At 44.1% G+C, this 60,948-nt stretch overlaps 1 long non-coding RNA gene across 1 annotated transcript; it reads right to left on the bottom strand.

The window, feature by feature from the left end:
* Positions 1–23,597: 23,597 nt before the first annotated feature.
* LOC145347563 (uncharacterized) lies at positions 23,598–60,711 on the bottom strand. The gene is made up of 3 exons (XR_013887825.1): positions 60,344–60,711; positions 59,471–59,595; positions 23,598–24,230 (listed from the first exon to the last, which is right to left on the bottom strand). It is a non-coding gene; the product is annotated as an uncharacterized LOC145347563 (long non-coding RNA).
* Between the last annotated feature and the right edge of the window lie 237 nt (positions 60,712–60,948).

The following is a 60,948-nucleotide window of genomic DNA, read 5'->3' on the forward strand; positions in this document are numbered from 1 at the left end:
TTACAAGATACTCACATATTTTCACCTCTACCCCCAAGCCCTCTCCCCCCTCATCTCCTGAGAAAAACAAAATAGACATTTCAGTTTCATAAAATACCTGAAGCCCAGAGTAGAGGAAACTTTTGTGAGCAAGACTGCGTCAATCAAACCATCAGGGGATTAACATCATTTAATCACTGATACCTTTATTTTAAACACAGGCAGAGCAAGTAGAAACAAGAAAGTGACCGATCAACCTAATCTTTGGACTGTGGGAGGAAACACACACACACGGTGAATGTGCAGACTCCATACATCCAAGGCTGGAATTGAACCCAGGTCCCTGGCACTGTGGGGTAGCAGTGCTAACCACTGTGCCACCATCCCACTCTTGGGAGCTTTTCTGTTTAGACCCAAGATCAGTACTTTCTATTTTCTGTAAGAACTCGGTTGGACAATCTGAAACTCAGATTCCATAAAGCATGTTTTCAGGGTAAAATCACGGCCAATAATTTGACACTAAATTAACAACCTTACGCAAAGGAGAATTAGTATTGACCTATTGATAGAACAATATGACACTGGAACAGGCTCTTTGGCTCACCAGCAATACTGCTCAGAGTTTGGGGCTAAGCCATTCTTTTAGGCCCAAGTCTTGGTTTGCACTTAGCTGTGCTGTGTGCAAGATTAGATATCGAAACCGGACACCTGAAGGTGGAAGGTATTTCAATCGCCAGCAATCTCTCTTTGCCAAGCAAAAGAATACACTCTGTTCAACAGTGCAGGATTGAAGCAAATCGTACCTCAGCAGTGAAGTCTCTGAAAGCATGCATGCCAGTCTTCATGACACCCTGTTCACGCTTGTTCCATTAACTTGGCTCGCCTGAAAATTCGCCCATGCAACAACGATACATTTAATAAATTACCTTCTGCCGTCAGCCGAACACAATAGTAACAGATTGATTTCTTTTAAAAGCAAACCAGAGTGAAAATAATCAATTTCTCACATCACGGTGGTGACTGAAGGCTGGATTCTCCAGTCTCGTCCGTTCCCGCCAGTGAGAACAGAGGATTTGGCGCTGGGCCAAAATTCCATTCCCTGCGGCAGCTCTGGAGAATCCCAGCTGCGGACAATTCGGCATGTCAGCTATAACTCTCACCAAGTTCTACAGATGCACCATAAAAAGCATTCTTTCCTGTTGTATCACAGCTTGGTATGGCTCCTGCTCTGCGCAAGACCGCAGAAAGGGTTGTGAATGAAGCGCAGTCCATCACTCAAACCAGCCTCCCACCTATTGACTCTGTCTATATTTCCCACTGCCTCGGCAAAGCAGCCAGCATAATCAAGGACCCTACGCACTCCGGACATTCTCTCTTCCACCTTCTTCCATCGGGAAAAAGATACAGAAGTCTGAGATCACGTACCAACCAACTCAAAAACTGCTTCTTCCTTGCTATCATCAGACTTTAGAATGGACCTACCTCATGTTAAGTTTCTCTACACCCTAGCTATGACAATAACACTACATTCTACACCCTCTCTTTTCTTTCCCTTTGTACAGTATGCTGTGTCTGTATAGCACGCAAGCAGCAATACTTTTTGCTGTATACTAACACATGTGACAATAATAAATCAAATCAAGCCAAATCAAAAAGGTGGGAGCTGTTTGACATTTGTGTCTCAACTTACCTGAAGAGACTTTTCGTTCTGCAACGTGCTGAACAGGTGGAATTTGGGTTCGCACTTTAGGCACAAGTGAGAATAATTGCAGAATTAGAAAATCCATTCATGTCACTAGTTTTGGAGTCTTATGTATCATGGTTCAATTTCTCAGCAGCTGTAGCTAATATCAGGGCATCCCGAACGCTGTGGGATAATTAAGATTGAAGAGAATGTATCGATGGAACAACACTAATGAATGAAAAAGACGAGAGAGGGAGTATGAGAGAAGAAAGAATTACAGTTACATAATGCCTATCACAGTCTTGAATCAATCGCTGAAACCCTAATTCATGCTTTTAGACTTGACTATTCCAACGCACTGCTGGCTTGTTTCCCCCATTCTACTTTTGTAAACTTGAAGTCGTCCAAAACACTGCTATTGCGTGCTAATTCACATCAACACCCACCCATCCATCAACCCCCAGCTCTTTATTCTACATTGGTTTAAAAATTCTCAGCCTTGGTTTCAAACCTCTCCCTGAGGCCTGGTACCCACAACTGCTCATAGAATCATCACAGTATCATTCAGCCCATCAAGTCTGCACCAACCACAATCCCATCCAAACTATTCCCATAACCTCACACATTTACCCTGCTAACCCCCTTGACAATAGGATCAATTTAGCATGGTCAATTAACCTAACCTGCACATCTTTGGACTGTGTGAGAAAACCGGAGCATCCGAAAGAAACCCAGGCAGACACAGGGAGAACGTGCAAACTCCACACAAGCAGTGACCCAAGGTGGGGAATCGAACCCAGGTCGCTGCCACCTAGTGCTACTCTAGAAGTGGTCTGACCAGAGCTAAACTTTAACATATCCTTTTGTATTTTACATCTCAACATATAGCGACCAACATTCCATTAGCCTTTTGTTTATTTTCCGTATCTGTTCAATGTATTTTTATGATCTGTGCACTTCTTTTAGAAATTGGAGATAAGCATGGAATATTCTAATTGTCTTCCTGCTCCAGCTCATTTCCAGTTCATCATTCCTGGAACAAGTCGCTAGTTTGTCACCAGGGGCTTATAGCTTGTGGCGGGGGGGGCACCACTCCACATCAAGTATGGCTTTCCAGGAGTCTCTCCTGCTTTTACCATTAGCCATATTTGGAAGGATTTGCAGGTTGACACTCTCAACCTGTTTGACCATGTTATGGACGCACCTTCATAGAATCATAGAATCCTTTCAGTACAGAAGGAGGCCATTCGGCCCATCAAGTTTATACCAACCACAATCTCACCCAAGCCCTATCCTGGCTTTTGAAAAGACAAAATTGTACCCGCCTCTACTGCTAGCTCTGGCACACACTACCCTCCGTGTGAAAACATTGCCCCTCTGGACCCTTTTGTATCTGTCCCCTCTCACCCTAAATCTCTGCAATCTAGTTTTAGACTCCCCTACCTTTGGGAAAAGATGTTGACGAACTAGCTGATCTATGCCCCTCATTATTTTATAGACCTCATTTACATCACTCCTAAGCCTTCTACGCTCCAGAGAAAAAAGTCCCACTCTATCTAGCCTCTCCTTATAACTCAAACCACCAAGTCCCGGTAACATCCTAGTAAATCTTTTCTGCACTCTTTCGAGTTTAATAATGTCCTTTCTATAATAGAGCTATAATAGAGTGACCAGAACTGTACACAGTATTCCAAGTGTGGCCGTACCAATGTCTTGTACAACTTCAACAAGACGTCCCAACTCCTGTATTCAATGTTCTGACCATTGATACCAAGCATGCTGAATGCCTTCTTCACCAGTCTGTCCGCCTGTGACTCCACTTTCAAGGAGCTATGAACCTGTACCCCTAGCTCTCTTTGTTCAATAACTCTCCCCAACACCTTACCATTAACCGAGTAAATCCTGCCCTGGTTCGATCAACCAAAATGCATCACCTCGCATTTATCTAAACTCCATCTTGATCAAGATTTGAATTCAATAAAAAATTATCAGGAATTAAGAATCTACTAATGACCATGAAACGATTGTCCATTATCGGAACAACCCATCCAGTTCATTAATGTCTTTTAGGGAAGGAAAGCTGCTGTCCTTACCTGGTCTGGCCTACATGTGACTCCAGAGACACAGCAATGAAGTTGACTCTCAACTGCCCTCCAAGGACAACTAGGGATGGGCAATAAATGCAGGCCAGCCAGCGATGCCCATGTCCCACAAATGAAATAAAATGTGCTTGAAATTGCAAGAGTAAGAAGATATCTATAAAATGACAATCAGAAAAGAAAATTTGATCAGAGCTGAAAAGCTGTAGAGGAAAACACAGAGGGCAGTAGATATCACAGATCAATTGCAGATCAGCTACATGTGTGAGGATAGCATAAGGACAGACCATTTGCAGCTGAAAGTTGAACAGGACAACACATTGAAACATTAGGCACAGGAGGAGACCACTCCGCCCATTGTGATGGTGCTGGCTCTTTGGACTAGATGGGGCCTTATCACAAGTTTGAGTTATCTCATTGTTAACACATCCATCACCTTCACAAAATTACTTCTGGCTTTCTTCAACCTTCTGCTGACTTTGCCATTGCATCTACCATCTTTTTCCTAAAGAGATAAATGTATCAACTTGTTCCAGTGTGGCACCATCCTCTTCGATCCTGACTCTAGTTTCTTCGCTTCGAGTTTCATAGCTTCCATCTGAATGAAGTGATCTTGAAAATCAGCGTAGAAATGATTACACATTTCATAGAACTCCTCCAGTACAGAGGAAGGCCATTCGGCCCATCAAGCCTTGGTCCCACATTCCTACTTTACATTCATAACCTGATCAGTTCCTCATCCTCAAGTGTCTCTCTTGTTAAAATTATTTGTAGAAACAACTTCCACCACATTTTCAGGCAGAGCATCCCAGATTCTGTCAATCAGCGGGAATATTTTTCCTCGGGGGTCTTTGGCCAATGATTTTGAATCTGCAATCTTTTGTTACTGACCTACTGCCCTGCCGGATGGAATCACTTTTGTCCACCTCCTCAATCAAAACCTCTCATTATATCGGGGTCACCTCATAACCTGCTCTGTCCCAGGGAGGACCATCCTAACTTTTACACCCACACCTCATTACTGACATCCTCCAGCCCTATAACATCCTAACGGTAAGGCAAATCTGGCACTTAGGATAATCACTTGCGTAGGGCAGCATGGTGGCACAGTGATTGTCATTGTTGCCTCACAGTGCCAGAAACCCGGGTTCGATATCGACCGTGGGTCACTGTCGGTGTGGAGTTTGCACGTTCTTCCTGTGTCTGCGTGGGTTTCCTCCAGGTGCTCTGGTTTCCTCCCACAGTCCAAAGATGTGCGGGTTAGGTTGATTGGCCACGCTAAATTGATCTTGGTGTCAAGGGATTAGAAGGCTGAATATGAGGGGTTGCGGGAGTAGACCCTGGGTGAGATTGTGGTCAGTGCAGACTCGATGGGCTGAATGGCCTCCTTCTGCAGTGTAGGGATTCTACGATAGTTAAATGCTAAAATACAGAAGTTTCCTTCTGAGTTTACCCTGCTCCTCCACAGGCTGTGCTTTCAGAGCACTGTTGGCCAATGGACTCAGCATTCAAACCAACGTGAGTGTGTCAGTTTACTGCAATTACCTATTAAAGATGTCAGAAAAATTTGGAGCTTGGGCATTCAGGTGTAAGCAAATTCACAATTGCGTGATCAGTCATAATTATTGCAAACAGACTCACTGGCCCTGAAACCTTAATTTTATATTTGTGGAGTCTCAGTCCATCAAAGTTGAAATAGTTTTGGAGATTTCATTTACAATAACAGATTAAAATAAAAATAACTTTTTTTCTGCCTGCTCCTCTCTGAACCTCATTTTTATTTTGCTTTCTGCCCATAATTAAAATCAGATGTATCCTTCTTGGCGTATGCTTTCTGGTCCAGACTCTGCAGGCAGGACTTTTAAAGTTAAAAATGTATTTATTGGTGTCACAAGTAGGTTTACATTAACACTGCAATGAAGTTACTCTGCAAATCCTTGCGTCATCGCACTCCAGCGCCGTTTCGGGTCAATGCACCTAACCAGCACATCTTTCAGACAGGAAACCCACACAGACATGGGGAGAACGTGCAAACTCCACACAGACAGTGACCCAAACCAGGAACCGAACTCGGTTCCCTGGTGCTGTGAGGCAGCAGTGCTAACCATTGTGCCAACGTGCCGTCCATCCACCATTTCCCGGATTTCTTGGAATTGTAGAGGGAAGGGGCGGACCGTGCGAAGGTCCGTTAACTTTGGGTGGGATTTTCCGGTCTTGGGGGCGAGCGTGGCTGAAAAATCCCACCCTGCGCATCTCAGTGACAAATCTTTAAGCCGAGGAGCCTCGCCATTTCTTGAGCTGCTCACATGCACTATAGATTTCCTGAACTGAGTGTCGTGCTGGATCGGGTATGAGTTTACAGAACTTCCACACTCAAACACCCACAAAACTTAATGGGCTGTGTTCTATTATTCTATGAAAACTCTGTGGACTATTTTCAGTACAGTTAACTACAAAACCTATCGATCCTCTGTGTGAGAAACGAAGACCAGGCATAATCTTCAGATGGTGGGAGAGTAAAGGGCAGATAACTGGACCAAAAGGTAGTGACATTGGTCAAGCCCCATCTTAATGTCATATATTTTGTCATTATTATCGACAAAATCTGAGGAGCTAGGGCTGCTAAGTGCACAGAGTGAGGAATTGGGAGGCACCAAACTTCCTTTCTAATACATATGGGACATCTGCATCCTTGGTTGGGCCAATATTTATTGCCCATCCATTTCAGAGTCAAACACATTTCTGTGGCTCTGGATTCACATGTAGGCCAGACCAGGTAAGGACGGTAGGTTTCCTTCCCTGAAGGACATTAGTGAACCAGATGGGTTTTTACAACAATCAATAAGGTTTCTTGGTTAGCTTTTAGTTTCCGATATTTTTCTTTTGATCTGTTTCTTTATTAGTGTCACAAGTAGGCTTACATTACCATTGCAATGAAAATCCCCTAGTCGCCACATTCTGATGCCTGTTCGGTACACTGCATGAGAATTTAACGTGGCCAATGCACTTAATCGTGCCATGTTAGGGATTTGAACCCAGGTTCCCGGATCTTGCCTGGGTCTCTGGGTTACTATCCGGTGACAATACCACTACGCTATCGCTTCCTCATAAAACCGAAGCCCAATGTCAACGATGAAAATGGCCTGAGATTATAACATGACAGCTTAACAGAGGCACTTTCCATTATAATTGTAGACACGGACATTTTTGGTGGAAATTGATGCCATAGTGAGTGCACTCAGCTTTATCAGAAATTATTCATTCTTGCTGCTGATTTATACACTGAAAACCTGCGCATATCTGAACATTGAAATCTACTTCCAAATTTCACCCAGTGAAATTCAGGATTCTGTGGTGTCAAAACGCCCTGTTGTCTTTCCTCATAACCCAGATGGAAAATGACCAAAAATCATTCATTTTAGAGCTGGCTCCTCAACAACTTGGATCAGAGATTAAAGCTTGGTACCATTTAGGAAGTGGCCAAATGCTGACAGGAGTGGATTTGAACTGGCCTGTGTAGGAGCGTGGGCCTGGTGACTGAAGGAGGTGGAGCTGTCTGAGAGGATTTACTAATGGACCATTGCACTTCCCAGAGTTGTGAACAACTGCTTCCACTTCCTTCCACAGCTGGCACACTGAATAAGGCTTAAGCAATGGCGGACTTACACTTTGTGCAACAAACATGACACAGCCAAATAGTTCTGGTGTGTGAGCTACAATGAGAACATTTTACAATTCATCTCAGATGGCTGAGTTTAAATAGTAACTTCATCATTGACTCTGACAGCAATGGCAAATGCTTGGAATGGGGTTTTACGGTCCTGCCCGCTGGTGGGATCTTCCAGTCCCACCAAAGCAAATGGACTTTTGAACAGTTCACCACAATTTACGACCATGACCACCCCCCCCTCTCCCCCACCGGGACAGGACTATGAAACCTCACCCTTGAAGTAATTGGATCGCTATGGATGGGTACCTGGGATAAGCATGGATGGTGTAAGTGATGGGAACTCAGCCTATCCTGTCTATGTCATGCCACGGCTTCAGCAATTCAAAATGAATCCATCGCCAGGCTTTCTCCCCATAACCGGGAAGGCACGGTGGCTCAGTGGTTAGCACTGCTACCTCACAGCAGCAAGGGGCAGGGTTCGATTCCCAGCTTGGGTCACTGTCTGTGTGGAGTCTTCTCCCCGTGTCTGCGTGAGTTTCCTCCGGTTTCGTCCCACAGTCTGAAAGACGTGCCGGACAGGTGCCAAACGCTCCCTCAGTGCACCCGAACAAGTGCTGGAATGTAGTGACTAAGGGATTTTCACAGTAACTCCATTGCATTGTTAACGTAAGCCTACTTGTGACATGAAAACATTAAAAAATAGCCAACCCAACTGCATCTGCTGCTTAAAACATTTACCAGTTCTCCCTCGATCAATCTGTGGCAAGGAATTTCATGCTTTATGTCAAGTGACATAATTACTTTGGCCCCTCTGCATGTTCCTAAGGTTTTATTGTAAAGTAATTTTCAGTTAAACACAAGCAAACAGAATACAATAAGAACAGATTGTCTATTCTGTATGGATTTAAGATTTCTACAATGCACGGATTTCATGGAGTTGATTAAAGGCAGAGATTGTTTTACTGTATTTGCCCACAATGTCAAGAGCAGATAATCGGCTTATTCTAATCTTCCTGGTTCCACATCAGGCTTAACTATCAAAGAATCATCTTCACTTGGAATAAATTAGAGAGGCCAATGGTAATTTAAGCAGTTTAGATTAGATCTGTTCATTGCAGGTCAGATATTCAGGCATGTCATGCACATGTTGCACATGAAGATTAATCATTGTTAAGATACGCAGAATCCAGTCAAAAGCTGAAAAAAAATAAGTCGGAAACTAATCTTTAAGGGAGTACATCACAACTGAAAGATAAGCTCTGATAGCAAAAGAAAACTCAAAAGTTATTGCATACCTCAACAGTCTAACCCCGAAAGAATGAGGCAGATAGATAGGGTGGATAGTTAGAGGCTTCTTCCCAGGATGGAAGTGTCGATTACAAGGGGTCACAGGTTCAAGATGAGAGGGGGAAGGTTTAAGGGAGATGTGCGGGGAGTAGTTTTTCACACGGAGAGTGGTGGGTGCCTGGAATGCGCTGCCAGAGGAAGTGGTGGCAGCCGGCACATTGGCAACATTTAAGACATATCTGGCTGGGTATGTGAATAGGGAGGGAATAGAGGGATATGGATTGAGTAAGGGGCAGACTTTTTTTTAGTTTAGTTAGGGTGCCACGGCCGACTTGGGCTTGGAGGGCTGAAGGGCCTGTTCCTGTATTGTAGTTTTAATTGTAGATGGTCAATCCAGCATCTTACAAAAGATATTTCAGCAATTATTGAACCTGGAGTTGTGGTGGAGCCAGGTTCAACTGAGGTGTTCAAGAGGGAATTGGATGGCTATTTGAATGGAAAAAATGTGCAGAGGTACAGATAAAAGGCAGGGGAACGGTGTTTGATTGATTAGATTTATTATTGTCACATGTATTAGTATATAGTGAAAAACATTGTTTCTTGCATGCTGTACAGACAAAGCATACCATTCATAGAGAAGGAAATGAGAGAGTGCAGAATGTAGTATTACATTCACAGTTAGGGTGCAGAGACAGATCGACTTAATGCAAGGTAGGTTCATTCAAAAGTCTGATGGTAGCAGGGAAGAAGCTGTTCTTGAGTCGGTTAGTACCTGATCTCAGACTTTTGTATCATTTTCCCGATGGAAGAAGGTGGGGACAGTATAACCGAGGTGCGTGGGGTCCTTGATCATGCTGGCTGCTTTTCCAAGGCAGGGTCAATGGGTGGGAGGTTGGTTCGTGTGATGGATTGGGCTTCATTCACGACCTTCTGTAGTTTCTTGTGCTCCTGGTACTAAGCCATGATGCCCACTTGGACAGCCAGTGAAAACCTAATGGGCTGAATGGCTTCCTTCTGCACCATAACAATTCTGTGATTCTGTGAAATATTATCACTTTCATTTTACGAACATACAAATTTGGAGCAGGAATAAGCCACTTGCCCCCTCGAGCCTGCTCTGCCATTCAATAAGGTCTCACATGATCCGATTGTTGCTTCAACCTCATATTCCTGCCCATCAATAAACTTTCACCCTCTTGTTAATCGAGGACCTGTTTCATTCTGCCTTATTTTTAAGGAAGAGAGTTCCAGAGACTCTCAACACTTGGAGAGAAAGGAAATGGCAGTCAAACGTTCCCACTCCGACCCTACCACCAGAAAACGTTCCCAGAAACATGACTGTAAAACAGAGGACCGTCCCTACACGGCTCCCCAGCATTTTATAGGCAGACCCACCTCCCAGCCCATCAACCAGGGGCCAATAAATTCCAAGCTTGCGTGTCGACGAAACACAGTTATATTCTGCACCAAGTTCAAGAAGAAATTATCAAATAAAATAATGATACACATACTCCAAAGATGTGCAGGTTTGGTAGATTGGCCATGCTAAATTGACCCTTAGTGTTGGAGGGGTTATCAAGGTAAATACGTAGTGTTATGAGGATAGGACCTGGCTGGGATTGTTGTTGGCGTAAATTCAATGGGCAGAATGGCCTCCTCCTGCACTGCAGGGATTCTATCTACTAATGAAAATATTGGAAGGGATTAATATTGCAGCTTCTAGTTTTGATGCAAGCCACCAGCAATTTTCATCAATTAATTCATAGAATCAGGGAAACCCAACAGTGCAGAAGGAGGCCATTTGGCCCATTGAGCCTGCACCGACAATGATCCAACACAGGCCCTGTCCCTGTAGCCCCACACATTTACCTTGTTAATCCCCCTGACACGAAGGGGTAATTTAGATGGCCAATCCACCTAACCCACACATCTTTGGACTGTGGGAGAAAACCCACTCAGACACGGGGAGAATGTGCAAACTCGGGACGGACAGTGACCTGCAACCGGAATCGAACCCGGGACCCTGGCGCTGTGAGGCGGCAGTGCTAACCACTGTGCCACTCTTGTTGTTATTCTGCTGACTAAAGGCATCAATTAAACCTCTTTATAAGGGGATGACCTCATTCAATTTATGCAGACCTGCATTTTCCATATTCCTGTCAGGAATTATGATGAGTTTTTAGCATCTCCCAAGCCGTTACTGCAATACTTTGTAAATTCAGCTGTGAGTTCGCTGGTTGCTGTTGGAGACAAGTTCACTGACTTCTCATGTATTCAAATCTACTGAGAGGAGGAACAAATCTGCTGTGATTTGCTTGTCGTGAAAGCTACAATATGTGAAAACTCTACATGACACGACTAGGCTTCACACACACACACACACACATCACTGACACCTACTGCAAATGCAGTGCATCCTGACTGCTGGATATATGATTTAAAATTCACAGATGGAAGATGGGAAATGAAAAGTGTTGCATGTTGGAAACTGATGTGCATATCATAAGATCCCTACAGTACAGAAAGAGGCCATTTGGCCCATCGAGTCTGCACCGACCACAATCCTACCCAGGCCCTATTCCCATAACCCTACTTATTTACCCTGCTAATCCCCCTAAGGGTCAATTTAGCATAGCCAATCAACCTAACCCGCACATCTTTGGACTGTGGGAAGAAACCAGATCACCCAGAGGAAACTATGGAGGAAATAAGTTTTGCATCTTGAATTTGGCTAGGATTAGCATGACATGTTTCACTTCAGGTATGATTAAAATGACCCACTAGGGAGCTTTTATTAATCAAAGTGAATTTAAGAATATAGTTAACATGTATAGTAAGAAAACTAGCAAGAACCTCTATCAATTACAAAGAAACAAACATAATATAGTACAACCTTTAACAAATATATCAAACGTGTTCCAATCAAACAAAACCCTTGCCATAACAGAACCCTTTAAATAGGTTTAATGCAGCAAAAACTAATGCTTATACGTTAACAGACTTGAGATCTTTGTATGAAGTCTGCACTTCTCTGGATAGAATCAGAACAGTTTGAAGACAGAACAACTTCCCAAAACCCAAGGACTTGAGGCAAGCCACCAACAACCGATTCCTCCCTCCAGAAAGGCAAGACCTTGCTTTTAGCTCGCCAGCAGAATTTCCAAAACTGAGAAAGGGAGAGGGAGACTTCTTTTCAGCTTGATGCCCCTTCTAAAACTAAAACTCAAACTGCAGCTCCAAACAGAAAATAAAATAAACTCCAACCAGTTTTTCTACTAACAGGGACCCCAGTTCAATTCCCGGCTTGTGCCACTATCTGTGTGGAGTTTGCATGTTCTCCCTGTGTCTGTGTGGGGTTCCTCCGGATGCTTCGATTTCCTCCCACAGTTCGAAGACACGCGGGTTAAGTGGATTGGCCACACTAAATTGACCCAAGTATCAGAGGGATTAGCAAGGTAAATATGTGGAGTTATGGAAACAGACCCTGGGTGGGATTATGGTGGATGCTGACTCAACGGGTTGAATGGCCTCCTTCGTCACTGTATGGATCCTATGAATTCTATAAATATCCCCACTGCCCAGAGAATGTTCAGTGCATCTCAGGTTTTATTTTCAATCATTAACTGCCCAAGGCAAAGCAATGACCTTATTGTGGAGAACTGATTATACATTACTTCGGTGTTGTAATGTTAACACAATCTACTCCACTATCTGAGGACATGAAAGGCAGCTGGACATGTTGTCAGGCAAAAGAATTAGAGCATCATCCTAATTTCTTCATAAGACCTTAACAGCACAAGACATAGGAGCAGAATTAGGCCACTCAGCCCATTGAGTCTGCTTCGCCATTCAATTATGGCTGATATTTTTCCCATCCCCTATTTTGCTGCCTTTTCCCCATAGCCCCTGTTGCCCTTATTAATCAAGAACCTATCTATCTCTGTCTTAAAGACACTCAATGACCTGGCCTCCAGAGCCTGCTGCAGCAAAGACTTCCACAGATTCACCACTCCTTGGCTCTCTTACCTCTTTGCAACACTTATTTCTGCTTCCTGTTCACTCACATCCATTCATATGCTCAATCACATTTGAGGCAATCAATATTGCTCAGATACCACAAAACTATTACTTTCAAATGGACACGACTGTTGTTCCATCAGGTGCAAGTATTGTGGGCAGAATTCTCCCAAAAGAAATTCTAAGTGGAAAACTGGAGTAATTCACATTGTTTTGTTTTCAGTGGGATTCGTACTAGAATCTCCCACACTCCCGCAATGCCGAAGCCAGCAGCCTGAATATATCATTAGATTTCAGGGAGCGGAATCTGTTCTGACCCAGGAGGCCAAAACCCATCAGACCTCTGCACATGCGCAGAGGCCCCGAACTGTCAGCCTCTTGCTTGCATGCAAATCGCGCACATGCCCAGCCATGAGATTCTCCCACCCCATTGCACTAGAAAATTAGCAGGGTGGGAGAATCGCCCCCAGTATTTTCCACCATAACATACACATCAGAAGGTGTTTCATTATATAGATATTGATAGTGTGTGAGAATATCCTCACTACTTTTCATGCCCACTTTTGTATGATTAATATATTTGTACTTCAGGTCTATGTTTCAAATATCACAGGCGCAGGAGGTTATAGGATGATTTCTGAGGTGCAGGGAAAGGCTTTCCCAGAGCCTTGAAGGCAGAAGGCATGCACCAAACACCTGCCCTGCAAAATGGTGAGGTGATGGCCAAGTGGTATTATCACTAGACCACTAATCCAGAAACGCAGCTAATGATCTGGGGACCCAGGTTCGAATCCCACCATAGCAGATGGTGGAATTTGAATTCAGCGAAAAGTATCTGGAATTAAAAATCTTCTGGTGACCATGAAACCATTGTCTAATGTCGGAAAAACTAATGGTTCACTAATATCCTTTAGGGGAGGAAATCTGTTGTCAAAGAACAAAGAAAATCACAGGAACAGGCCCCTCGGTCCTCCAGGCCTGCTGCCCGACTGAACTAAAACCCCTACGCTTCCAGGGACCATATCCCTCTATTCCCATCCTATTCATGTACTTGTCCAGACACCCCTTAAAACTCACTATCGTATCTGCTTCCACTATCTCCCCCGGCAGCGAGTTCCAGGCACCCACCACCCTCAGTGTAAAAAACTTGCCTCATTCATCTTCTTTAAACTTTGCCCCTCGCACCTTAAACCTATGCCCCCTAGTAATTGACTCTTCCATCCTGGGAAAAAGTTTCTGACTATCCACTCTGTCCATGCCCCTCATAATCTTGTAGACTTCTATCAGGTCACCCCTCAACCTCTGTCGTTCCAGTGAGAACAAACCAAGTTTCTCCAATCTCTCCTCATAGCTAATGCCCTCCATACCAGGGCAACATCCTGGTAAATCTTTTCTGTACTCTCTCCAAAGCCTCCACATCCTTCTGGTAGTGTGGCGACTAGAATTGAACACTATATTCCAAATGGAGCCTAACTAAGGTTTTGTAAAGCTATAACATGACTTGCCAATTTTTAAACTCAATACCCCGGCTGATGAAGGCAAGCATGCCATATGCCTTCTTGACTACCTTCTCCATCTGCTGTGCCGCTTTCAGTGACGTGTGTGCCTGCACACCCAGATCCCTCTGCCTACCAATACTATTAAGGGTTCTGCCATTTACTATATATTTTCTATTTTTATTAGACCTCCCAAAATGCATTACATCATTTGTCCATCTCTCTGCCCAAGTCTCCAATCGATTTATATCCTGCTGTATCCTCTGATGGTCCTCATCGCTATCCGCAAATCCACCACCTTTGTATCATCCGCAAACTTACTAATCAAACCAGTTACATTTTCTTCCAAATCATTATATATATATATTACAAACAGCAAAGGTTCCAGCACTGATCTCTGAGGAATGCCATATGTCACATTCAGAAACACACCCTTCCACTGCTACCCTCTGTCTTCTATGACCGAGCCAGTTTTGTACCCACCTTGCCAACTCACTTCTGATCCCATGCGATTTCACCTTCTGCAACAGTCTGCCATGAGGGACCTTGTCAAAACCCTTACTGAAGTCCATGTAGACAACATCCGTTGCCCTACCCTCATCAATCATCTTCGTCACTTCCTCGAAAAACTCAATCAAGTTAGTGAGGCATGACCTCCCCTTCTCAAAACCAAGTTGCCTCTTGCTAATACACCCGCTTATATCCAAGTGGGAGTAAATCCTGTCTTGAAGAATCCTCTCCAATAATTTCCCTACCACTGACGTAAGGCTCACTGGCCTGTAATTACTTGGATTATTCTTGCTACCCTTCTTAAACAAAGGAACAACATTGGCAATTCTCCAATCCTCTGTGGCTTCCCCTGTAGCCAGTGAGGATACAAAGATTTCTCCCAAGGTCCCAGCAATTTCCTCCCTTGCCTCTCCCAGTATTTTGGGCTTTATCCCATTAGGCCCTGGGGATTTGCCTACCTTAATGAAATCTGCTTTCTTTACCTGGTCTGGCCAATGCGTGATTCCAGAGCCACAGCAATGTGGTTGACTCTTAATTACTTGTGGCAGCATGACGGCACAGTGGTTAGCACCACTGCCTTACAGCACCAGGGACCTGGGTTCAATTCCAGCCTTGGGTCACTGTCTGTGTGGAGTTTGCACTTTCTCCTGTGTCTGCATGGATTTCCTCTGGGTGCTCCGGTTTCCTCCCACAGTCCAAAGATGTGCAGGTTAGGTAGATTGGCCATGATAAATTGCCCCTTGGTGTCAGAGTAAATAAGTGGGGTTACAGGAATAGGGTGGGATGGTTGTTGGCATAGACTTGATGGGCTGAACTGCCTCCTTCTGCACTGTAGGGATTCTATGATTCTATTTTATGATAGTTATAATATAGAGTATATTATCCAGAGGGGAGCTAGTTACCCTCCAAAGGCAACCAGGGATGGACAATAAATGCTGGCCAGCCAGCAATGCCCATGTCTCACAAATGAAAAAGAAAGCAAAAGAAGTGAAGTAGCAGTGGGCTGGGAGGGGGAGGTCTCAGGCTGGGGAGGGGCACCTTCAGAGTGGAGTACAGAGTCCATTCTGCAATTGGGGCTTTGGATAACATCGCAGCTCCCCGCCCCCCTACCCTTCCCACACCTGGTCCAAAACAGATCAATAGTAATTATCTTGGACAAGGATGTTTCAATGCAATCTTTTAGAGAGGTTAGTCAATTTAATTGGGGCGGGTTGGGAGAATGGGGACTTGAGGGAGCAGGGGATAGGGTGTGGGGGGAGATGATTTCAGAGAATGATCTCCTGCTAATGGGGCAGTAATGACGAGACTTCATGTGACCCTCTCAAATGTTGGCAGGACCAATGGTAAACGCCCAGGTAGTCACATCTCAACACTAACACTAGACGATATCCCTCCCTTCTGTTTGTCTGAAAACTTCCAGTTTTCAAAAGGCCAAATGTTCTGCAAGCTGAAAAGGAAATTCAGTGGCGAACCATTCTTACCTCATCCCCAATCACCATAATTGATATTGCAAAGCACTACTACCTGCATTACTACATTCCTTCTTGACATAAAATCTTTGACTATAAATAACAAAGGTTTATTATTCCTTAAAATACTTCACTGCTGAGACGGACAAGACCTCTCATCTAATGAAAGATACTATCTTCAATTAATGGAAATGAACTGTAATAAAAACTGCCACAGCCATCAGTTAAAAAGCGTTTGGATCCAATTAAATCTAGGTACCAATGTGGATGGAAGATAGGCTTACCTGAAGAGCTTGCGCAATGGTCCAGGCTAGATATGGTTTGAAGGTAAGCTCCTTGATTATCAATTATCCGAATGAGGGAAGCATGTTGGGATACAAAATGGCGTTTGGCTCTCCAAGGTGTTGGGAATTGAACCTTGCTATACATGATCACATTGAATGGTGGAGCAGGTTCGTAGGGCCAAGTAATCTGCTCCTGTTCCTATTTTCTACACTTTTTTCTATGTGTAGGTTAGATGGATTAGCCATGGTAAATGTACGGAGTTACGGGGGTACAGTAGGGGAGAGGGCGTGGGTAGGATACTCTGTCAGAGAGTCGGTGCAGCTTAGATGGGCTGAATGGTCTCCTCTTCTATGGTAGGGATTCTATGAATGTCGATCGGGAGATAAATATTGGCCAGGACACTGGGGATAGCTCCCCTGCTCTTCTCTGACAGGTTGTGTTGGGTCCATTCATTCTTTTGAACAGGTGAGGGGGCAGCACTTGGTACAGTTTAGAAATTTTATTGCACAGAACTTAAAATATGAACATGACATAAGCGAAAAGGAACAGAAAACTTGGAGACTGGTTTTTTACTGCCAGCTTCTGTACTGAGCTTGAATGTACTGAACGGACCTCGTAAACAAACTGAAAAAACACACACTAAAATCCAAACTATATGTCAACCGTTATCTTGTTATTGGAAATGTTTTCTGCAGGCTGTCTCCATCTTAGAAAAACAATCCTTGCAGCGGTGGTTATGAAAAGCTTGTTTGGCTGAATTGTGTACCCTTCAGGAATGCAGTCAATTTACAGCTAATCTTTAGCCTTCTGTTTCTACGTGTAGTTAAGCTAGCAGAGCTAGTTGCATAGACAGAAACATCTTAAAATGCAGTCTTTGCATAGACTGAAGCAAACAGGACGAAACATACATAAGATCTCGCAAGGTGCTACGGGTTCTTGTACATCCTATTTTCTATGCTTCTATGTTTAATATAAACCTCAGCAAAGGTGCGTCAGACCCACACCTCACCCACTGCAAAGGCAACAACCTGCTGGAAGACTCGATGGGAAGAGTTTCAGAAACGTAGACCAGAATTCTCCAATCCCGCCCGCCACTGGAATTCTAGCAGGCCGGGGGTGGGGGTGGGTAGCGGGGTGGGGGCAGAGGAGGGGAACAACATAAAGATCCATTGAAGCCGGGAAGGAATCTCTGGTTTTCAGGCGATTGTGGCCAGAGAATCCCGCCCATAATTTCCTCAGTCTTCTTTATGTGCCCCTCGTTCAGAATGCTAAGCTTGCTCCCATCAAAATTCTCATAATTTTGGAATTTCTCAGAACCTCTCTCCATCCTGCCTCCACATGTTACCTACACCTGCATTCCTGAGGCATAGGGTTTCTCCCTGACCTGTCGTTAATGGCACGATCCTGTCCACATCCATCTAACTCCCTTCCTCCTCTAGAGCTTTACCCATCAGCTATGGCTTGGGTTTGGCTCCTTACAAGCCGTCCATTTTGCTCAATAACCGTTGCTTCCTATTCACTCATCTAGAGCACTTCCATGTCCTGCGTGTGAAGATCACTCAAGCAGTTTCGAACAGTGCAAACGCGGCAAGACCCCCTCCCGCACCCACTATTGCAGCAGAACGAGAGGTTAGACCCCATCACCACAGCTCCCTCCCCTTCCACTCCGCAGGTATTACGAGGGATAATATATTTCTTTTGGTTATCCTCACACTGGTGCTTCCTTAAGATTGGCGTATGAAAGGAAGCAAAATTTGGATAAATTATGAGCTTCATTCCCTAGGATTGAGTGTCCCTCTGAGAGCCAAACACTCCAGTAAACAGCATATTCCAATAAAAAAGTGCTGCAATCATTAATCTGCTGCAGTTTTGCTCCTCCACAATGCAAACGTTTTAATTACACTGCCAGTTTAGTAGCGGGCACTACCCCAGAGAGAGCTCTGAATAAACTAGGCACCTGACTTGTTAAGACTGCAGATGAAATGCCACAAAGCATGCAGCCAGCATATGAACATGTCATTCTGCAACGGAACCACCCCGCAACCACCATAGTGAAACCAATTGTATTTGTTTTAATGTCATTTAGGACGATACGGTGGCACCGTGGTTAACACTGCTGCCTCATAGCGCCAGGGAGCCGGGTTTGACTCCAGCTTGGGTCACTGTCTGTGTGGAGTCAGCATGTCCTCCCCGTGTCTGCGTGCGTTTCCTCTGGGCACTCTGGTTTCCTCCCACACTCCCAAAGATGTGTGGGTTAGGTGGATTGGCCGTGCTAAATTTCCCCTTAGTGTCAGGGGGATTAACGGGGTAAATATGTGGGGCTACGGGGATAAGGCCTGGGTGGGATTGCAGTTGGTCGAGACTCAATGGGCTGAATGGCCTCTTTCTGCACTGTAGGGATTCTATGATTCTACCTGCAGTTGCAGATTTTAATTACTATTGAGTGAGTATTGTAGTATCTCTGCTTTTCCACTCAGTGTACATTTCAGGAAAATTTTGCACTAAACTGTCTCCATGTGGTGTCAAAAAGACAACATTTTAGTCACTTCTAACTGGCCTCTCATATCCCATGCTCCATTAATCTGAGATCATCCAATAATCTGCTAGCTACATCTTACCCGAACCAAGACCCAGACCAGGATTTTCTACGCCCACTTCAGTCAGATGGGTTCTGGGACGGGAGCGGAAAATCTCACTGGATGTCCACATCACACTTCACGTCAACATAGAAACGTAACACACTTGTCCCCCTTCACTGCTCAAGTGCAGTAACGCGGTTTTGCCACGAATATCATTGCCATACATTAGTGTTTCATTATCAGGCCTCTAAAACTGAACCAATCCCCTCCTACTGTCCCAAGATGTGTAATTTAGATGGATTAGCCATGATAAATGTGTGGGATAGCAGGGACGGAGCAGGGTAAAATACTCTGTCAGAGAGTCAATGCAGGCTCGATGGGCCGAATGGCCTCTTCTCTACTATGGAGATTCTATGGATGTTGATTGGGAGACCAATATTGGCCAGGGTACTAGGGATAGTTCCCCTGCTCTTTTCTGATGTGGTGTTGTGGGTTATTTTCCATTCACTTGAGGCGGGGTAGACAGGGCTTCAGTTTAACATCACATCCTCAAGATCACAACTTCAACCACCGTTCCACTCACGGTCCTCCACTGGGGCATCCACTTACGTCATTTTGTTGAAGCCCTGGGCTGGGACTTGAACCCACAACTTAGTGATTCAGTGATAAGAGTGTCACCAGCTGAGTCATTGCTAATGTCCAGAGCAAAGCAAGCAAATATATGGAGTGGTTCTGTGATACCCTGTGTTCCCATGGTGTGCACTCTAACACATATATATTGCAAGGGAATACACCAAAGCTGATGGGCAAAACAGCAGCACATGTAATGGCGCCAGGGACACAGGTTCGGTTTCGGCCTTGGGTCTGTATGGAATTTTCATATTCTCCCCGTGTCTGCATGGGTTTCCTCCGGTTGCACCAGTTTCCTCCCACAGTCCAAAGATGTTTAGGTTAGGTGGATTGGCCATGCTAAATTGTCCTTTAATGTCCAAAGATGTTTAGGTTAGGTGGATTGGCCGTGCTAAATTGTCCCTTAATGTCCAAAGATGTTTAGGTTAGGTGGATTGGCCATGCTAAATTGTCCTTTAATGTCCAAAGATGTTTAGGTTAGGTGGATTGGCCATGCTAAATTGTCCTTTAATGTCCAAAGATGTTTAGGTTAGGTGGATTGGCCGTGCTAAATTGTCCCTTAATGTCCAAAGATGTATACAGTAGGAAGTCTTACAACACCAAATTAAAGTTCAACAGGTTTATCTGGAATCACGAGCTTTCAGAGCACTGCTCTTTCATTAGGTGATTAGCAGGGGTGAATGCATATGATTACAGGGATAGGGCAGGGGGAGAGCTGGTGCAGAATTGATGGGCGGAATGACCTCTTTGTGCACTGTAAGGATTCCATTATTCTATCGTTCAGAGGCGGACTCTACAATTGGTGCACATTTCATGATAGGCAGCGAATATCTTTCCCAGTTAATGGCAGGAGACCATATCGTTAAGAGCGTGCACTCAATCCCTCCTTCACCATTAATGGCTGGTATTGTGCTATTGGCACTAACTGGCAGAAATAAACTAAGATTGGATCTTAATAAAAAGTAAAATACTGCAGGTGCTACATATCTGAAATAAAAACAGCGAAGGCTGGATGGATCTGACAAGCATTAATGAGGAGGGAGAAAAACTGATGTTTGGTGTCCAATATGTCACTCTCTCATAACTCTCAGGAGAAGTTATACTGCAGTTGAAACATTGGCCGGAATTTTATTGGCATGTCCATCCTGATTCCGGAGGGCGGGTGAGGCTCATAAGAACATAAGAGCATAAGAAATAGGAGCAGGAGTAGGCCATCTAGCCCTTCGAGCCTGCCCCGCCATTCAATAAGATCATGGCTGATCTGAAGTGGATCAGTTCCACTTTCCCGCTTTCTCCCCATAACCCTTAATTCCCCTGTCTATCAGAAACCTATCTACCCGTGTCTTAAATATATTTAGCGAATGCTCGGAGAATGCTCGGAGAATGCCATTCTCTGTTGGTCTCAGGTGGGATCGTACGAACTCGGGTGGCCATGCTGGTAAAATTCCACCAATTAACTCTCCACAAATACTGTCAGAAGTGCTGAGCTTTTCCAGTACTTCTGGTTGTTCTTTATGATTGGATCATCTCTCCATTTGGCGATCAGTTACGTAGGCTGAACAATCCAAGAGAAAATCTTGCCTGTGATTGACTGATCAAGATTTACTTGTTGCATCTAATATCCACCATTAGTTTATTTATTTCTGATTAAAAGTTCGGGACCTGAAGTTTTTCTTTCTCCATAGATGCTGCCTGATATACCAAGTGCTTTCCAGAATTTTCTAAGTTTTTGTAAATTTCAAATCTCCAGCATTTGCAGTGTTTTGCTTCTGTAAAAATACATAATTCAGTTCTTCAAAATTCATTTGTGGGATATGGGGGTCACCAACCGGCCAACATTTATTGCCCATCCCGAGCTGTCCTTGGACAGCAGCTGAGAGTCAACCACATTGCTGTGGTTCTGGAGTCACATGTAGGCCAGACTGGGTAAGAATGGCAGATTTCCTTCCCGAGAGGGCATTAGTGGGTTTTTCCAACAGTGGTGTCATGGTCATCAGTAGATTCCTAATTCCAGATATTTTTAATTGAATTGAAATCCCATCATCTGCCGTGATGGGATTCGAAGCTGGATCCCCAGAACATTACCTGAGTTTCTGGAATAATGCTCCAATAATAATACCACTAGGCCATCGCCTCACCAGAAAAGTGCCACTTTTCTTCCAGACTACCCACTTGGGGAGAAGTTTGGACTTTATTCTGACAAAGTTTCCATTTGTCTCTTGAAGCCTGTTCACCTTCACTGCGACCTGTTCTCTTCATCTCTCTTTGCCTTTCATCATCCCTCCTACTGACACTTAACCACCCTCACCCTTCTCCTTACGGCAAACTTTCCCCTTCGGTGTTTCCTCCCCTCCGCCACCACCACCACCCTTGCCCCATCCCTCTGCCCCACCCAACTTTCCCCTGGCGCTCTGCTTGCTTCCAAACTGTTAAATCTTTAACGCTTTTCCCTTCTGATCTAAAGATCATTGACCTGAAACATTTTTCCTTCTCCAGAGATGCTGACGGACCTGCTGGGGATTTTCCGGCATTCGCTGTTTTGGGTTTTGGATCTCTGGCATCCATCAAATTTGGCTTTTTGAACGTGGCAGCTGAATGGAGATCAGTTGTTACGGTTAAATCTGAGATCGATGAACTTTTATGAAGCAAAGGTATGAAGGGATGTGGGCCAAAGGCTGGTATATGGAACTAGGCCACAGATTAGTCACTGAATGGCAGAACAGACTTGATGGGCTGAATGGCCTATTCCTGTCCCTGTTTTCCAGCTTATTCATGTCAAATATCAATGTGTCACGCTCCATTAAGGAGCTCAAATCCAACAGAAAATTGTTGCTATGATCAGCAGCTGACCACAAATGAATTTTGTCATTTTCAATCCCAGTTCCAGTCGGAATAAAGAGTAGTCTAACCGACAGCCACCATAAGGATTTATTTTACAGTATCCTTTTAACTAGAAGTGACAAGAAAATGACAGAACAACATTTACATGCGAATTAAATTGTGCGTTAAAGATGACAACAGGCAAGATTTTTATTTCGCCAGATCAGTGACCTAACCTTATCCGGAATTAATCATTGTCTGTTGAGATTTAAGATGAGAACCATTTATGTATGAAATGTTAAGACGCGAGAAGAGAAACACAGCTTCGTTTCTCCACCAATTCACTCTTGATAAATTCTGCAGTTCTTCCAGCGGTCTCCAAGGATTGGATGATATTCTTGTGGTTCATTAAGTAAAACTGGACACATTCCTCAAAGATACAAACACAACAGTTGCTTGCTAGCCCACACGCACTCTCAGAAGATTAGGCACTTTACAGTGCAGGCAGTGTCAGGGGTAAGGCTTCTGGTGGGCTACCATTGCGGGGTGGTAGAGAGGACCCCTAATGTGGGTGTGAGGTCACCCCAGTACTTGATTGGGGGTGGGGAATTGGGTTGTCTGAGTGCTTATGTGAGGGTAGGGATTGTGCCCTGGTGCTAGTATGGAGACGGAAGGGTTGCCCCAGTGTCCCCGTTGCTTGTGCGAGTGTCACCCCAGTGCTTGAACCTCCAGCGGGTTCCTTGGCAACAGGATGGGCAAGCCATGAAAAATGCCATGGACATTAGCAGGACCGGAAGATCCTCCCAGCAGCCAATGTCGAGATATCCTCTGCCACTGGAAAACACACGGTGAGGACGGGGAAAAGGGTGGAAAATGCCACGATACAAGAGTGTAGATGTCAAGGATGCACAACAAGTGTAGGCCCAGCCAGAGGCAGCCAGGTCCTGTGAAACAATATATAAAAAAGGCAAGTACCAATTACTGGTTGAAATGTACATCACACAAACCAGCCTCCCATCCATTGACTCTGTCTACACTTCTCACTACCTCGGCAAAGCAACCAGCATAATTAAGGACCCCATGCAACCCGGACATTCTCTCTTCCGTCAGGAAAAAGATACAAGAGTCTGAGGTCACGTATCAACCAACTCAAGAACAGCTTCTTCCCTGCTGCTGTCAAACTTTTGAATGGACCTACCTTGTGTTAAGTCGATCTTTCTCTACACCCTAGCGATGACTGTAACATTACATTCTGCACTCTCTCCTTTCCTTCTCTATGAACGGTATGCTTTGTCTGTATAGCACACAAGAAACAGTAGTTTTCACTGTATACTGATACATATGACAATAAGAAATCAAATCAAATGTACACCTTCTTTACATTCAAAACCAAGCAAGAAAAAAAAACAATTCACAAGACAATGATAGATTGTGGAAGGAGAGTTAAATTCAATGCAGTAACAGTCATTACTCTCCAGTACTACTCGATGCTAACTATTGGCCCATATTTTAATAACCTATTGATGAATTAACTCCTAAGATTCAGCAGGTGGTCTGTTTCAGCGCTATTGCTGGTCTTCAAAGACAAATCCTCCAATCCTTCCCGGCTTACTTGTGGCTGATTCTTAACTGCTCTGTGAAATGGCCTCGCCAGAGTCTCAGTAGAAGGGCTATCAGGAGTGGGCCACTAAATAGCCGGCAATGCCTATGTAAGAATCAAAATTAAACACGTCTCAAAAAAAATGATACACGCAACATTTGATGGGATTCTTTTCCGTGAGAAATTTGAGGTGAGCATCGCAGCTCAGAAAGAATGGGAAGTGTTCTCAGAGGAAAAGAATGTTATTGAAGCCCAGAACTGGGTGACAGGGTCTAACAGCTGCCTTTCCAGCATTATACAAATACTTCCTTTTCAAAGATACCTCTGGTTGACTGTTTGATGATCTCCAAGACCAGCCCTGGAAAAATGACCAGATATTCTTTCATAACCACACATTTTCTTTTCAATTCCAAAGGAGAACATGAAAGGAAATCTCGATTCTGCCCTCCCACAAGATCCGAGGGGTTGGCAGCTGGAATCCAAATACCAACTGTGAAAATGGCTGGTGGGGAGGGGAGAGAGGGGGTGTGGGGGCATCTGACCGGATATCATTCACATTAATGTCTTTTTGTTCTGCTGGTTGTGAATGAGTTGTTAAGGAGATGGTCAACTGTGATTATAACATCAAATAATGCCCCTCCTGAAATGAGCGAGAGAAAATGGCAGATTGTTGCCACATCACTTTGTGGATAATTAATCCTAAAAATATTCAGAAAGCTGATTTTTCTCTGACTACCCCTGGGACAACGTCCTCATTGAACCATAGAATCCGTACAGTGCAGAAGGAGGCCATTCATAAGAACATAAGAAATAGGAGCAGGAGTAGGCCATCTAGCCCTTCGAGCCTGTCTCACCATTCAATAAGATCGTGGCTGATCTGAAGTGGCTCAGTTCCACATTCCCGCCCTCTCCCCATAACCCTTAATCCCCTTGCCTACCAAAAACCTATCTACCCGCGTCTTAAATATATTTAGCGAGGTAGCCTCCACCACTTCAACGGGCAGAGAATTCCAGAGATTCACCATCCTTTGAGTGAAGAAGTTCCTCCTCAACTCTGTTCTAAACTGCAACCCCCCCCCCCCCTTATCTTGAGGCTGTGCCCTCTAGTCCTGCTGTCCTTTCTGAGCAGGAAGAACCTCTCCACCTCTACCCCATCCATCCCTTTCATCATCTATATACATCTCAATAAGATCCCCCCTCATCCTTCTAAACTCTAACGAGTACAAGCCCAGTCTATTCAGCCTCTCTTCATAGCTCAACCCCCTCAACTCTGGAGATTCATTCGAACTCCATTTGGCTCATCAAATCTACACCAACAACAATCCCACCCAGACCCCAACCCTTTAACACCATGTATTTACCCTGCTAATCTCCCTAATACTAAAGGACAATTTAGCATGGCCAATCAACCTAACCCACATATCTTTGGAACATGGGAGGAAATAAGAATACCCAGAGGAAATCCAGGCAGAGAACATGCAATCTCCACATAGCAGTGACCCAAGGCTGGAATTGAACCTCAGACCCTGAGCGCTGGGAGGCAGCAGTGCTAACCACTCTGCCACCGTGCCATCCTGTTTAATGTCAGCTGCTAAGAAAGAATCCTTGTATTGTTGGTGCATCATTTTAGATGCTAGTAAGATGGGTATTTCCTAAATGAATTGAAAAATAAACCCTTTCAAGCCTTTACTTTGAACTTTGGAACAAAGGTTTATCCCTGCGACCTGTGCCTCCATTCCACTGGGTCAGTGCTGATCTGTATCTCAATTCCATGTACCCTTGCCCTGCTTCCCCATCATTCCCTATCCCACGATACCCATGTTCATAAAAGATCAAATAATCTCAGGTGGCACAGTAGCACAGTGGTTAGCACTGCTGCTTCACAGCTCCAGGGACCTGGGTTCAATTCCTGGCTTGGGTCACTGTCTGTGTGGAGTTTGTACATTCTCCTCATGTCTGCATGGGTTTCCTCCGCGTGCTCTAGTTTCCTCCCACAGTAAAAAGTCTGACAACACCAGGTTTCAGTCCAACTGATTTATTTGATAGTAAATTCACTAGCTTTCGGGTTAGCCCCTTCGTCAGGTGAATGGAGAGTTCTGGCCATCGGTTGGACTGAAACCTGGTGTTGTCAGACTTTTTACTGTGTTTACCCCAGTCCAACGCTGGCATACCCACATCATTCCTCCCACAGTCCAAAGATATGTGGGTTAGGTTGATTGGCCATGCTAAAATTGCCCCTTAGTGTCCTGAGATGCATAGGTTAGAGGAATTAGCGGGTAAATACTGGGGGTAGGACCTGGGTGGGATTGTGATCGGTGCAGACTCGATGGGCTGAATGGCCTCTTTCTGGACTGTAGGGTTTCTATGAATCTCAATCTCAAAAATTTCATTTGATCCAGCACTCACAGTCTTTTCATGGAGAGTTCTTCATGTGTGAGACAGAGAAAGAATAAGAAACCTTGGGAGCACCAACAAACAAAAGAGGGAAAAGATGAGAATGAGGAACAAAGAAAATCAGAGCGCTAATGGCAGAGGTAAAGAATTGTAGACCATTGCTAATTAGTTGAGGTCCCAATATAATTTAATTGTTACCAAACCGGCTGATGTTATGTATTAGTATTCCAGCCTGAGACCCTGGTGTATTTCTTTTGGATATTTCTGGGAAACATCTGCGGATAGAGTGAAAACTCAAACTTTCATTTCGTTAAACAACAAATAAAGCGTATTTGTTAAAGTGGAAGAATGATGAAAGAAGATTACAAAGAGCAATTTTACATTTTGGCAAATTAACAGTGAGCACCTACTCCCTTGTCCGTGCTAAATTGCCCCTTAGTGTCAGGGGGACTAGCAGGGTGAATACATGGTGTTAAAGGTCTGGGTGGGATTGTTGATGGTGTAGGCTCGATGGGCTGAAAGGCCTCCTTCTGTACGGTCGATATTCCACGATTCTATGACAACACAACTTTGTGCAAACTCCAAACCACAATATTCTGACTCACAAAACAAACCAAACAGGAAAGCGTTCACTAAAGGCCAGTACTCAGAAAAATTAATTTAAACTGAGCGTGTGAGAAAATCAGTCACACCAGAAAGGCAATTTTTTTCTCTGAGACTCAGTCCCTCAAGACTCCACAAATACCACAAGGGATTCAGGAGAGACGAGTGAATTTGTCAGAGTGCAGGCAGGGGGGTGTTGAGGTTTTAATTAATAGAAAGAACAAACAGCTGGAGTACATTATCTGCCCTCAGAGATATTGAACTCTTGAAAGAAAGATCATTGATTCAACCACAACAGGAGGTGTGAAGGGCAACGGGAAATTGCCTATCCAGATAGCCAGAGGCGAACTGCATTCAGCTTTTGCGACAGAAAGAGTGTGGTAACATGGGCCCTTTAAGGGGGCGGTCCATGAGGGCCACATGATTGAGCTGGACCTAGAGGCAGTGCAGGAAGCTGAGCCAATTGGGAGAATGGACCTCAATTGGAGCTTGGGGGGGAGGGGGGGGGGTGGTGGAGAAGAGAGTTGATTAGTATTGTAATTCTGTCAGACACATCAATATTGTTGCCAATAAATCAATAGTGACTTGAAGCCACAACTTCAAAGTTACTACACTGGCGACGAGGAAAAACTTTGTTAGTCGTTGGGGATCGCAATGTTCAGCATGAGGGGGAGGAACGCGAGTGTCGAAGCCATGAAGAGACATGGTACATATAAAAATACATTTAATTGAAATAATTGTGCTGATGCCAGTATGCCTGTGATATTGGGACTGTTTAGACTCTTTCTCCAATTGTCTGTTGTTTTTATCTTTGACTTCTTGCCAATTTCTTCAGTTTAACTCTGAGTAAGTTTTAAGTGGTTCTAAAGTCGACATCACAATGCTTTCAGAACACGTTTCTTGCCCTTGATCTGTGACAAGTACACTTGCTGCCGCGCTTTAAGACAAGAACTTGCTTTATATAGCTAGCACCTTTCGTGACCTTTGGTGGACCAAATGCATTTCACTTGACGCACTTTTGGAGTGTTGCCACTGCTGTAATGTAGGGAAACGCAGCAGCCCATTTACCCACAGCAAGCTCCCACCAACAGCAGTGAAGTAAATTGATTAGATCATCTGTTTTTAGATATGAATATTGGCCAGTGTACAGGTAATAACTTTCCTACTCTTTATCTGGGTCTTGGAAAACAATTGTGTTAAGCTGAGAGTAAGCGGGTGAGGCTGACCCTGAATTAACTGGAATATGAAATGTCGTTCTTGAATAAAGACTGTTTGGAACAAAAGGTGTTTGTAATTGAGGTACGCAGAGCAGACCACTGAATGATAGATTGTACTCCGCAGCTTTGGAAAGTACACATAGGCCAGAACAAGGGAATATTTCATAACCTTACAGCAACTGAGGCTTTCAGGCTAATTCCTGTATGTTTTATTCTTATTAAAATCTATCATTCTGCATCATTGTACCAGATATTGGGGGGGAAGTGAAATTTTGAGGGAGACTCTAGAAAAATCCTGGAAGATTGGCAATTAAAGTTATAGAATCCAACTGTGCAGAACAACACTATTTGGCCCATGGAGTCTGCACCAGCCACAATCCCACCAATGCTCTATCCCTATAACCCCATGCATTTACCCTAACTAGTCCCCCTGACACTAATGGGCAATTCAGCATGGCCAATCCACCTAAGCCGCACACTTTTGGGTCGATGCTATAGTAACAACTAGAAGGAAAGAAAAGATTTGCATTTACCATCACAGCATTTTTAATCCCTGCATTGCAGAAGGAGGCCATTCGACCCATCAAGTCTGCACCAACAACAGTTCCACCCAGGGTCTATCTCCGTAACTTCACATATTTACCCAACTAATCCCCCTGATGCTAAGGGGCAATTTAGCGCGGCCAATCCACCAAACCCGCACGCCTTTGAACCTTTATGGGGGGAAATCGGAGCACCTGGAGGAAGCCCACGCAGAAGGTTTAAAATCCACACAGACAGTGACCCAAGCTGGGAATCGAACCCAAGTCTCTGGCGCTGTGAGGCAGCAGTGCTGCCCACTGTGCCCACCATGCCGCTCATTAGAACCTAGACTGGGTAAGGAGGGCTGGGCTCCCTCCTCTGTAGGATATTAGTGAAACAATTAGGTTCTCATGACTGTCTTTACATGATAATTAGCTACAGATGAACCAACTGATGAATGGGATGTTAAAACTTGTTGTTTGAATACCCAGTGGAATATAGAACGTAGAACAGTACAGCACAGTACAGGCCCTTCAGTCCTCAATGTTGTGCCAAGCGATGTCCAAACCCAAGATCAAGCTATCCCACTCCCAATCATTCTGGTGTGCTCCATGTGCCTATCCAATAACCGCTTGAAAGTTCGTAACGTGTCCGACTCCACTATCACAGCAGGCAGTCCATTCCACACCCCAACCACTCTCTGAGTGAAGAATCTACCTCGGACATCCCTCCTATATCTCCCACCATGAACCTTATAGTTACGCCCCCGAAGAAATAGTCTCTGCACGTCCACTCTATCTATCCCCCTCATCATCTTATAAACCTCTACTAAGCTGCCTCTCATCCTCCCCCGCTGTAAAAAGAAAAGCCCCAGCTCCCTCAACCTTTCCTCACAAGACCTACCCTCCAAAACCAGGCAGCATCCTGTTAATTTTCTAATATCATTACCGCTTTGCAATGGTAATCAGAGATCGCAAAAATGCCGCAGTGAGACTGGGACTGGATAAGCCGCATCAAGCCAATGTTTTCATTTTAAACTCTTGTAATGCCAGCTATTTTTTTTAGCACTGAAAGACTTCATTTGCTATTTTAAAATGCGGAGTCGACTCTCAAGAATGATTCAAACTCTGCTGGAATGATTTGCTGAGCCCCTGCCACAGATTTTATGGCTTCCATGTGACTGGTAAGTGTGTACTTGGGATAAATATTCTAAAAGCCTGCCTTGGGCAATATAATAGTGTCAGAATGATAAAACTGTGCTATAGCAGCAAATTCAAAAACTGTTACTCCAACCTGCAACCTGGGGAAGTCTTTCACGCTTTAGTCGCTCTGTTCCATAATGGAAATAGTCAATGGAAAGATTGAAGGAGCCATGCAGGTGGCACAGTGGTTGGCGCTGCTGCCTCACAGCACAAGGGACCAGCGTTCGATTCTGGCCCTGGGTCACTATCTGTGTGGAGTTTGTACATTCTCCCCATCTCTGCATGGGTTTCCTCCAGGTGCTCCGGTTTCCTCCCACAGTCCAAGAATGTGCAGATTAGGCTCATTGACCATGTTAAATTGCCCCTTAGCCAAGGAGACTCGCAAGGTAAATAAGTGGGGTTTTACGGCTAGGGTCTGGGTAGGATGGTTGCTAGTTCGGGCTCAATGGGCCAAATGGCCTCTTTCCACACTGTGAGGATTCTATGACATTTATCTATTTTTATATAGCAGCTTTGACATAGGTAAAGCTCCCGACGCATTTCACGGGAACGATCGTTAGCAGGATTTGATACCAAGCCAAATAAGTACATAATAGAACAACTGAAAGCTTGGTCAAGTATCTTCTAAGGGGTACATTAAAGAGGGATTAACAAGAAGGAGACAAAAAACTCTGACAATCATCCTCCCAGACTCCAAACGTTAGCTTTCTCCACTCTCCACAAATGCTGTCAGCTCATGACCATGAAATAATTGTTAGAAAAGGTCATTTGGTTCACTGAAGTTCTTTATGGAAGGAAATCTGCCATCCTTACCTGGTCTGGCCAACATGTGACTCCAGAGCCACAGCAATGTGGTTGACTCTAAACTTGGGCAATAAATGCTAGCCAGCCAGTGATGTGCAAGTCACACGAATAAATAAAAGAAAGTACAGTTAACTGTAAGCCACCATTAACTCTTGCGTTCTCCATGGCAATGCCTCTACCAATCAGAGTCCATCTGCCAGCCAATTTACACAGTATAAAGTTGTTTTTTCCCCTGACATTGATATTCTTGTGATTGTTCTGATGAGTGCAAGATGAAAAACTTCAGCAAAACGTCTTTTTTCAGCAAAATCAGGGATGCTTAAGAGGCCGGACTTAAAAATACCTGCTGGCTTTTCATGGTCAACTTTGCGAAGAGTATCTCATTAAAAATCTTGCACTTTCGCAAGCATTCAATTAAGAACAGCAACATGCCACAGGTTCTCTGATCAGCCGCAACAGTACAACTAAAGGGGTGTGAATCTGTACTATAGATTCTTAGTCATTGTGTCTCATCAAGATTGAGATCGATAGAGGTTTGGACTCGTGGGAAATCAAAGAAAACGGAGATAGGGTGGGAAGTACAGTGAGGTCCAGGATTCGCAATTATCTCATTGAATGGTGCACCAGGCCCTACTTTCACGCCTGTTTCTTTTGCTCTTATGTTTTTATCCAGTATTAGATGTTAAACAAGTATTCTGATAGTATGAAGGTAGTGGGGGGATCAAGAGAGGTGATGATGAGGTACAACTGGCTGATGTCAACACACAAATAGAATCTGACGTGGTGTTTTTTGGTTAATATTGCTAAGGGACAGTATGTAGATCAGAAACACTAAATAATCAAGAGGCAAAAGATAGGGAGGAAAAAGATAAAATAGCTATCACTAGAGATAAAGTACTAAGGGGACTAATGGAGCAAAAGGCTGATAAGTCCCCTGGATCTGATGGGGTGCACCTCAGGACATTAAAGGACGTAGACAGAGATAGTGGACGAACTGGGAATAATCTTCCAAGAATCCTTAAATTCTGAAAATGTCCCAGCAGATTAGAAAACTACCAATGCAGTTAAAGGCATATTAGTGATAAGGAATTCTGATATTGGTCATTTTCTTGAGTTTTGAAATGCAACAGTACCAGATGTCCAATCTAGTTTGCCGTAGTCATCTTAATATCTGCCTTGAGGCAAGCTCACCGTAGGCTGCCATCTTAGTTGAGTTCAATAAGGTACCTCACAGAGAATGCACTAAACAAGTGCAGCTATCCTTATCCAGAAAGCAGTTATCTTTTGTCATTCATGGAACAGAACGTAAGTTCCGACAGAACACCTAGATAGTCCAATCAGCTAATTCTGTTGCAATAAAAATCAGCAATCATAGAATCCCTACAGTACAGAAGGAGGCCATTCAGCCCATCAGATCAGTACTGACTACAATCCCACCCAGGACCTATTCCTGTAACCCCATTTACCCTGCTAATCCCCCAACATTAGGGTCAATTTATCATGGCCAATCAACCTAATCCGCACATATTTGGATTGTGGGAGGAAACTGGAACAGTTGGAAGAAACCCATGCAGACACGGGGAGAATGTGCAAACTCCACATGGACAGTGAGCCAAGGCCGGAACCAAACCTGCATCCCTGGTGTAGCACTAACCACAGTGCCATCATGCCACACTTCAATCTCACCCAAACAACCCAACTGTGTAGAAGTGAGATTAATTCATCTTTACTTTATTCTATTTCAAATTTATCCTTACCCATCATCCTCGTAACTCCCCAACTGTGCTCAAATTGTTACTTGCCTTGTGTGTCTTCCATCGCTTGTCAAAACTGAAGTTGAGAAATTACCTCTCCCCTCAGTCATTAAGGTGACAGTTTTACCATCAAATAAATATTCATAATCTCACTTTAATTAGGAACGTAGGAATTGCCAGATGGAAAAAAAAACACAAGGTCCGTTATTCTCACCTGTTACCATCCTGGTAGTCACATAATCCAATGATAATGGAGTTGCTGACTAATCATTGCAATCAATCTCCATTTAAATAGTTTACAACAGAGCCAGACAAGACATGAGGAAATTTATAATTCTCATTCCCCGGTTTCGAGATATGAAGAAACATTGAGACAGGAGTAAGCCATTCATTTCCTTGAACCTGCTCTCCCATTTTCTCATCTCCTTCCTGTCTTACAAATCAGGCATCTCAGCGCAGACATTGCCCTTGACATACATAGTCTATGCATCGGATCTGATTGCTTACATCTTCCCTTCAAGATGCAGAATAAAACAAGGAGATAGGAAATGTAGCAATCGACAGAAAGTAAGTGCAATGGGAATGAGCAATTTGGGAATTCCAAAACAAATTAGACAATCCAGAAACAGGACTTAGGTTTGAAATCTTCTGGGGTCTAAGTTTGGTGGTGGGGGCAGAAGTGGGAGTCATTTCTGCGGATGGGTTGGCACGGTGGCACAGTGCCTCACAGTGCCAGGGACCCGGGTTCGATTCTTAGGTCATTGTCTGTGTAGAGTTTGTATGTTCTCCCCGTGTCTGCGTGGGTTTCCTCCAAATGCTCTGGTTTGCTCCCACACTCCAAAGGTGTGCGCGTTAGGTGGATTGGCCTTTGCTATAGTGTTAGGGGGACCAGCAGGGTAAATGCATGGAGTTATGGGGATAGGGCCTGAGTGGGATTGTTGCTGGTGCAGGCTCGATGGGCCAAATGGCCTCCTTCTGCACTGTAAGGATTCTATTTATTTAGATCATGGCTGATCTGTCCAATAACCCCAATATACATCTTCCAAATGGAATGACCCCACATCTGCCAATATCCCTTTGCTATAGTTCTGTCCCTCACTCACTCAAGCTTCCCATATTCCTATGCAACTTCCTGATCCACTTGCAATACTCCAGCTAAATTGCTCTCATCTGCAAACTGGGATACACCACTGTATATCCAAGTCATTAGTGGATGTTGTAAAAAGACTGAATCCCCAGAACAGATCCCAGAGAACTCCAAATGCCGTAGCCAACAATTAGAATAACAATGCTTTATTCACACACTGTCCTTACTGCCTACAACCACCCCCCCCCCACCATCCCCACCGCCCCCGCCCCCCGTCATGAGAATTAGTGAGCTCCTCACGGATGTATATTTAATTAGCCGAACAGCGCACGGTGGCACAGTGATTAGCATTGCTGCCTCACAACATTAGGGACCCAGGTTCGATTCCCGGCTTGGGGTCATTGTCTGTGTGGAGTTTGCACAATCTCCCCGTGTCTGTGTGGGTTTCCTCCGGGTGCTCCGGTTTCCTGCCACACTCTAAGGATGTGCAGGTTAGGTGGATTGGCCATGCTAAATTGCCCCTTAGTGTCAGGGGGTTAGTAGGATAAACGTGTGGGATTACGGGGATAGGGCCTGGGCAGGATTGTTGTCCATGCTGTCTCAATGGGCCAAATGGCCTCCTTCTGTACTGTCGGGATTCTGTGTTATGATTCTATGAATATCGTGCATGATCAACATCCCACCCCATCAGCAAAAACCACTCCCAGTTCTGTCCCCGCCACAAAACTTAGACCCCAAAAGATTTCAGCCCTATATCCTGTTTCTGGCTGCTCGTTCTTGCCTTGTCTAATTCGTTCTGGAATTCCCCAAATTGCTCATTCCCATTGCACTTACTTTCTGTAGGTTGCTACATTTCCCATCTCCTTGTTTTTCTTTGCATCTTGAAGGGAAAATGTAAGCAATCAAACCTGATGCGTAGACTGCTTATCTCAAGGGCAATGCCTGCAGCGAGATGCCTGATTTGTAAGACAGCAAGGAGATGGGGGTGAAATGAACAACAAATAAAAACACCAGATTCATTTTTAGATTTCATATACAGATGGGAGAGAATCAATCGAGCCTCCTCCAGTTGGCAGCTTTGCGTAACTGACTGGCTCCCCACTGCGCAAAGTGACAATCTGACCCACGTCTTCAGTGTCGAGACAAGTTTGGGGGAGGGGGATGCTTTCCTGTCCTATCCACCACGGGAATTGTAACAGGCAAGGGGACATACCATGCAAAGGTTGTTGACCTAGGGCAGGATTTTCCAGCTTCGAGGTGAGGTGCAGTCGGAAAATCCCGCCCAAGGAATTACACTGAGGAAACAATCGCCTGTACACAAATGGACGGTGTTATTATTAGCTACTGGGTGGGATTCTAAACCCCCCCACCTCCCATCCCCACTCCCTCTGCAACGTCTTTTCCGGCGATGGAGGCAGCCCCCATCGGCCAACGATGGAATTTTCCAAGTCCCGCCAGCGTCCGTGAAGTTTTGCTTTGTCCACCTGCCGCTCTACCGGGGGACACGCCACGGAGGGACTGGAAAATTCAGCCCATTGAATTATGGCATCATTAGTATTTTGAAAAGGCGGTTGTGAATGTTAAGTTCCAGCGGTGAAGATGGTCCGCTCTGGGGGATAGTTTACTTGCACTTGAGCAATTTTCGTATGCAATCCTGCTGGGAACATGTAAAACACTGGGAGCAATCATACAAGGCACATCAGACTCCTACTCATAGACCACAGCCCAGCCTTTGACAGCATTATTCCTACGAGACTCATCTCCAAACTTCCTGGTAGATTCAGAAAGACTGTTCCAAGTGGTGGCAATGTCCAGAACCAGGGGTCATAGTTTGAGATAACACTGTAGAACTGAGGTGAGGAGAAATTTCTTCATTCAGAGGTAGTGAATGTGTGGAATTCACCACCACAGAAGTTAGTTGAGGTCAAAATGTTGTTCGATTTCAAGAAGAAATTAAATGGGGCTAAAGGGATCAAGGGATATCAGAGGGAATTGGGGATCGGCATATTGAATTTGATGATCAAAATGAATTGGGAAACAGGCTCAAAGGGCTGAATGGCCTCCTCCTCCTTCTATTTTCTATGTTTCTGCGCGCAATCACTTTCACTCTCTCTACTCCATGACTCATAATATATACTGGCTTCAAGCTGACGCTTGTAGGATAATAACTGCGAACATTGGGTGCACCCAAGCAGAGACAATGATGAACTGAAAAGCTGGTCCATATATTGCCAAGATATCCGCAAGCCCTCCCACAGATGGAACAAAATAAAAACAACTGGAAAACAAGCGGGGCAAACATATTTATTTGTCTCACAGGAGGGAACTGTCAGGAAACTCATTGTTAATTTTCTGTCAGTTTAATATCTAAAACACGTTCCTAATCCCTCAAGAACATTAGCTGATGACAAATGAAGTCATGTCTCGAATGACATTACCAATTTACAGCCAGAACGATTCGCATTCAAGACCCTTTCCTGTTCAATTAGCTTTACATTAATCATCCACCGTTTCCGGTTAAAATATTCACTCTGCAAAATGGGCGCACTGTTCCGTAAACTTACGACATCGAAGACGAGAAATTCAACCAGCGCCCAGAACAGATACAAGAATGGCTCCACGCCACCCTCATATAAACCCCGAACCAGAAATCAGATTCAGGCCCAATGTGAATGCTGCCGGCAAGTTGTTGGTGTCGAAACTGGTGTGCAAGTACAGGTTGGGATGTGGGGAGGCACCAACTGGCTGGTTCCTATGCGAAATGCCCGCTGGTAGGTCAGGTCAAGTCAGGTGATCCCAATGAGAGGGTCCATTAAACAGGGGGGGAAAACACAAGGGCCAAATGTGTGGGCAGCAGTCCACACTTTCAATTGTGGCTCCCGGGGGAAGCATGGTCTTCAAGGAACACTGCTTGGGCTACTCAATCTTGACTGCAGTTCATGTGAAACTGGCATAGTCTACGCACTGCCCATTTATACATGAGTTTCTCGTATGGAGTCCTGCAACTGCAAAGGAGCCAGATTTGTACACTTACTTCATTTATTAGAGTCACGATTTTAATCAGGCAATTGAGGTTGGCCTGCCTGAATATGAACTCCCCGATTCAAGGCCATATTGATGGTCCAATCAGGGAGCCCCAGTATCAGTTCCTCTGGCACTCCAGATGGAGATGGCAGACAGACAGCACTCTGTACAGTGTTGCTGGATCTTGTAAATAAAGGAATTTTGGTGACGGGACTTGCGCCTCCAGTGACTTATTATAAATAGTGTCACATGTAGACTTACATTAATACTGCAATGAAGTGACTGTGAAAATCCCCTAGTCGCCACGCTCCGGTGCCTGTTCGGGTACACTGAGGGAGAATTTAGCATAGCCAATGCACCTAACCAGCACGTCTTTTGGACTGCGGGAGGAAATCGGACTGCCCGGAGGAAACCCACGCAGGCAGTGGGAGAACATGCAGACTCCATGCAGATAGTGAGCAAAGCCTGGAATCCAACCGGGGTCACTAGTGCTGTGAGGCAGCAGTGATAACCACTGTGCAACCCAAGCCTCCTTTTAGAGGTGCCATGACTGGCTAAATGCCATCAAAATCAATATGGCAGTTCCCGTTACAAAATTCATCAGTCTTTCACCAATCTTATTCCACGAAACAAATAGCCCCAGACAAGTCTCTCCTGCAGCCCATATCATTAATTCGGTCATTCTGAACTATATTAGTACAATTTCGCAATTAAAAACAGGAATCTTAAAATCTAATGACTTAAATTTTCAGAAAAGCCAACCTCAAGTCCAATCTGAAAGAAAGCAAAAAAAAAATTCAAGATTTAATTGCTCACGATTTCACTGAGATATAATTAAAAGGTGCAAACACCTTCAATTTATTTTCAAAATAAATTCTGACATTAATACTATTAGCTTCCCAAATTATCCAGATTTACAATTACTCGTGACAAGATACAATGTCAAGAGAAATGCAGCGGATATTGAGCAACGAAAATAAGACATTTATTGTATAAATAATGGAATCAGTCAGGCGGCTTTTACACAATAACATTCTGTGCCACAAAATCTTGACTGCGTACAGCTGGGAATCAAACATTCTGCTCACTAAAGTAACTCTCCCTCTCCCGTCACCAGTTAGCAGAGTGAGCATTTCACTGGAAGTAAAAAGCATTCATATTTGCGAAAACCTCTGTTTTTTTTCCCCTTGTCAATATCCCTCTCACCCACCTGTCTCAGTGGTGTAAGTTCCTTACATGGGTCTGCTTTGTAGAGAACAGGCACATTCGATATAAAGCAGCCATCTTGAGTCTTGCTAGTGACCACAGCCACACGCAAGTGTCGAAACAATGGACAATGTATTAGCCACATCTGGTCATGCACAGAAATATGCTGCACCTGTCAGTTGGCAACCTTTTGCAATCATTGTGGGGGACATAATGGGAGGCCTTTCTAAATCAGGGTCGCAGATACCACAGGGGTATCATAGAATAGAATCCCGACAGTGTATGTGCTGAAATCATCCAGGAATACAATGATTTCCAGGAGCCTCACACCCCAATGATTTTATCATCAATTTAATTTAGGAGACATCCTATTAATAACTTTATAATTGATTCGGCCCATTGAGTCTACACTGACCACAACCCCACCCAGGCCCTATTCCTGTAACTCCACATACTTACCCTGCTAATCCCCTTGACACTAGGGTCAATTTAGCACGGCCAATCCATCTAACCTGCACACCTTTGGACTGCGAGTGGAAACCAACACACCCAGAGGAAACCCACACAGGAGAAAATGCAAACTCCGCACAGACAGTGACCCAAGCCAGGAATCGAATCCAGGTCCCTGGCGCTGTGAGGCAGCGGCACTAACCACTGCAACCGTGCCATCCTAATTGGACTTGATTCAGTCAGACAGGTATGGTCAGTCGCTTGTTTTACAAATGTCTGATTTTCCACCCCATTGACTTGAAAACCCAGGCAGAGTGAGAACTTGGCAACCAACTCCATCATTTTCTTGCTGATTAGGTACAGTTACAATTGTTCCCCTCCTGCTCCCAGGTAAACGTTCGCTTCTTTGCCTTAAGTGGTAAGGGAGGAAAGGTTACGCTTTAAGCTCGAGTTAGCTAACTCGCTATAGCATTCGTACATTCCCTAATTTTTGTAACATTAGATGGACCAAAGTTACACCGAGTGTTTCAGGTGACTTGTTGTTCTGAGTGTTTTAACAGCAGTGGAAAGCTTCAACTTAGGATTTCAATCAAACTTTGCCTCACCTGGTGTTCACTCAACACACCCATTGAAAGAGATTGAGTCCCAACCACAAGGAGTTTCGTTGTGACACTTCTTAGAGTGGTACAGTGGTATGTGCTGCTGCTCCACAGCACCAGGGACCCGGGTTCAATTCCCAGCTTGGGTCACTGTGTGGAGTTTGCATGTTTTTTTCCATATCTGTGTGGGTTTTCTCCGGGTGCTCCGGTTTCCTCCCACAGCCCAAAGATGTGCAGGTTAGGTGCACATTAAGGGACAATTTAGCATGGCCAATCCACCCAAGATGTGTAGGTTAGCAGAGTAAATACTTAGGATTACGGGGATGGGGCCTGGAAAAGTTGGTCTTTCGGAGAGTTGGTGCAGACATGATGGGCCAAATGGCCTCATTCTGCATTGTAGGGATTCTATGAATCCTGCATAGGTTTACCTCACAGGACAGTGCAAGTTGACATATGTATAATACATATGTAGTAATAACTTTGAAGACAACTCATTATGGCTTCAAGTTATAAAGGGTTTATTACCAACAGTTGTAACATTGGAAACCATGGCCAGGATTCCCCCAAAAGTGCTGAATCGGTGGGAAAGCTGTTCTAAATCCCGACTGTTTTGTCAGTTCAGCTTCTCACCTGAATCTCCATACACTGTGCATTGCAGTTGTCCCAGTCATGAATATCACTAAAAACCCAGGGGTGCAGGGCTGGGAGATGCACATGTATTCCCAGCACACGTGCAAATCCCAGTACAAGGCTGGCAACATGCATCTCCCACCTCGACCCATCAGAAAAGTTGCTGTCGCGATGGGAGAATCACGGCCCACGTGTGATAATCACCAGGTGAATATGTCTGTTTCAACTGAATGTTGGGTCTTTAAAAAGTTCCATGAGATCGTTTTATAGTCAGGCCTTTACTTAACGTATCAACACCTCCAACAGCGCAGCACTTCCTCAGTTACGTACTGAAGCTTCAGCCTAGATTTATGCAATTTTGTGGCTCAGAGGGAAGATCGCAACCTTTAGGCCACGGCTGACAACACGTCTAGGGTTTGTCCACTGATATTGTGTTGTATCACAGCCCTGAAGAATCCCAGTGGCCCATGTTGGTGCATTTCTAGGAATCAAGTTTTCAAAAGATTCCATTCTAGTGCAGGTGTCGGATTTTACTTCAAATTCCAACTGAGCATTCTTACAAAACACAAAGTAAAACCAAAATCCAATTATCACCCACTGCCTATTCTTATCTTGAGATAATCTAAACAGGTTGTTGACAGAAGGAGAGCCAAGGAGCTGTCAATCTTAAGACGCATCCGACAAGAGTTATCCTCTAACTGACCTCAGGACCCATTTGCACCAAAAAACAACAACTTGTATTTAAAGAGCACCTTTAACTTAATATCTCAAAGTGCTTCATATAAGGCACTAGTCAGACCCCATTTGGACTATTGTGAGCAGTTTTGGGCCCCATATCCAAGGAAGGATATGCTGGCCTTGTGAAAGGTTCACAAGAATGATCCCTGGAATGAAGAGCTTGTCATATGAGGAATGGTTGAGGACTCTGGGTCTGTATTCATTGGAGTTTAGAAGGATGAGGGGGAATCTTATTGAAACTTACAGGATACTGTGTGGCCTGGATAGCGTGGATGTGGAGAGGATGTTTCCACTAGTAGGAAAGACTAGAACCAAAGGGCACAAGCTCAGGCTAAACAAAGAACCCACAAAACAGAGATGAGGAGGAATTTCTTCAGCCAGAGAGTGGTGAATCTGTGGAACTCTTTTGCCGCAGAAGGCTGTGGAGGCCAGGTCATTGAGTGTATTTAAGACAGACTTAGATAGATTCTTGATTAATGATGGGATCAAGGGTTATGGGGAAAAGGCAGGAGAATGGAGATGAGAAAATTATCAACCATGATTGAATGGCAGAGTAGACTCAATGGGCCAAGTGGCATAATTCTGCTCCTATGTCTTATGGTCTACATGAGCAGTAGAAAGCAAAACTAAGCACTCAAACACTTAGGGCAGTTGACAAAAGCCTGGCCAAAGAAGTAGTCTTTAAGGAGTGCCTTGAAGAAGGAAGGCGAATTAGAGAGGTGAAGAGATTTAAAGAGGAAAGTCCAGAGCCTGAGGCCTAGACAACTAAATCATAGCCACCAATGGTGGAGGGATTAAAACTGGGGACCAAGGGACCAGGATTAGATTTACCCAGATATAATGGAGGCTTCAGAGATTACAGTGATGGTGGGGGGAGAAGGCAAGAAGGGACATTTGCAAACAAGGATGAGAATTCTTAAAATTGCAATGTTGCTTAGCTGGGAGCTAATGTGGATCAGCAAACACAGGGGTGATGGATGAACTGGGCTTTGTGTGTATCTTCATCACAGGGTGATGATGGGATAGGCCAGTTAAATAGGACTACTCTGGACCACCGAGCGATACAACGCTACATCAGATTGTACATTAACTAAGTTTTTTTACAGAACTAGCAACATACCTTGAGAGAAGCATCTCTTGGACACAAGAACTCAGATAAATGTTTCACTCAAATACTATGCTCTTTCACCAAAGAGTTTGAGGGGACTTGGAAACACCAAAGAACTGGGAGGACCACAGTTACAGAAACACACAAGGCCACAAATACTCAGTTTAAATGGAGCTGGGTAAGATGTTCTTTTGGAGAATGAGTGCATACTCGATGGGCTGAGTGGCCTCCTTCTGCACTGTAGGGATTCTATGGCTCTATTTAAAATATCAGTCCATGAATTTGGAGTGATATTTGAGGTGGTTTGTTTATACTGAGAGCCAAGCACAATTCAGCCTTAGCATTCAAACGGACGAGTAATTTTGCTGAGCTCCTTAACTGGAGAGAGATTTTTAATATGCTGGTGAGCCAGGTTACTGGTTACTGGTCATGCCCCAAGCTCGCTCACCATTACATAGAGGGCTGACATCATCATGGATATCGTTCCATCGTCCAAGTCACAGCAGGGATGGGGCTGGGAGAGAAAAAAATATATGAAAATCGATATCTTTCATATGTTTCAATGGCTTTGAGGAAACAGGCACTGTGCCGACAGCTGTTTCACTGAGTGGAGCATGAGTGTGAGTGTGAATGTGAGTGTGTGTGGATTGTGAATGTGAATGTGAGTGTGGAGCATGAGTGTGGAGCGTGAGTGTGAGTGCGAGTGTGAGTGTGGGTATGAATTGTGAATGTGTGTGTGTGGATGTGAGTGTGAGCATGGAGTGTGGGTGTGGAGAGTGTGGAGTGTAAGCATGGGTGTGGAGTGTGAGTGTGCACTGTGAATGTGGGTGTAAGTGTGAATATACAGTGAGTATAAGTGTGCATGTGGAGTTTGTGTATGAGTGTGTGTGTGTGCACCTGTAAGTGTGAGTATAGTGTGCGTGTGTTCATATAGTATGTGTGGTGCGTGAGTGTGAGTAAGTGTGTGTGGAGTTTGTATATAAATGTGTGTGTGTGTGTACATCTGTGAGTGTGAATGGGCAGTGTGTGTGTGTGAGTGTGTGTTTGTGTGCCTGTAAGTGTGAATGGGCAGTGTGTGTGTGTGTGTGTGCGTGTGTGTGTGTGCATGCAGTATGTGTAGAGTGTGAGTGTGAATGGGCAGTGTGTGTGTGTGTGTGTGTGTGTGTGTGTGCGTGCGTGTACACATTCTCCAAACGGTGGGTGAGACCTCGGTTGCTCAGATTAAATTCCGGCCAATTCCACTTGCTGAATGGCTCTGATGACAGGCCATCGACCTGAGATGTGAACTCTGTTTCCTTCTCCGTGTTTGCTACCACACCTGCTGAGTATTTCCAACAATAGCTGTCAACACTACAGAATGATATAATTACCGGACTGTTGATATTGGTTTCACCACACGTCCTGCTGTAGGTTTTCACAGGAAAATCAAGGGGGCAAGAGGGGCAGGAACAATGTAACCTTCCCCCAGGGTAGGTCAGCTGATCTCTTTGTTCTATTTGGTGGTGTAAAGAATTCCGCTATGAACATCTGACACTACTGCTTTATCTGAGCAGTCAGAATATCACCGTTTGTGGTGGACATAATGCATTAAATTCACACAGGTATACATATAAATACATATGAACAAAAGAATAAGAACATGCTATTAAAAAATAGTAGGCAGATTATAAAATATCACTTGCCTGCACGCCAAAACCCCAATCTGCGCCTATTCCCTAAATGTCTCGAATGCAGAAAGTTATTATTACATTCCAATAGAGCCCTGGGACCTCCTGATAAGAAACAAAATTAAATAGCAGCAGGTTTGTGCAGAGTTAGCTTGTGAATGTTACGAAATTGCTAATATAAGAGCTGTTTACAGGAGGATGTAGGTACATTGAGTAGGCACTCCTTGCCAAGGTCTACTTGGCCTCCAGGAGATCATCCTGACTAATTTCTTCACAATATGCCATTTCCGACAGTCACACAGAGTCTTTGTTGTCACACTACTGAGTTGCAGTGTTCCAGCAGCTGCCAAGTCTTTTCTTAGCCCGAGAATGAGCCTAAATATTGTTCCACCTGGGCACCACACTATATATAAATTCCTTCCTTGTCAAATATAGATGTTACATCCATGGTTTTACTCAGCAAAGACTGGGAAACGTTCAGAAGTTGGCGTCACGTACCACTGTAAATATTGGACAAATTGCTCCCCATTTCTGTAACCCCTCCAGTTCCACAATCCTTCCAGAGGTGGAATTTTACTGCCTCACTCATCCCGAAACCATAAAACCCCACCTGAGGTCAGCGGACCTTTATTATCTGCCCCTCGTCCGCTCTAATGCCCGTGCTGGGCGGGATGGTTAAATTCTGGCCCAGGTTCTATTTTCCTTAGATTATCTCCCTTTTTCCAACCTCCATTTTCTTTACTCCCACCGCGCCCCCCCCCAGCCCCCCCATCCTTCCCACTCCCCCGCCCCTCGTTACCTTCAGCCACCTCGACCCCAGTCGCTGAAATTTCCCCTCCTCATCCTTTCTACCTCTCTCGCCTCTTTAAAGTTGCTCTTTAAAAACAACAGGCGCGATTTTATCGGCTGTTCACACCGCACTACCACTGCAGCGAGGTTGGAGAATTTGGCGCTCGGTCAAATCTCCGTCCACTGCAGCGGGATCGGAGAATCCCACTGGCGCGAGCAGCCATGAGTTTCCACCCTACCTCTTTGGCCAAATTCTTTGGTCACCTGTCCTGTTGTCACCTCCTTTAGCAAGCATCAATTTTCAACTCATTCAAGTATTCTTAAATTGGTTCAGGTACTGTTTAGACCTTCGAGGGAAATACTGCTTTAGAAAACTAGAACTGTTACGCAGTTTTAATTTATACACCTTCCAAGCATTCCAGTTTAATGAGACAAGCAAGGATAGTAATCCAATTATTTCTTTATTTAACACTTCTAGTGCCAACTCAAACAATTGCAACTCATTAACTCTTTACTGAACTTTAACTCTAATTGAACTTTAACTCTTAAACTGCACTTTAACTGAATATCAACTTTAACTAAACATCAGCTTTAAATTATTTAGCTAAAAAGAAATACTAACAAGTTTTGGAAAACCTTGGAAACTTTGGCCAAGAAATAAAGTAAAGTTTATTTATTAGTGTCACAAGTAAGGCTTGCGTTAACACTGCAATGAAGTTACTGTGAAATTCCCCCAGTTGTCACACTCCAGCACCTGTTCAGGTCAATGCACCTAACCAGCGCGTCTTTCAGACTGTGGGAGGAAACCAGAGCACCTGGAGGAAACGCACGCAGACACAGCGAGAATGTGCAAACTCCACACAGACAGTGATCCAAGCTGGGAATCAAAGCCAGGTGCCTTGTGCTATGAGGCAGCAGTGCTAACCACTGTGCCACCATATCCTCGACATAGAATCTATCCTCTCCTTCTCTGAGGCATCCTTCAGGGCATAAGTCTTCTTGCGATGGTTGGTCTCTTTGAGTTATTGCTGCCAAACAAAGGCTCACACGTCTCTTTATCCACAATTCTCTACTTGCTTATGGAAAATTCCCTGTCATCCAGCCAATTAATTGATCAGAACCCCAATTGCATCATTTGATCAGGCCGATCAAATGCAGCCAGAATAATATCATCGGTCACTCCAGGACTCATCAAGTGCATATTGTTTACATTCCAATACCCAGATGAGGGACACTGGCTCCAAGAGTCTATATAGAGCTCCTCCCTACCAAGGACAAGCTGTTAAAATCTGACACTTTCTGTCCTTTGACAAATTCTAGGCCACTGGCCACAAGAAATCCCAGCACAGTGAAAAAAACAACTTTAACCAAAAACAGGTTTGCCTGATTGAAGATCTTCCAGCATATTAAAAGTTTAAATTCTGCACACCATTTAGCCACAGAGCTATAAATGACAGAGTGAGCATTACTAGTGTGCACTAATGATACTTAAAAATAACAAATGTTTCACCTTCAATTGAATCTCTCCTAATAAAATGCAAATAAAATATATGTCTGATGGAATGTGATGTCTGGTCCCACTGTGCACAAGACTTGATCAATAAAAGCTTTTTATTTTTGACCACAATCCATACGATTAATGATATTTTGCAAAATTTATGTTCCAATGAATGCCCAATAATTAATAATTCATTGAATAGAAATAGGATCTGTGCGCATTTGCAATCACCATACTCACCATCTTTGAAATAAATCGATAAACTCCCACTTCTCTTCTACAAGACAATAATAAAGTGTATAGCTTTAGCCTGGCATTGTTTTCACAATATCCCATTACTCCACCAGTGAATTATCCCCTTGGACTGTAATAGCATCATAGATTTTCGCCAAAAGGGTTGAGGTGATGAGAGAAAGTGAGAGGTTAAAGTATCACTGCACTGTTAGATAAAGGGTCAGCGCTGTGAAATAATAATCTTGGCTTCTATCTTCAAATAATTATTTTATAATTCTCACCTTCATTCAAGGCTGACCAAGAATGCCATGATGTGGAGATGCCGGTGTCGGATTGGGGTGGGCACAGTAAGAAGTCTCACAACACCAGGGTAAAGTCCAACAGATTTATCTGGTATCACGAGCTTTCAGAGCGCTGCTCCTTCATCAGGTGAGTGAAGGAGTAGTGCTCCGAAAGTTTGTGATACCAAATAAACCTGTTGGACTTGAAGCTGATGTTGTGAGACTTCTTACTGTGCACAAGGAATGCAACAATCTAGTTTTTCATTTTCGTTCATATATAGATCCCTAGCGATCAATTCTTGGCCCCTGCCTGTTGCTTAACTGCTTGCTGCCCCTCGGCAACTCGTCTGAAAACGTAACATTAGGTTTCACTTGTACATTGACGACAGACACCTCTATTTCATCATCACCCAATATCTCCGCTGTCTGTAAGGTATTGCACTGCTTGTCCAATAGCTACTACTAGAGGAATAAAAATTTCCTCCAACTAAAACGTTGAAAGTCTGAAGCCATTGGTCAGAATTCTCCAGCTGTTCACGCCCCATCACCCCTGCCAGCGAGAGCCAAATCACCGTTCACTGCAACAGGATTGGAGAATCCCAACTGCGGGCTTGGTCGGAGAATCCTGCCCACTTTCTTTGTTCCCACCAATTCCTAGCCTCCAACTCCAAGCCTTTGAGACTGAATCAGACTGTTTGTGATCTTGATGCATTTTTGACCATAAACCTCTGCCATCAGCAAGAATGCCAACTTCCACCTCTTTATCATCGCCCCACCTTGCCCATCTCTGTGCATTGACCACTGAGACGCTGATCCATATCTTTGGTACCTCTCGGCTTGACTTCCAACAATGCCCTGGCTAGCTTCTTCCATTCTACCCTCTGTACATTTGAGGTGAACTTAGTCTTACTCTAAGTCTCATTCACTCCGGACCCTGTGCATGTTGAACTATTTCTCAAGTGGACAATGTCTTAATTTTAAGGTCTTCATCCGCATTTAGGTCTTCCCATTAAATTATTCTTTGTGATAGGAGTATATTTATTCTGAGTATTCTGAAATTGTCCATTAAATGTCTGCGACAGTTTCTCTATTGAGCTGTCCTCTAGCCTAATATCCCACTTCACTTTACTGAGCGCAGCTTTCATAGTTGCCCTTATTTAAGTTTAAGATTCTAGTCTTGGACCCACTCTTCTCCCTTTCAAACTGGACGTAAAATTCAATCACATCATGGTTGCTGTTACCTTGAAGTGCCTTTACTCTGAGGTCATTAATTAATACTCCCATATTACACAATACCAAGGCTAATATGTTTTCTCTGGTTGCTTCCAAAATGTGGTGCTCTAGCAAACTATTTCTTTCTTTCTGGGGACCTGAGTATCAGTGGCAAGGCCAATATTTGTAGCCCAAGCCTAATTGCCCTTTAAGTGAATGGCATGCAAGACCATTCTAGCGTACAATCAAGAGTCAACCACATTATTGTGACTATGTAGGCCAGACCGGGTAAGGATGGCAGATTTCCTTCCATAGTGAAACAAATGGTTTTTTTAATGACACTCAATGATAGTTTCACAGCACCATTCCTGTATTCCAGATTTATTAACTGACTTCAAATTCCACCAGCTCCCTTGTTGGGATTTGAACCCATGTCCTCCAGCGCATTAGCCTGGGCCTCTGGATTAATAGTCCTGTGACATTACCACAATGCCACCATTGCCCCCGGTGATCACCTAATCCCTTGATTCCCTTAGAGTCCAAAAAGTCTTCGGTTTCAGTCTTCAATGTGAACAATGACTAGGTATCCACAGTCTTCCCAGGGAAAGAATTCCAAAGATCACCTTCCGGGTGAAGGAATTTCTCATTTCAGTCTGAAATGGTTGACCCCTTATCCTGGGATGAGACACTCTACGTTTAGACTCTTTGGCTGTGGGATCCAGACGCTCAGCCAATTCAACTCAGAATCCTACACATTTCAGTGAGAACATTTTTCAATCCTCTAAGCTCCAGAGGGCATCAGTCCAAACTATTCAATTTCCTCTGGACAAAGCAATAGCGGATTATTGCGATTGGCTGAGGTATCACCATGGCGAAAGCTACAGGTGATTCAAGTTCTGTACTACCAAACTACAGGCAAATGTGGAGGAAGTTCAGGAAGCCTCTGGAAGGATAGAGTGTTGATAGGTTGAATGGTGTTGCCTCAACCATAACTATTTACTGATCTCAGCGCAATTAGCTTTTAATTCCATATTTTCCACCAGTTGAGCACCCAGCAAATCATAAATAAAAACAAACTTAACAGATTCGATAACTTTGGTATTAAAACTGGGAACACATGCTGTCTAATTCATTACACACGGAAATCATTCTGCAGGAGTATTTCGATTTATTCTTAAAAACACAGTGTGAAAGGCTGTGTCTTACTTTGATGTGTGTGCCCAGCTGAGGAGTAACAGTAATATTCCAATGGTGACTGAATTCTGGATACTTAACAGACAAAATGAAAAAAATAAGATGGGCATCCCAGAATAAGGAGTCAACCATTCTGGTCAATGCTCAATGGGTGGCACAGTGGCACAGTGGTTGGCACTGCTACCTCATAGTGCCAGGAATCCGGGTTCAATTCAGGTCTGGAGTTTGCACATTCCCCACGTGTCTGCGTGGGTTTCCTCCAGGCGCTTTGGTTTCCCCCCACAGTCCGAAGGATGTGCTGGTTAGGTGCGTTGGCCATGCTAAGTTGTCATTTAGTTAGTATGTGGGATAGAGCCTGGGTAGGACTGTTGCCAACGCAGACTCGATGGGCCAGTTGCCCTCCCTCTGCACTGTAGGAGACAATACGCTCAAGAATTGATGTTTCAGTTTGGTTAAATTTGTTCGAATTGTTCTCGTTTAGTGACGCACAACTTCCGCACCATGGGCTCTTGAAAGAAGTCCAATCGTTAACACCAAGGCATTCACAGCCTTTGGTCAATGCTATGGCAACAATCAGAAGAAAAAAAAGATTTGCATCAACCATTGCAGCATTTCTAATCATAGAATCCCTGCAGTGTGGAAGGAGGCTGTTCAACCCAAGGAGCCTGCACCAACGACAATCCCACCCAGACCCTATCCCCATAACCCCATGCATTTACCCAAGCTAGTCCCCCCACACTGTGGGGCAATTTAGCACATCTTTAAAATGTGGAAGGAAACCGGAGCACCCAGAGGAAACCCATGCAGACACAGGGAGAATGTGCAAACTCCACACAGACAGTGACCCAAGCTGGGAATCGAACCCAGGTGCCTGGCGCTGAACTGAAACATCAATTCTTCATAGAATCCCTGCAGTGCAGAAGGAGGCCATTCAGCCCATCCAGCCCACACGGGCAACAATCCCACCTGTGCCCGTAACCCCACACACTAATCCCCCTGACACTCAGGGGCAATTTGGCATAGCCAACCCACCTAACCTGCAAAATCACATGACTGCCCGACTCTATCTGCCTCGATCAGTCATACATCTCTTTTTTAAAAATAATTTTCAATATTTCTGAATTAAAGCCTTCAAAGAAAATTAAAACCATGAGTTTTTATTTAATGCTTCCAAACCTGCGGGTTGATTTTTCTGCCCGATTGCTCACAGCAGTGTCTGAGAGATTAATCATTAATTCATGGGTAATTCAGGGGAATCAGTGTTCAATATCAGTCCTCCTCCAAAGGGAGGCGACAGTGAGCCCTTAGAAATCACTTAGAAATTTTGATTCTAAGTGGCGGGCAGACTTGAAATTGGGAGTGTTTCAGATCTGACTTTCAGACCCGTTCTCCGGCGTCCCCGTATGCAGTCTGCCTGAAAAAATATCAGCGATTCCGAATCGCGCTGTAGAAGCCCGAAATCCTGCAGCTCCAATCGGCATCTCCAACTGCGCATGCGCAGACAACAAATATTGAAAGGTTCTCCCCTGTCACATCGCTCCCAGGCCAGATAATGCCTCCCCCACCCCCACAGACTTTGCCCCACCCCCACAACATTACTGACCCCCTTATCCCCCCCCACCCAGCCACCACCCGAACCGATCGCAGGCCCCCCCTTACTCGTCCCCCACTGATCTCAGGCAGAGCCACAGCATGCTCCCCCTTCCTCTCCCCAACTGATCTCAGGCAGAGAGTCGTCGGACGCTCGGCACTTACCTCCTCACTAACTGGAAGGCGCAAATCGGATTTTTACGGAGCATTTCTGCTTCGTGCCGATTCTGGATGCGCAAACACGGTGGTAAAGGAGGCAGTGCCATTAAGGTTGGGCATGTAGCCCATTACATCAGTTTTAATGGACGTAAATGCGTTTAAATGGTCGTCGTGCCCATTTCGGGCAGAATCAGGGTCGTGGCCATTTTCGGGCCTTGGTAAAGGGGGAACCAGTGCAGAGACAGGTGCAGATGGCACTACTCATCTCACACTCAACTTTACCAAACTTTTGCGCCTTAAAACAGGTGCAACTTGACAGTAAGATCGGGTCCAGTAAGTGTACAAGCTGTTGTCAATCTGTCGCCAAATTTCCCTCAGTCGAATGACACATTGTGCTCCAATAGGTTTGCTGTCCTGCCAATATCAGCCTCCAAAATACAATGAGCAAGGCTACAAAATAAATCAATAGGCACTTTAATTATCTTCTTCAACACAGCTTGCTTTATTAAAAAAAGGATTAAATTATATAAGTTATTTATATGGCTGTATATTCACCTGGGCCAGGAATTAAGATCGAAGGAATGGTCAAAGAACTTTTTGGGGAAGCGATGACGAGTTCACGGGGATAAAAAGAGACAGCATTTTTTTACGAAGAGGATTCATACTACAGATTCCAAAATTCCCGGGCAATTTGTGTCGCTCCACCTTGAGCCTTGCCAAGGTGCCATCTTGCCATGATGGTGTGTCATGATAACTGCTGATATTATTCCAGTGGCATGAACAAATTTCACCTCAGTAAATTCGGGCCAGTAATTCATGTCATAACATACAGTCCTGACACAGCACTCAGCCTTGGAGTGCCGAAGAGGGAGGAATGGAGTCAGTTATGGAAATAGGCCATTGGAGCCGATGTTCAGGAGGTCCTGGGTGCCCTTTGACCTCACTCTATTACTGATTTGCAGCTGTGGCACCTTGCAGCGCCCTACAATTGCAAAGGTGAGGGGGAAATCCAATCCCAGGCACTCGCTATGAGATTTTAAATTTAGTTTATTGATTAGTACCACAAGAAGGTTTAGATTAACACCACAATGAAGTTACTGTGAAAATCTCTAATTCGTCATTATCCAGGTACACTGAGGGAGAATTTAGCATGGCAAATGCACCTAACTAGCACATCTTTTGGACAGTGGGAGGAAACCAGAGCACCCGGAGGAAACCCATGCAGACAGGGGGAGACTGTACAACCTCCACACAGTCAGTGACCCAAGCTGGGAACTGAACCCAGGTCCCTGGCACTATGAGGCAGCTGTGCCTCGTGCCATCCCATGTCCGACTCCTGCAATGAATTGAGTGATGAGATCAGTTAGTTGAGTGATAGTTATTTTACAGATATTTTTACAGATGCACCAAAGAAAGCATTCTTTCTGATTGTATCACAGCTTGATATGGCTCCTGCTCTGTCCATGACTGCAACGAACTACAAAGGTTCGTGGATGAAGCCCAGTCCATCACTCAAACCAGCCACCCACCCATTGACACTGTCTACACGTCCCGCTGCATTGGCAAAGCAGCCAGCATAATTAAGGATCCCACGCAGCCCGGACACTCTTTCTTCCACCTTCTTCCATTGGGAAAAAGATACAAAAGTCTGAGGACACATACCAACTGACTCAAGAACAGCTTCTTCCCTGCTGCCATCAGACTTTTGAATGGACCTACCTCACACTAAGTTTATCTTTCTTTACACCCCAGCTATGTGTGTAACACGACATTCGGCACTCTCTCCTTTCCTTCCCTATGAATGGTATGTTTTGTCTGTACAGCGGGCAACAATACTTTTCACTCTATACTAATAAATGTGACAATAATAAATCAAATCAAAAATCAAAATTATTGCTATTTTGTTTGTGCATTTAGAAACTATAGGTACAACATCGAAACTGGTTTAGTATGCTGATTGGTAACTTGCTGAGTGATTTTCACATCTTGTGAGATTTAGAATGATTAATCAGGCAGATACTACATCTATTTTCACCAACCAGTTAACATAATCGACAATTTTTATGCTACACTTAATGCACATTTCCTCTGCTACTCTACACGGTTAATGCACCATTCTAATACTCAATGTACCACCTCACATAACTAACATTCATCCAACACCTTTAATACAGCTCTGTACACATTTATTGCTGGGCTTTAAACACTTAATATAGAACCCAATGCATTTATTTCCTTGTTAAATAGCTGAATATGGTTCTTTGCGAACAATTTGTGCTAATAGTTCAAGCTTTGATATTTGTCACGTAGGACGGTGATTCCCAACCACAGCACACCTCTACATTTTCTCTGTCTCCTTCCCTTACTAGGAACTTAGTTTTTAACTTCTCCCTGTCCTCTCATCTGTTTTTTGTGGCACAGTGGTTAGCACTGCTGCCTCACAGTACCAGGGTTCAATTCCTGGCTTCGATTCCCTGGGTTCGATTCTTGGCTTGGGTCACTGTCTGTGCAGAGGCTACACGTTCTCCCTGTGCCTGTGCGGATTTCCTAAGATTCTCCAGTTTCCTCTCACAGTCCGAAAGACGTGCTGGCTAGGTGCTTTGGCCATGCTAAATACTCCCTCAGTGTAACTGAACAGGCGCCGGAGTGTGGCGACTAGAGGATTTTCACAGTGGCTTCATTGTAGTGTTAATGTAAGCCTTCTCGTGACACCAATAAATAAAGTTTGAATTTTTTTTAACCTCTCCCTGTCTCTCTTACTTCTAGTAAGAAGTCTGACAACACCAGGTTTAAGCCCAACCGATTTATTTGATAGTAAACTCACTTTGACTTTACTATCAATCGGTTGGACTTAAACCTGGTGTTGTCAGACTTCTTACTGTGTTTACCCCAGTCCAACGCTGGCATCTCCACATCATCTCTTACTTCTCCCAGGGCTTTGTGCGCCCTTGTTGAATTTTGGCTTTGTGTGTGGGTGTCTTTGTCTTCAGCTCCAAGTCAAGTTGGTCATTCACATGGGCCTGACCAACATAAAAAATGTAAGCCATGCATGTGTAGCTCCTCCTCAACTGGTGCATGCACGAGAGGTCCAATATCCACCAAGACTTGCAGGTGCCAACCACAGAGCTGAAGACGAAGGTTGGCTTCAGTTTAATGGCACAAATTTTGAATTACTTTGAATCTTCTTTGAGCAGCACACTTAGGGTGGGGGATCTTCGTGACACATGTGGCACACAGTGGTCCGAAACCACTGACAGCGGGCACTGGATACATCAGCAATAAAATAATCACAAAGAAAACTGTGTCCGCTGCGGCTTAGTTAGTAGCACCCTCAGATCTGTGTTATAAGGTTCTATGGTCAAGTCCTACTTGAGGGATTGAACTCAAAAGTTAAGGTTGACATTTCAGTATGTTACTGAGGCAATGCGGCACGCTCAGAGGTACTGTCTTTCAGTCCTGATATTTGATTTATTATTGTCACATGTATTGGGATACAGTGAAAAGTATTGTTTTCTGTGTGCTCTTTAGACAAGGCATACCGTATACAGAGAAAGGAAAAGAGACATGCTGGTTAGGTGCATTGGCCATGATAAATTCACCCTTAGTGTACCCGAACAGGCGCCGGAGTGTGGCGACTAGGGGATTTTCACAGTAACTTCATTGCAGTGTTAATATAAGGCTAGTTACGACACTAATAAAATAAACTTTAAACTAGTGTCTGTTACTACTCTCTAACCCAAGACATCCACTTCAAATGTCCACAGTTTATATTATATTATGCTAAACTTGGGGTAATGAGATTTATGCAACAAATGCCAGTCTAGCTGGGCAGCACGGTGGCACAGTGGTTAGCACTATTGCCTCACAGTGCCACAGACCTGTGTTCAATTCCCAGTTTGGAACACTGTGTGGAGTTTGCATTTCTCCCCGTGTCTGCGTGGGTTTCCTCCAGGTGCTCCAGTTTCCTCCCACAGTCCAAAAGATGTGCGGGTTAGGTTGATTGGCCATGCTAAATTGACCCTAGTTTCAGAGTGATTAGCAGGATAAGTATGTAGGGTTACGGGGATAGAGCTTGAGTGGGATTGTTGTCAATGCAGGCTCAATAGGGCGAATGGCTTCCTTCTGCACTGTAGGGATTCTATGATTCTTGCTAAAGGTTCCCCCATGTGTCATTTCATGGACTTTTCAAAAGCACACGCAGAAAAAAGAACAAAGCATAGGTACATAACCTAACAGAACACAAGTACAGTCACAAGAGGTAGATACAGAGAATGTGAAGAAGAAGCCAATCAAACATTACCCAAAAGCAATCTTATTTGATTTTGATTTGATTTGATTTATTATTGTCACATATATTGGGATACTGTGAAAAGTATTGTTTAATGCATGCTAACAAACAAAACATACCATTCATTGAATACATGGAGAGAAGGAAAGGAGACGGTGCAGAATGTAGTGTTACAGTCATAGCTAGGGTGTGGGGAAAGAGCAACTTAATAATAAGGTAGGTCCATTCAAAAGTTAAAACCAAGGTCCATATTCCTCCTGTTGATGGATATCAACAATCTCATAGCGTTATTTCGTAAAGTAAAATTTACTTATTAGTCACAAATAAGGCTTACATTAATACTGCAATGGAGTTACTATGAAATGCCCCCAGTCGCCACAGTCCAGCACCTGTTCGGGTCAGTGCACCTAACCAGCACATCTTTCAGAATGTGGGAGGAACCAAAGCATCCGGAGAAAACCCTGAACCCAAGCCGAGAATCAAACCCGAGTCTCTGACGCTGCAAGGTTGCAGTGCTAACCACTGTGCCAACGTGCCACCCCCCCCCACCCCCACTTGGCAAAGCAAAGCGGAGGTATCTCTCAATGAGTATTACAAAAACACATTGCCATCACATTGTTGTTGTGGGAGTTTGCCTGGTGCAAATTAACTGTCATATTTCCTACATTTTACAACGCTAACTTCAATGTCAAAAATTTCCTGTGAAGTACTATGCGATGTCTGGTGTTGGGGAACAGTGCAAGTCTTTTTATTTAAACCTCAATGTCTTCCATTTCAATTGTTCTGCCAACTTATTTTTCCCACTTAAATGTTAAATAAACTCATGCATCAGTGAAGATTTCCACTGCTGTCTGCCCCAGCTGTAGATCCTGGTGCTATTAAATGACGGCATGTAATCAATTGTTAACCTGCACAGAGTATCAAAACCCGTTGACTGTGGATTGATCGAATTGACCAGTTGGTTTGCGAGTGGGAAACAATAGTGTCAACTTCAAATGGACTGCGAATTTGAAAGAAAATACCAAGTGACCAGAAGTGATACCCCTGCACAGCTGCAGAGAGCCAAAGCGCTGGAGAACTGTAGGCCCCAATGTAAATATCATGGATTTGTTTTCTCAAATCCAGCGTTTGTTCAGGCACATACTCTTTATGGCTGCACACAGAAGTGTTTGGCTCAATAACTGCTCTTTGCAGCTGTGAGAGTATTAAGGGATTAGGGAGGGAAGCAGAGCTGCCGTGAATCACAACAAGGCACTTTAATCTGCACTTACACATTCACTCAAGCAAGCGAAGAAAGAAATAGGAGCTCACTTGCGCGCCGCATTTCCCTTGAAGGAAATTATGAATGGGTGGACTTAATTTGGGATCCAAAGAAAGGTTGGATTAGAGGAAAAATAGGCCACGAATCTTCTTCCAGGGCACCGTCAATTCATTTAATCGGCAACTGATTGCTGGCCTCAACTTGCAAATCCCCTGATCCAGCTTTTCTCTGTGTCTCTCCGAAAGAGACATCCTCCTAAACAGCAGCTAAAAAGCTAACCTCTCGCAAAAGATTAAACAAAGCAAGGCTCACAAGTTCAATTGTGAGGGTAAGAGGGTTCAATGGTGTTTAAAACAAGTGTGTGCCGGATTCAAGATTGTTGTCATTAGGGGAATTGAGCCCTCAGTATCAGTGAACCCTGTCAGGATTACAATCTCGTTCCATTCGCACATTGAAGCTTCTCCACTCATTAGAAATCAGATTTCAGACCAGTGTAATTTCCCGCTGGTGTGATGTAAGATTGGAATGCCTGATGGGGTGGTGATGAGCATTCATGAGACGCAAATGAATGGAAGTGGCGTTCAAGCCAGCAGTCAGTGGGACAGTTGACAGTCACTGTTGACCCACCATGAGAATCGCGTTGTAATCTTTCCAATCTGTTGGGCCCCCTTTTCTTTATTTATTAGTGATACAAGTAGGCTCACGTTAGCACTGCAAAAGAAGTTACTGTGAAAACCCCCTAGTCGCCAAACTCCGGTCCCTGTTTGGGTACACAGAAGAAGAGTTTAGTATGGCCAATGCACCTAGCCAGCACATCTTTGGAGTGTGGGAGGAAACCGGAGCACCCGGAGGAAACCCATGCAGACTCCGTGCAGACAGTGACCCAAGCTGGGAGCTGAACCTAGGTTCCTGGCACCATGAGGCAGCAGTGTTAACCACTATACCACCATGCTGCCCATCGCCACTGTGCCACCCATACCCCGGTAGATTCTCCGCTCCTGCAACCACCAAACCTGTCACAGGCTGCTTAGGAGAATTCCACCCAAAAAAAACAGCAGACAACTCCTGAGATGTCCCGGCCAACACTCCTCAACCAATACCAACAAGAGACTAACTGACCATTCATCTCATTGCCATTTATGGGACCTTTCGCTGGGCAATTTGGCTGCTGTGTTTGCCCACATAATAAATGTCCACACTTCAAAATGAATTCTCTGTCTGAGAAGTACTTAGAGACATCCTGAGGACATGCAAGATATTATGCAAATCCAAGTTCTTCCTTTTTTTTCCCTCTCCTTGTTATCAAATATTTCTCATCACAGTCACTAACTCAATAAACTCAGTAAATGGTGTCAACACTAAGAAGCCAGTATCCAATTTATTCTGGGTCAATTGAAACTCATGAAATCACAAATCCAATTTGATGCCAAGCGTTGCCTGATTTCATACTTTTTACTTACTTTTGCATATCTATGTAGAAGCAATATTTACATTGTGACAGAGATATACAAAACTGTACAATTCCCTCTGGCTAAACTTCATCATTAATGCTGCATTGAAAATTGTATCGAATGAGTTTTAAAGCCAACAAAACAACGTTCTGATCAGATTGTAAAAATTGGCGCTCTCAACATCTGGATGTAAAAACATTTTATTTTGACATTCTTTAAAAATTTATTCAATGTTCCCTAATGAGTTTTGTCACACAGCTTTATAAGGAATTCCTCATGAACAGAGGCTGGACTCCAATTAATCCTCATTTTGTTCCTTCTAGATTAATAGTGCCCAGATTCAGTTACAAGATTAACGCTGGTAACACACTTGCATGCTACGTGGCCTCCACATTTTACCCTCCACAAACCAGGGCTTATCCAAAACCTGCGGGGAGAGAATAGAAAAACAGAAATGCTGGAAAATCTCAGCAGGTCTGACAGCATCTATAAGGAAAGAATAAGGTCTGAGCCACAGCTTTGATGAAGAGTCATCCAGACTCAAAACGTTGGCTCTACTCTCCCCCCACAGAAGCTGTCAGACCTGCTGAGATTTTCCAGCATTTTCTGTTTCTGTTTCAAATTCCAGCAACCGCAGTATTTTGCTTTTATCTTATCCAAAACTTGGCTGCCCATATCTTTAACATCCATCAAGTCCCAATTGTCTATCTGCGATTGTGATTCGCTACGCTTCAGTAATAAACCTTCAACCAAGTGTGCTGCAAATTAGCTGATAGCAAAGTATTAATGACTGAACAATGATGGCAAAATAGTTACACGATGTCATATTGATACATAGTGGACCAGCGGATGTGAGATTACCCATTCATTGGGCCATGCGCTGTTTGCAAAGTGCTGGGTTATTGTGCAATGCACAATGTCTTTGCATCAGGCCCATGTGTGTGGTGACCATGTAAGTGCTATATATTTAAGTGTTTGCCTGGTTGCTTTAAAAGCTGATCACATGATTTAATGATGATGTCATTGGAGTGTTTCACAGCCGCCTCCTTTCACTTTTGCTTTCACTTTGTATTCTACACAGATTCAAACTACGAGATTCATTCTCTAAGGTCTTTGCCTAAATGTGCAAACCATAGGCGGAATTTTATGGCTTCACTTGTCCCGAAACTGTAAAATCCCGCCTGAGGTAGACGGGTCTTCTCATGCTCTGCCCCTCACTTGCTCTGATTCCTGTGGCAAGCGGGACAGTAAAAATTCAACCCACACCTTTCTCTTTTTATTAAAACGCACAACCCCAAGCGTTCCAGTACGCCAATCTGCATTTTTATTACCCGTTACTATGAAATCTTTACCATTATTTTGGGAATCAATGTCCACGTGATTCTATCCTGTTCACAACCTTGCTCAATGTATGCTCGCTTAACTGTCCACTCACCTCCTTATTGGAATCCAAGATACACGTCAAGATAATAGGCTAAATAAGCCAGATTGAAGGGTGGCCATGATATCAAACAAGGAGAGGCTACCCAGAAGGCAATGGAAGATGCAGCAGTGAGAGAAAAATTAGAACCTGAAGATTCAGGTTGAGAATGAATTAGAAGGATCGGATATTACGTGAAGAGTAAGAAGTCAACTGGCTTGGGTTACTCTGTTCCCAGGAGGGAATGCATTTAGAAAGGAATTTATAATAGTTTTGTTCAAGGACTTTGGACATGATCTTACTGAGCATTCACACAATGCTCTCCCTGCAGCTAAGTTGGAGAATTTGGAGGCCAGCCAAATCTCCATTCACTGCAGCGGGATGGGAAAATCCCACGGGTCTGTTGGGAAAATCCCGCTGGCGTGAACGGTCATAACATTCTGGCCAGTAATACAATTATTTTTGATTGGTTCCTGGGAAATAAATGAGTCTTCCCCTGTATAATGCAATAACATGAGTAAGTCTGCAGAAACTTCCTTTCCCCTAACGTTGGTATTCTTGCGACTGGCCTGATGAATGCAAGCTGAAAAACTTCGACAAAATGTATTTTTTTCGGCAACCCGTAAGTAAGTCTGTTCTGTAAACAAAAATAATACTAGTCTAACAATTTCTATCTGTAACAAACTTTTATCTCTAAAATAAACAATAACCACGTGAAAAACAGTTTCATTCAAGCCCTACCTCAAAAAGTATGAAGTTCACAGTCCAACTTAGTTTTAAAATAATTAGGCAAGGAATTATTATAGAAAAGAAGGGAGATGATTCAAGCATTTGATATTGTTTTGTGCCTTGGAACGTCAACACTTAATAAATGCCTTTCTTTTAAAACATTGAATATATTTTGTTTGTCGCCTTTGTTTGCAATTTGACAATGATTACTCACACGTGGCAATGATTACTTACATGCACTAACATTCAAGCTTGCAATGCATATTGACTCTTTAGATTCTAGGAGAATGCAAACGCTTCTTCAGTCGAAGGCTAGTAGAAATCTGGAACTCACTCCTCGAATAACTGTTGAGGGAAAACTGAGATAGATCAATTTTTGTCAGGTAAGGTGTTACAACCACGTGAAGAGGGGAAAAAGAATCATTCTTCTAGTTTACCACCCCAGGTCTGACCACAACAGCATTTTGCAGTAAATTTGGGGAGAGTTTGTCATTTGGGCAGCACTGTGACACAGTGGTTAGCAGCAATTAGTGCTTCACAGTGCCAGGGACCCGGATTTGATTCCTGGCTTGTGTCTCTGTCTGTGCAGAGTTTGCCAACTCCCCCCAAGTCTATGTGGGTTTTCTCCGGGTGCTGCGGTTTCCTCCCGCAGTCCAAAGATGTGCGAGTTAGGTGGATTGGTCATGCTAAATTGTCCATTAGTGCCAGGGGGACTAGTAGAGTAAATATATGGGGTTATTGGAATAGAGCCTGGGTGGGTTTGGGGTTGGTGTAGACTCAATGGGCCAAATGGCCTCCTTCTGCTCTGTAGGGATTCAATGATTAGTCCCATTTCATACACTTTCACATTATAAAGAATTAAGATAGGTTTTCTGAGTTTGAAACAAAAAATAAGTATATAGACACTACTTCCCAAATTTAAAACAAACTAAGTAAATTGCAACCACCCAATCATACATCACACCCATTCCCTATGCCTCACACACACTCACGCACATATGCATGCACACACATGTGTGCACACGAGTATAAATAATAGAATACTAGGAGAGACTTCAAGATTTTTTGCAGTATGAAGAATATAATAAGCAATGAAATAAAATATACCGTTAGCTGTTCTCTAATATTCCCAATGCAGCGATTCCACATTGCAGCTGTTCTGTGCGGTTGTCCTCCTGGGTGTTGTTGCACAGAGAAGATTTCCCCTTTTTCATCCCCAGGAGATCTTGATGTGCAGTAGATTCGCCTTCTCAGGATGGTTTCTTGAAATACTTCCCAGAGAGGGAGAAAGATACAAACAGGCATCTTGGCAGCCTTTCAGCACAACCTTCCAATCTTTGCACTCTGGCTTGGTAAACAGTTCTTAAAGTCCTGTTGGCTGTACATTCCAGAGGAATTCTATTACTATATCTGCTGTAGTCATTGTTTTGTAGGATTCTGATGTCTCCTCTCAGGAACCTTTGAAGGATTTCCAAACAGTGTAAAAGCCAGCAGGAGATGGGGGTCTTTCTGCTCCCCGAGGGGGTTTGGAAAATCTGTCCCTTTTCATCCCACTTAGATAGAAGGTGAGGTTTTATATTGTGGCGGCTCGCTGGCAGTCCCCATTGCAGGATTACAGCTGGTTAAAAGACCAACCAGAAAAAGAGGCAAGAGAAGTTGTATCGTTTCCTTGAAAAAAATATCCTCATAACAAAGGATATGAAGGGTCAATG

Source organism: Carcharhinus amblyrhynchos, chromosome 1 (assembly GCF_965287045.1).
Source record: "Carcharhinus amblyrhynchos chromosome 1, sCarAmb.v2.hapA, whole genome shotgun sequence".
Taxonomy (NCBI): domain Eukaryota; kingdom Metazoa; phylum Chordata; class Chondrichthyes; order Carcharhiniformes; family Carcharhinidae; genus Carcharhinus; species Carcharhinus amblyrhynchos.